This window comes from Lactuca virosa, chromosome 7 (genome assembly GCF_052849685.1).
Source record: "Lactuca virosa cultivar CGN04683 chromosome 7, Lactuca_virosa_CGN04683_v6, whole genome shotgun sequence".
NCBI lineage: Eukaryota > Viridiplantae > Streptophyta > Magnoliopsida > Asterales > Asteraceae > Lactuca > Lactuca virosa.
In genome coordinates, this window is record NC_136432.1 from 198713628 (window position 1) to 198785716 (window position 72089).

A 72089-nucleotide genomic window follows, 5' to 3' on the forward strand; every position below is an offset into this window, starting at 1 on the left:
GCAAAATCGTTCTAAAGAATTCCCACGGTGTGGCCAAGTACATGTCATAGCATGGAAAACAGATAAATCGCGATCAGTCGAATATAAAGACTTGACCACGACGTGGAAGAGCAGTTCTCACGCCGTGGAGACTAAGCAACTTCAAAAATTATAATTAAAGCCTTTACCCAAGCATTTAGAGTACGCCTTCCTAGAAGAGAATGAACAGAGACCGATCATTATTTCAGTTGACTTAGAACCTACAGAAAAGGAAAGTTGGGTGGAGGTTTTGAAGAAACACAAGAATTCAATCGCTTGGAAGATTTCTAAAATTAAGTGAATAAACCCTTCTTATTGTTCACACATGATCAACTTGAAAGAAGATGCAAAACCAGTGGTACAACTGTTGGGTGAAAACAAAACAAGTTAAGCACTTCAAAAAAATATGAAAATAAACTTCGATGAACTCATGGAGATTTCCTTACAGTGAAGGATAGAAAGAAGAGAGGAGACAGATGTTTCATGGTCAAGAGTGCAAGTTTCGAATGTCAGAGTTACTTCACAAATGAAGGAAATGTTTCGGACGCATGTTTTTCTGCAAATACGGTAAAGACAGTGAAGGAGCATATCATAGAATGCAAAAAGGTAATAGATAAGGTACACTTTATTCTTAACTCTTTTCACATACCTACTTCCCGTTATGATTTTGAATTAGCTGATTTATGTGAAACTATTTTTGATCTTAGTGATAGTTTAAAAAGAACTCGCATAAGAAATTCTAATCATGAGGATTATCTTAGAAGGATTACATCTAAGAATGAAGACAGATGACTAAAAATAAAAGCCTTGGAGTTATATTTGGTTAGTTATAATGATGATGTAATAAATCTTAAAAAGGACAATAGAGTTTTACTGAAACAAAGAATTTTTTTTTGTCTCATTGGAAATGTCTTTACAATAACATCACTCAACTGCATCTTTATTGTGAAATAGGAAAACATTTGCATAAAATGATTTTACCTTTCTTAGAATTAAAAGGAGATGAAATTGATGTTGAATGTTATAGGTGCGAATCAATGGTTTCATCAAATGAATCTGTAAGTGATGCTTACAAGGTTGGACTAGAGAATATTGAAGAATACATTAAGTCCAAAGAAAACAAAAAGATGTTAAAAGATGTTTTAACTAAAAAGGACAAACAACAAATCAAACTCAGCTCAATGGAGAAATATAACTTGTTATGCAAGAAATTGAGTTCAAAAGAAACACTCAAATCTGAGAATTTATCTGAATTTGATGAAAGCGAAATGAATGAAATATCTGTTGAATATGAAGTTGATTGTTCATCTTTTGTTAATAATACTGAGGAACCAAAAAAAACTTGATTTTAGAAAATTCAATTGAGTTTGAACAATTTACTCACAATGATGGCATGAAAAATTTAAAAATTCAAGCAACAGTTTTTCAAAGAGTTTAGAAAATCTGAATCAAGTTTGTTGTAAAAAAGGGACTGGATAAGAATCAAACAACATAATTAACATCAATGGTCAACCTTAACAATGCAAAAGGTTATAAAGAGTTCTTTTGGTCCAAAGCAATTGAAATTTTTTTCGAAACGAAAGACTTGTCTGAATTGACCTTCTGGAAAACCAAAGGGAAATATGTTTCAAATCAAGTGAACATTGTGAAATCTTCACAATATGAAGCAGGACCAAGTCGAATAAAAGATGTTTCAGTTGAAATCTAAAAGGAGATTGGTATCAAAAGTAATATAAAAAGTTTGAAATAACAAAAATCTACTGAGGAATTGAAAGCAAAAAGAAAAGCAATGAATGCAAGATATAAAAAGAGTTTGTATAAAAGAAAAAAAAAACGTGAAAGAAAAAGGAATTGAATAATAATGATTTTTCTCCTTAAATAAAAAAATCAAAAGTTTATTTGTACGAAACGTTCTTCTAATCAAAATGTTAATTCATCCAAATTTTCAAAACGTAAATCATCGTCAATAACAAAAACAAAAATTACTCAAAAGAAGTTTTTGAATAAAGATAATTCTAATTTTGAAGCATATATAGCAAAATTGAAAGAAGACGAAGAAATTTTTGAGAAAAAGATGGCAAAACAAAGAAAAGATTTTATCAGTCGAAAAACCTCTTTTGTTGAAATAAATCTTTGTGATGCGAAAACTCAAGTTTTTAAAATCGAAAAGGGAGTGAATAATACTTTGATTAGAAATCATTTTGGATTGATAAAACAAAGATTTTTCCTACTTTCTCTTCTAAATCAAATTTCTCGTCAGGGCCCAAGATGGTGTGGGTTCCTAAATCTATTTAATTTTATAGGTGATTCATGACGAGAAATTCAATTCTGAATGGTATATTCATAGTGGTTGTTCTCGTCATATGACTAAAAAGAAATCACAACTGAGAGAATGTCGTACTTTGGAAGAAGGAGGAAGAGTGAAGTATGGGAATAATGCAACTGGAGAAATCAAAGTATATTAAATGATAACAAATGGCGAATTCACAATTCGTAAGGTAACTTATGTAGAAGGATTACAACACAATTTAATTAGCGTTTCTTAATTTGTTGTAGGGACTAGTCTTAAAGTGTCTTTTGACGAAGAAGGATCGGAAATCATACATAAAGAATCAAAGAAAACAATTTTGAAGTAAAAAAGAAAAGGGAAAATGTTTCCACTCAACATGAATCCCATTCAAGGAAAACCATCTATGTGTCTGATTGTGAAAGCATCATCATATGATAATTGGTTGTGACATAGGATACTTTCTCATCTTAACTTCAAAGACATTAATAAACTTGTTCTTGGAGACTCGGTCAGTGGTTTACCTTTACTCAAATATGATAATGAACATTTGTGTGCGGATTGCGAACTCGGAAAGAAAAGCAGAAAAACTCATTAATCAATCATAAATACCAAGATAATTGAGCCACTAGAATTGATTCATACGATCTTTGTGGGCCATCTTCGATTGAAAGTATTCGTGGTAACAAATACATTTTAGTCTTTGTTGATGATTTTTCTTGTTTCACTTGGATATTCTTTCTTAAACAGAAATCTAAAACCACGAAGAAGATGATTGAATTTCTAAAGCAAGTTGAGCATTAACTGCGAAAGCCTCTTCAGAAGATACGAAGTGAAAATGGAACAAAATTCAAGAATCGTATTTTTGATGAATTCTTAACCAATAAAAGAATCATTTAAAACATTTCATCTCCACATACTCCACAACAGAATGATGTAGTTGAATGACGAAATCATTCCTTCTGTGAAGTTGCGAGAAGCATGTTATCTTTTGCAAAATTGCCATTATATTATTGGGTTGATGCAATCGCAACTGCTTGCTTTACTCAAAACCGTTCTTACATCAATAAACACTTTTTAATAACTCCCTATGAAATCTTGAATAACAAAAAACCTAACGTGAAATTATTTCATATTTTTTGTTGCGGGTGTCTTATCTCAAAAGAACATCGCAACAAATTTGATAGGAAAATAGACGAAGCAATATTTTGGGATATTCAATTACTTCCAAAGCGTATTGTGTTTTGAATAAGAAGGCAAAGAAAATAGAAGAAACATATTATGTTACTTTTGATGATAAATATGTGAAATCCGTTCCTAAAGAAGTTGTTAAAATAGGAGAAATTTTTCCTTAATCATGAAAACAAAAAATTTCTCTTTCTAATCTTTATGAGGAATTTCTGATTTTGTTTGATGAACCCAAAAAAAAGATTTCTTCTGAAAATAAAGAATCTGACAATCATGATGATTAATTGCTAAAGCTAATTGATGACACCTTTCAAAATGCTCAATCTTCAAAAGAGAATATTGATTTTACCTCTAGTCATGTTGAGGGGGAGAGTAGAGAACATTTAATTCTGCAATACTTGAAAATATTGTACACTCGAATGAAAGAAATATTAATGAATTAGTTCAGCAAAGAGTTCACATCCAAATTTATAGGGGGGGAGTTCAAATCCAAATGTCCAGGGGGAGAGTTCAATTCAAAATTTTAAAGAAGAAGTAATTTCAGAAATCGAATCCGATGCACAATCAGAAGTTAAAGAAATCAATGCATAAATAAATCCTGAATATGATATCAACATTCTGCCTTTGAAAAAATGGACTCGAGATCATCCATGAACTCAAGTAATTGGTGATACGTTTTCAAGAGGTTTGACTTGTTCGCAACAGAAAGCGAGACAAGCATCTTTAAATACCAATCATGAATTTTGCATGTTTAATTATTTTGTCTCTAAAATTGAACCTAAAACTTTTAAAATGGCCTTTGATCATGTAGATTGGGTAAAGGCTATGCAAAATGAAATAAATGAATTTGAGATCAACAAACTTTGGAGATTAATTCCAACTCCCGAAAATCGATCAGTTGTTGGTTGAAAGTAGGTATCTCGTAACTAAATGGACAAAAAAGGTAATGTGATTCGGAATAAAGCACGTCTTGTAGTAAAAGGATATTGTCAAGAAGAAAGAATTGATTATGAAGAAACATTTTCTCCTGTAGCAAGACTGGAGTCCGTTCACATATTTTTGGCTTATGTTGCTCACAAAATTTTTGAAGTATTTCCGATGGATGTGAAATGTGCATTTCTCAGCAGAGTACTGGAAGAAACAGTTTATGTTGAACAACCTCCAGGTTTCATAAATGATAAATGTCCTGATCATTCTTATGTGCTAGATAAAGTAGTATATGTTTTGAAGCAAGCTCCATGTGCTTAGTATGAAACTATGACTAAATTCTTAAAACAATCAAAATTTAATCAAGTATGTGTTCAACCCACCTTCTTTCGTAAGAAATTAGGTAATCATCTAATGATAGTTCAAATTTATGTTGATGATATCATTTTCGGTTCTACTAGTCCTGAAATGACTGGTGAATTTCGTAAATTGATGGAAACAAAATTTGAAATGAGCATTATCAGTGCAATTAACTTTTTCCTTGGTTTAAATACTTGACAGAGTTTTGAGGGCATTTTCATCACTCAAGATGCATTCAGAAAGACTTTACTTGCTAATTTTGGTATTAATGGTGAATCAAAGGTTAAAGTTCTGCTGACTTTTGGCACAAAGCTCACTCCTTCGCTTGATAAACCTGCAACATATATTACTTTATATAAGCAGATGATCGGTTCTTTATTTTATCTAACATCTAGCGATCCTGATATTATGTTTGCAGTCTGCTATTGTGCGAGATTTCAAGCGAATCCACGTGAACCGCACATGATTCCTTTAAAGAATATTTTCAGATATTGTCGTAAGACTACTTCTCTTGGATTATAGTATCCTTCTTACTCCGGATTTTTTGTTCAGACATATTTTGATGCTGATATCGGAGGTTGTGGTCTTGATCGCAAAAGTACATCTGGTGGTTGTCAGTTCTTTGATGGAAAATTGGTCAGTTGACCATCAAGGAAACAAACATGTGTATCTTTATCAACTGCAGAAGCTGAATATATTGCAGCAGCCTCGTGTACTTCACAAATTATCTGGATACAAAGTTAGCTTAGAGACTATGACATGAACATGAAAAAAATTCCTTCATATTGTGACTCTGAAAGTGCCATATGTATTTGTCATAACCCTGTTCAACATTCAAAGACAAAGCACATCGTGTTACAATATCATTTTATAAAAGATCATGTTGAAGATGGAAATGTTGAAATGCATTTCTTACGATCAGAGGATTAGTCGGCATATATTTTCACGAAAGCTTTACCAGAAATAACATTTAAATTAATTTTGCATGGACTTGGGATGATGGATGCAGAATCGGTTCCAAAATCCAATCCCTAAAGTTACAAAAGGTAAATGTTCACTTGCGATGCTTTTCGAATTTCGCAATCCTTCGCACTTTGGGTTTTCACAACATATTTAGATGCGAGAAGATGTGATCTTTCACAGACTGGTGCTCTAGGTATTTTTCTTTAGTTTTTCAAAAACATTAAAAAAATCCAAAAAGATTTTATTTTTATTGTGTTTCAAGAAATATTCAAAAATCCAAAAAGATGTTATTTTTGCCTTTACTTTTTCAAAAATCCAAAAAGATTTTATTTTTGTCTTTAGTTTTTTTTTAAATCAGAAACTCAAAAAGATTTTCCTGTATTTTTTTCTCGTATTTGCTGCATGTCTATTTTCTTGGGGATCAATTATTACTCTTGTTCGCAATAGTTAGATATCCGTAGAAGCATGTTGCAATATGTTGTCTAAAGTCTCAAAGATTCTTTGTTTGCAAAAAAGCCTTAATGAAATTTCTTGTCATATGGATTTCTTCCCAATGGGTCGTATTAACAAAAATCACTGAGCTACCTATCTCTACTCATTTCGGAGTTTCTAGATTTCTACTTGGTCAATATTTCGTAGCATAGGTACTATATTTCTTTTCACTAATATTGGAAACTGATGATGTCTTGGATATATACAATTCCCAACATAGGGTTCCTATCTAAACCTTAATCAATTGACGGATATTCCAACAATTATTTTTTATTAACCCTTGATCTTTCGAGTAAATACCAACTCGGAGTTAGGTTTCTCAAAAATGGTTTTTATGATCATTTTCATTGTTAACTTGAGAATGTGTAAGACTCGTTTTTCTTTTCCAATCTTATAGTTCTTACACAATGCACACACTATGACGTATATCCCAAGACATCTCTAGTCTAAAACAACTAGATGTAGGTGTGCAAAAATTTTGCGTTTATGATCTCTTGGTCATTATTACCATGATCTTGGTGAAACCCAAAAAACCTTTTCTAAAATGAATTCATGGTGAACATTTTTGTTCTATACTGAAACAAAGGAATTGACGGTTGAAACTCTTATATATCCCAATGCCATATCTTTTAATGTTCAAAATCTCTTAATTTTTGTTTGTGATATCTTAATGAGATTGATTGATTCCAGATTAATTTCTTCCCAATAAGATCCAATTATTTTTTTCTCAAATTATGATATTTTTGTTTGAATATTTTTCTTATCTCAATGTTAGTTTCCAATCCCTAGATCATTTTTGTTGAACTTGATCTTGGCTACACTGGTCAACCATGTTTTTGCTTTTGTATCCTAGCACTTATGTTAAGTTTCTTCGAATTCATGACTTGGGGGAATCTCTTCTCCTCTAGCTCTCAAATTCAAATTCTTGACTTCGGGGAAATCCCAATCTCGATTTTAGCTTCTTATAAGGATTAGGGTTTGGTTTTCTAATCTCCTGATATTTCCATATTTATACACATTTTAGGCAATATTTTAATACATTTTAACTGATATTTTGGTTAATTGCAAAGATATGTGAACTTATTGAATTAAATTGTATTTTTCAGCCAAATGCAACACTCTTGAAGAATATGGACCAAAAGTGACAAGGATTGGAACTTTGGACGATTGAAGCTTAAAAGAAGAAAATTTCAGCGAAAAACCAAGATCACGACGTGGCAACTCAAGGCCACGACGTGAAGATGGTATTCTAGAATATTACTATGTGGGAAGTCAGAATCCTTATCCGATACGGATAAACACCCAATTCACCACGTGACACCCTATTTCACGTCGTGAACCACGTCTTCTGAAAAACTATAAATAGCCTCTTGCATTATCAATTTGGGGAGCTTTTGAGAGGAGAGATATTCTGAGATATTCGATTTTAGAGGTCAGAAAGTGTGAAAAACATACCTAGGAAGGAGAAATCATTGAGAGAAGGAGAAATTGAAGAACAGTTCATTACATCGGTTTGATTTACATTAGTCATGTCGATTTCATTTGAATTTGTGTTTTTGTTTTCATTCATGAGTAGCTAAACTTGTTTTCTTTTGTTTAGCTATATGAAACCTTGAATCTATGGCTTAGTTTATTAATTTATGGATTTTATAAGTTGGTTTGTGCTTGTGTTTGATTATCAATACCTAGCATGTTAAAGTTTGTGACTTTGTTGCTTAAATTCAAGTTAAGTGTAGCTTAGTGACCATTAAAATACATGAACTTGTTTACCTAGTGATTTAGTGATTATTTAATTGCTAAAGCTGGGAGTGACCACATCTGGATCAAGTGATAAAACTAACAAATTTAGTTGTGTTGGAGAACATAATTGTGACTATAATTGTGTTTGCTTAGATAAATCTTACATAACCCATCCATAATTAATAACTAGTTCGATCTGTGTTTTACTTGTGTATGATCATACATGGTAGTTCATGAATCGGTGAATATAATAGTAAATTTGGACTTGAATTGCTAATCACATAATAATTGGTAACCAACTTTCATAATCCATAATTAGTAACTATCTATAGAGAAGAGGTGGATTCGATCAAAATGAAGATGTTTTTAGTATATTGATTAAAACCGTTTGTTAAGTGTTTAAGTTTGCCTGAACTTGAAAAATCAAATAAAACCCTTTTTAACTTTTGCTTGATTTTAGATTAATCTACTAGTAGTTAGGTTAGTAAATTAAATCCGTTCCCTGAGTTCGATACCTGATTGTTTGTGCTATATTATTTGCCAGAAAGTCCACTGCCTAGTCGTAACAGTTAGTAGATAGTTGGTAAAACTAGTTGGTATAAAATTACGTAAACATCAAGTTTTTGGCATCGTTGCTGGGGAACGACTATTTTAGTTTTTAATTTAATTGTTTTAGGTTAATCGATCCTTTTTATGGGGTAAAACCTACAAAAAAGTTAGTTTTTAGCATTCGTTTTTTTTTTCTGAAATACTGAACTCACGATGTGAGTTCTTAAAGCTCACGACATGAGCTCAAATATCTCACAGTTTACTTCGTTTTTGCTTTCTATTTCGTTTATCTGTTATACCAAGAGGTGGCACTTAGTACCACGTCGTGGTAATCGTTCAATGGTAGTATGTGACTCGCGAATCAAACACACCATTGACACCACCACTTGAAGATCTAGAGTCAGCTTTTCATAAAAAGAAGAAAAATAACATAGGAGAATCAAGCAACATTTTCAAAAAGAGAGCACATTCAAAAGCTTTGAAAGGACACCTAATAAAAAGGAAGCTGGTTACGAGCCTAAAACAGAAATAGACAAAAGTAGTGAACCCAAAAGGGACCCAAAAAGCATCATGAAGGACATTGATGATGTAACATTGGGGGCATACACGAAAAGAATAAGAGAGGACACCGGTCTAAGACTTGTGCAACCCGCAATTCCTGCTACTGCTACCTTCGAGCTTAAGGGACATATCCTTTCCGTGTTAAAGGATATTCCATTTTCTGGAAAAGATCATGAAGATGAATACAAGCACCTTGATGAAGTCAATGACATGGCCGACTACTTTAACAATCCTAATGTACAACGAGAGAATGTATTTTTCAGAATGCTTCCAGTTACTTTTAAAGGAGCAGCAAAAGATTGGTTTAAGGCACTTTCACCACTTTCGATCACCACTTGGGCACAAATGCGTGAAGAATTCCTCCAACAATTTTGCCCACCATCAAAAGTTTCTAAACTCATAAAGGCCATAGCAAATTTTGAGCAACAAGTGGGGGAGTCTTTGTACGAGTCTTGGGAACGATACAAAGGCTTAATAAGATATTGTCCCCAAATGATCTAAACGAGCAACAAGAAGTATCGATCTTCTACACTGGGGTGAACGTCACGACATGGAAACTCTGTGATTCTCAAGGACTCTTAACAAAGAAAACCCCTGCTTAAATTAATGAATTAATCGAAGAGTTTTTAAAGCATTGATGGGAATATCACAACCCTAGTAATGATGAAACTAAGTGTAACACCCTATTCGAGATCATTCTGTGATTCAGGGCCATGACCCGAAGATCAGTTATCATAAGACTTTGGGCCTTTGGAAAAATAGAGATTTGGACCCCTTTGGATGTGAGTAATGTAGATTAGGTGATCCGAGAGTTCAGTTGGTGCTTTGGAGGCCAAGGGTATAACCGTAAAGTGATAGTTCGAGCCTTTTATGTATTTTGGATTTTTTTCGTGAGGTTTTTAGTCCAATATATTTAAATAATATTTTAGAGCTCCTCAATACCTTTCTGTTGATATAAAGAACGTCAAAATCGATGTTAGAATGAAGAAGTTATGCCTGTTTCAAGTTTGGTCGGTTGTAGGTTATGCTGAGTACGCTGGGCGTACAGAGGGGAGTACGCTAGGCGTACTAGGGCACCCTAAGTACGTTGGGCATACACGATCAGTGCCCAAACCCTATTTTCGTGGTTTGAACCCTATTTAAGCTCCTTAACGCCCCCAAGCCGACTCCATTCTCAGCCTCCACCCTTCAAACCCCCCTTACATGAAACCCTAACCCCTAGTGAGCCTTGTGTGCTAAAAGAAGGTGTTTTGAGTGCTTTGGAGTACGCATGGTGCATCTTGGAGAAGAAGGAACTTCTTGGAGAAGTGTTGGTTGCATTGGAGTTTGTAGATCTGGACTTTGTTCACTATCATCTATCTTCTATAGGTATAGAGTTTGAATATTGATGATGCATTTGTTAGATCTAGCTGGTTTTGGATGTTATGAGCTTTTGGTCATTTTAGTGCATAAAGTTCAGATCTTGAAAGTTTGTGACGTTATTATGGATAAAGTTCGAGACTTTATCCATCTAAACATTATTTTGATTCAGATCTGAAGGTTGGAGACTTGTACTTTGTGGATTAAGTTGAAAAAGATGAACTTTTAGGTCCCTTTGAGACTTAAAGACTAGATCTTGTTTGTTGGGACCATTCTAATGGATAAAGTTGGAAAATTTATCCATTATAAAGCTATTATGAACCATAAAAATGTGATCTTGGCCATTCTATCCTTCCATGAACGAGTTGTGATGTCTTATTGGGTTAAGAACTTAGGGTTTTGGACATTAAGCACTTTATAGCAATGCAAAGTCATAAAGTTGGAAACTTTATGACTTAAGACGTCATTTTGGGCTTGGATCTGAGTTTTGGATGTAAGAACTTAATGATATAAGCTCTTAATGGTGCTTTAGGACTAGGCTACATATGCTAGGCGTACCTGGTGGTACGTTACGTATATGCGGTCAACGCTCCGCTTTTGGTCAAAATCAGAGTACGCAGGGCATACTCTCTTGGTACGCAAGACGTAGTCTGCTGGGAAGAAATATTGACTTTTGGACCTTGGTCGTTGACTTTGAATTTGACCAGGGATGACCAAGTTTGACCTAAGGTCATTTTGGGTAATTTGATTTATAGTTCAAGATTTGGGTTCCTGTTAATTATATAGGTAACTAGTAGAGATAGCTTTTAGAGTAGTGATTGGTGCAACTATTCTTTCAGACTGTAAGGTGAGTTTTCTCACTATATTCATGGGTTGAAGGCACCAAGTCGGCCCATTACTTGTTTTGTGCAATACTAGTTGTCTTTGTGATACATGCCTGGAAGACCCCGGGGGTAGCCTGTGGCATTTGCATGAAAGACCATGGGGGTAGCCCATGACATTTGGATGTTAGACCATGGGGGCAACCATGGCATTTCAAGGAAAGACCATGGGGGTAGCCCATGGCACTTGGATGTCAGACCATGGGGGCTGCCCATGGAATTCCAGGGAAAAGACCATGGGGGTAGCCCATGGCAAATGTATGTTTTGGAATGTTGTATTTTGGGGAACTCGCTAGGATTTGTGCTTGCGGTTTCATATTTATGGTTTTAGGTGCTTTCAGTTCGAAAGGAAGGGCCCGTCGTGATTACATAACATCCTCCAAAGTTTTCCGCATTGGAAATTGATGATATTACTCTTATGTTTAAATGATATAGTCACTTTGATCGGTTTTGAAACAACTCTTTTGTATGATTTATTGTTTTAAAAATGAAAAAAAAATTAACTTGGATTTTCGGGATGTTACAAATTGGTATCTGAGCCTTGGTTTGAGGGATTCGGGCACACTCTTGGTTATGTCTGAACTCAAACTGAGGAATTGGTAATCTTTGAAAGAAAATAAGTCTCTAGAAATATTTTTGTAAAGAAAATAAGTTTCTGAAAAGATTTTTATAAAGAAAAAGGGTTGTGATGCGTGAAATCAACCGAGCTTAAGTAATTGATTCCCAGAATACCCATACATGTTGATATGATATATGATAGGAATGTTCACATGCTAGGATAAGGCTAGGGATACTTTCATGAATTACATGATAGATCGGCCTGATAAGTGATGCCTTGTAGCCTAGGAAGCACTCGATGCTATGATTGGGAATATGTATTGGTAACAATAATTGCCAAGTGTATGCTTTAAAAATTGTATACAGTTAGGATCATATAGCCCTAGAATGATTGATTTGGCCTTATTTCATGTTCCTTGTCTGGTTGTGGTCCTAGGGTAGAATCTTTTATTCGATAATCTATTTGATCCTGGATTATGTATAATTTGCATGCATAAGGCAACCGAAAGTGAGAGTAGAAGTTCCTAGCATGGTAGTAGCAAGTGAGTGTGGGATTCCCTTTGTTTGTTTTATGGCTTCGAGTGTTACTACACAAATATTGCTTGCTTTGTGCTTTGTGGAACTCTTAGTGATGTGAGTTAATTATTAAGTGAATATGTTAAGCCACATGTTGCAAAGGTTAAATAATCTTGGAGAGATGGATTTGACTACATTGCGCAACTCTAGTCTAAGTCCAACCGTTGTAGGTTTGAGTCTTTTACTCGAAGGATTATCTAAGCTTTGTTGCATGTGATTGTATTCATGAAGTGGTTAGCTGACATTATTAGGAGTTTTTCAGCAGCTGATGGCAGGGTGAGGTCGGAAACCTAGGAGAGCTGAGGAAGTGCTTTAGTGGATTGGGTGGTGCTGTTTAGCAGGTACCTTGAGTAACGATTTGAGAAGGTGACTTGGTGGATTCTGGATAACTCTTGAGGAAAGTATGGGTAGGTGTGGAAGGTAGTATTAGGCTCGTACTACTGAAAGCACATGATCCATACTCGAATCGAGGGGAGTCACGAAGAATCTAGGAAGCCTGTGTGAAGAGGATTCTTTGAGTATGTTCCGATTATTGTATGGTTGCTTTTTAGTATGGTGATCAGCACTCGTGGAGGAGGTTCAGGATTAGGTGCGGGCATTGAACCGATGGATGAGCAGACACTGGACTTTATCTCGTCGAAGATCATCCACAACATTTGGAGCAGACTCATGTGATCTTTGGTTCAGTCAAGGAAGGGATTATGGAGATTTTGAATGAGTGCCTGTGCATGTTACACACATAGATATTGGATATGGTGGGGGCTCGCACTCTTTCCTTTCATAAGTTTCGTCCATGTGGAGCTCCCGATTTCTTTGGGGAGAAGGACCCCATTGCTAGTAGGAGGTTGTTAGTAGACTTGGTGAATGCTTTTCGGTCGAGCTTTTACTCCGATGGGTCAAACGATAGATTGTTTCTTGTCTTCTAAAAAACAGAGCCTTAGATTTGTGGGAGGGGTGAACTTTGCTTTGGGAGGCGATTCCACTGAGACGATGACCCAAGAGGAGTTTGTGACCGGTTTAGAGCAGAGTTTGCACCAGCTATCAAGGTGCAGCAGTTGGCGAAGGAGTTTCAGGACCTTCACCAGACGATTGAGAATGTGGTAGAGATCACTGTTGATTTTAGGGAGAGGGCTCTTTTAGTTTTACAGTATTCCACAAACGAGGAGATAAAGAAGACAAAGTACCATGATATGTTGCAAGATGGTATAAGGGAGTTTCTAAGCTTTTCAGCTTGTCGGACTTTAGAAGACATGATAGCTAGAGCCCGAAAGCGGGAGATTGATGTGGATCACCTCGGGAAGAGGAAACCAAAGCAGGTGCAGACAGTTGGGGGTCCTGCAAAGAGACCCAAGACTTTTGATCAGCGAGTGAGAGGCCCGTGTGGCCGAGGTCAGTGAAGCACGTGTGAGAAGCAGCACAATGGAGTTTCTCGATGTTGGGGTTCAGGTTGCTATAAGTGTGGCAGACGTTGTCGGATCAGCAGAGATCGTCCCCTAGGGACGAGTCTGTTATGTTTCCACTGTAACCATGTAGGCCATGAGAAGGCCGACTGTCCGATATTGTGGGATGGAGTTGTGTGTGTGCCTACTCCAGTAACTTTGAGGGTCACTGATAATCGCGAGGGCAGAGTGGATTTTCCCCTGGTGAGGAGTCGAGCATTGCAATCACGAGCTGAGGAGATCCGAGTTCCACCAGTTGACGTCACAAATATTTTATTTTGAGAATCTTCATATGCCATTTTTGTAACGCCCGGGTTTCGGGGCTAAGCATTTTAGACAATGTAATAGTCTAGGTCAACTATTGTAACTCTTTTGATGTAATAAAGATGAAATATTTGAGTATTTTGTGAATTATGTGAATTTATATGCTTATTATTTAATTATAAATGTATAATTAATAAAGAATAAAAATAAGAGTCAAAATTAAAGTGTGAGATAAGCCCGATATCTTTACATAAAGTTGTAGTGGTCGAAACAAGGATTCCGAAGATATAAAGAACGCCGAAATCCGAGTTATAACGAAGAAGTTATGACCCGTCGAAGTTTCGCGACGAAGCCGGCACGGCACTGGGAAGCGTAAATAGTGAATTTACGATAGAGCGAGTTTTAGCCTTAGCGATCTAAACGAAAGTCGTAGAATATGTTAAACCGAGAGCGTCCATAAAAAGAACGCCCAAATCTGACTTCGTATGAGGAAGTTATGAGTTTTCGAAGTTTCGGCTTAGCGGTGTACAGCCCGAAGTTCGAATATTAGATCGAGCGGTTTTTAGCCAACACAACCTAAACGAGAATCGAAGATCTCGTTAATAGTAGCATAACGAGAAAAAGACAGACGAAAACGGACGTTGGATGAAGAAGTTATGAATTTTTAACGGACCAATCCTGTCCCGGCCTGTTAAAAATATAACTTTTAAAATAAGGTCAAAATTAGCCAACGGAGTCTAAACGAAAGTTGTAGAGTACGCCCCGCGTAGATCCGAAGTTCGGCCCCTATAAATACCATGCGAGATTGCCCGGATTTTTCACACATTTTCACAACTCTTTCTCTCTCTACTTTCTCTCTCTACTTTCTCTCACTACCCATTTTAACCCCCTAAACCCTAGGAAAAATCCTTAGCACCCAAAGGAAGCCCCGAGGCTCCCGGAGTCCCGAGAAAAAGTGTCTTTCGGTTCGGAAACGCTGCTCCGAGCAAAGCCCGGTTTTCTTTAAAATCTGTTCTAAGTGAGCTACGCCTACGCAATTTTTAATATAACTTTTAAATAATTATAGTAATGTTATTAGGTCCTTAAAATAATTATTTGGGCTATTATTATGAGTTATATTGAGTGTTATTTAACGCTTATATAATAATAATAATAATAGCTAGACTATTAATTACTCACGGTTAACGTTAAAACTAAACTCTAGTGGTATTAATACTAGGTTTTGGTCAAGGAAAAATTGTTTTGAGATAACGAAGTGCTGTTCAAGTACCGAGTCACCACCTAATCAGGTGACTGCATAGTTACTTTCATCTTACACATAGATATGAAGTATTTTATATAAATTACGTGTTATGTGTGCATATTATCTGAATACTTGCTGTCTATGTTGGATGAATGATTTTATACAAGTTTTTCGTTATTTAAACTGTATATGTATTTTATATCTACAAAAATGTTGGGGTAAAACATGGGTAGATGTAATAAGACGATGTGTGATAAAATGATGAGAGGCCTCGATGTTGTTGGTGATCCAGTCATCTAGCGGAGTATAGATGATGACCACGGACTCTTCTAGACAGTCCAGTGGAACGCTAGCAGGCTCGCAACCTGTAGGTGTTTGTGAACGATGTGTTCACCGGTGTACTCCATCCCCCTCATGGTTGCCTTTAGGACCTTTATTGCTGAGGAACCCCCTTAGCAGTAGTGTCCATCCCGATGATGATCCTTAGGCTAGGTCTCTTATGATAGGTGTTTAGGGACGTAAAGTGAGGATAACGGGAACGGGTAATCGAGTTATTGTTGATTGATGAAATTAATAAAATTATTTATTGTGGGTTGAAAACCCTATATGCTCACCACGCTCCCAAGCCTGACCCACTCAGTTTCATTTATTACAGGTAGTGGCGTTCGAGCATAGATGTGATGTTTTCGATGAGGGATTACGGATATAGGCCTGTAGATATGAAATAATGTAGTAAGGCTTATATTGTACTGTTTATGCTTTTGATCTGTATCGAACATGACATCCCGAGTCTTTTAATGAAATACATTTCCTTGGAAATGCTTTTTATAAATCTTTATCATATTTTTTTTGGGACAAATTCCGCAACACCTTTATTTAAAATGTTACCCTGAGTTTCAAACAAGCATAAACAAAATCGGTCTTTTCTGGCCGTGAAAATGGGGATGTCACAGTTGGTATCAGAGCATTAGTTTAAGCGAACTAGGAATTCGTAGGATTTCTAGACTTAAACTTAGAATGCTAAGCGATGATTGTGAGGTGTGAGCACTAGCTTATTTTAGGAATTATGCCTAAAATGCTTTTATGTGCTAAATGCTTTGTGCCTGATATGCTGTTATTTGTTCGGATCTATGGTATGTTGCCGACCGGATCTGGAAACCTTATGTGTTTAGGATTCTAAACGTACGACTACGATATTAGAACTAGCATGTGAACGTTTCGGAGAGATAAGGATGATTTAAACGTCTATCCTGAATAAAGATCTAAATTCACCTTATTCGGTGTATAGATCAAAATGGCAAGAACCTGCAGTGGAGCTGGGAATGCAAATGGGAATACGAATCAACCCCCAGTGATTCAGCAAATACCTGTTGTAGCGGATGTTCCTGAGCCAATCACGATGGCCGGAGTGCAAGCGATGATCCAGATGATGTTGGATCATCAAATGGAGGAAACCAGGAGTTTGCTCCAACAAAATCGCGAGGAAGCTACCATACCAATCGTAGAGCCCGAGCTGAATGATGGGCCGTCTGAAGGAGGAAACTACAGTGGGACTGTTGCTCAAGCCAACCCACCGATAGTTAGGCAAAACCACCAGGATGGAGGAAATGACGGACGTGGATGCAAATTCAAGGATTTCATGGCATCTAAACCACCGTGTCTATCTGGAAGCCCGATGCCGGTGGAAGTCATGAACTGGATCTCTGAGATGGAAACGATATTTGAGAGTTGCGAGTGTAGCAACAGGCAGAAGAACGCTCTCGCAGTTCCTCTGTTGAAATCTGGAGTACTAAGCTGGTGGAAGCTACTAGCTGATTCAATGCCCAAAAGGAGAAGCGAGCAAGATGTCGTGGGAGGATTTTATGGTGCAGGTAAAGATGCAATACTGCTCTGAGCAGGATCTTCTGGAGATCAACAACGAATTCCAGAATCTGAAGAAGGGAAGAATGAGCGTTACTGAATACGCTGCAAGCTTTACAGAGAAAATGAAGCTTGTTCTTCACCTCGTCCCAACTGAACTCTCCAAGGTTAACAAGTTTGCCATCGGATTACCAGCGGACTTGGGTCCAATGGTCAAGCAAACAACCACTCTGAAAGCCGCCATCTGGGCTGCTAAGAATGTGGAGACCCAGATACGAGAGAAGGGTCTGGAGAGAGCGGAGGTGGGAGAGAAAAGGAAATTTGATGGGTCGTCGAAATTCAGCAAGAAAAGCAAATTCTCAAGGTCTGGTACGCAGAAGTCTGGAGGAGGTGAAGCCAAATGGTGCGACAACTGCAAGAAGAAGCACCAGGGGAAATGTGACGGAGGAGTCACTTGTTTCAAATGTGGAAAACCTGGGCACTATGCCAACGAGTGCACGTTCACTAAGAAGGTCTGTTATGAGTGCAACGAGGAAGGGCACATTTCGAGGGACTGTCCGAAGAAGAAGGAAGCAGGAAGACCCAACATTCCACCGAAGCCGAAGGCAAGAACCTTCCAGATGACACTCGAGACTGCAAAGGAGGCAGCAGACGTCGCTTCAGGTACCTTTCTTGTAAATGGATTGCCTGCCAATATACTATTTGATTCGGGAGCAAACTATTCCTTTGTATCGTAGATTTGGAGGAAAATTAGCATTGCCTGTAGAAAAACATGATAATGCCCTAATTGTGGAAGTTGCCAGTGGCAAGTTCGTACCTGTTAGTAATCGTATTAATAACATCGTCATCGATATAAACGAAAACGAATTCCACGAGGAGATGTTACCCATAGAATTGAACGGTTTCGACATCGTTCTGGGAATGGATTGGCTTAGCGCCAACGATGCTGAGATTCAATGCCGAAAGAAGATAGTAAGGGTAAACCCACCCAAAAAAGAGTCATTTATGGTGTACGGGGACAAACGCCGAGTAAATTCTGGAATCATCTCCCTGATGAAAGCCAGAAAATGTTTGTTCAAGGGATGTGCATCATACTTGGCATTCGTAATCGATGCTAAGAAGGAAAAGAAAGAGGTGCAGAATATACCGGTTGTGTGTGATTATCCGGAAGTCTTTCCCGAAGATCTTCCCGGATTACCAGCTCATAGACAAGTGGAGTTTCGTATAGACTTGTTACCAGGAACGACACCGATAGCAAAGGCACCATACCGATTAGCACCGACGGAGATGAAGGAGCTTATGACTCAACATCAGGAGTTGTTGGACAATGGTTTCATTCGACCTAGTTCATCACCCTTGGGAGCTCCGGTGCTATTCGTGAAGAAGAAAGACAGAAGCATGAGAATGTGTATAGACTACCGAGAGCTGAACAAGGCAACAGTGAAGAACAAGTATCCATTGCCAAGGATTGATGACCTATTCGATCAGCTGCAAGGTTTGAGCTATTTCTCAAAGATTGATCTTAGGTCAGGATATCATCAGCTGAAGGTGGGAGATCAGGATATCGAGAAAACTGCGTTCAGAACGAGATATGGACACTACGAGTTCTTGGTTATGTCGTTTGGACTAACCAATGCTCCAGCAGCATTCATGGATTTGTTGAACAGGGTTTGTAAACCATTCCTCGATAAATCCATGATAGTGTTCATAGAGGACATTCTCATCTACTCGAAAAGCCAGGAGGAGCATGGCCAGCATCTACGAGAAGTGTTGGAAGTCTTGAAGAAGGAGAAACTGTATGCAAAGTTCTCCAAGTGTGATTTTTGGATCCGAGAAGTCCAATTCTTGGGTCATGTGGTTAACCAGGAGGGGATAATGGTTGACCCAGCAAAGATCGAAGCTTGATGAAGTGGGAACGACCAAAAAGTCCCACGGAGATTCGAAGCTTTCTAGGATTAGCCGGATACTACCGACGATTTATCCAAGGCTTTTCTTCGATAGCTGCTCCGTTGACAGCTTTGACCCACAAAGGAGCTACTTATGCATGGAGTGAGAAGCACGAAGAAGCATTCGAGAAGCTAAAGAAGAAGTTATGTGAAGCACCGATTCTTTCTCTACCCGATGGAGTTGAAGACTTCGCAGTCTAAAGTGACGCATCTAGAGTCGGGTTGGGTTGCGTTCTGACCCAAAGAGAAAAGGTGATAGCATACGCATCTCGACAATTGAAAGAGCACGAAAAGAACTACCCCACTCACGATTTGGAGTTGGCAGCGGTAGTTTTTGCTCTAAAGATATGGAGGCATTACCTCTATGGCACGAAGTGCAAACTTTTCACTGATCATAAGAGTCTCCAGTATCTCTTTAATCAGAAAGAATTGAACATGAGGCAACGACGCTGGCTAGAATTACTCAAGGACTACGACTGTGAGATACTTTACCACCCCAGTAAAGCAAATGTTGTAGCTGATGCTCTCAGTCAGAAAGTCAATCTTGAGAGGAAAAGGCCAAGAGCATTGAGAATTGAAGTTGTCTCGACAATTGTGGAAAGTATCAAGAAAGCTCACGAAGAAGCCTCAGAAAAGAATGACCGAAAGGAAGAACGTTTGGGAAAGACGTTGGTATTCGGTACAAACCGTCAAGGACTGAAGGTATTCCAAGGTCGGATTTGGGTACCTAATACGGGAGGAATAAGAGATCTTCTGATCGAAGAAGCTCATAAGACCATGTACTCGATTCATCCCAGTAGCAGTAAAATGTATAGGGACCTAAAACCCTAGTACTGGTGGCCGACGATGAAGCTCGATGTTGCGAAGTATGTGGCCGAGTGTGTAACTTGTGCAAGAGTTAAGGCACAACATCAGAAATTATATGGGAGTTTAGAACCCTTACCTGTACCCATGGGTAAATGGGAAGACATCACCATGGATTTTGTGACTAAACTTCCCAGGACAAAGAACGGTCACGACATGATTTGGGTGGTTGTGGATCGTTTCACAAAGAGTGCACACTTCATAGCTACCAACGAAAGGTGGTCTATGGATAAGCTTAAAAATGCTTACGTGAAGGAAATTGTGAGACTTCACGGTGTTCCTCTAACGATTGTATCGGATCGTGATAGTCGTTTCACGTCACGATTTTGGAGAAGTCTACAAGCGGAATTGGGTACGAAGTTGTGTTTGAGTACAACTTACCATCCACAGACTGATGGTCAGAGCGAAAGAGCGATACAAACACTCGAAGATATGCTAAGAGCATGTACCCTAGATTTCCAAGGTAACTGGGATGAGCACTTACCTTCGGTAGAGTTTTCCTACAACAACAGTTTCCACTCGAGCATCAAGATGGCACCCTATCAAGCCTTGTACGGACAGAAGTGTCGTACGCCGTCTTGTTGGCTTGAGGCCGGAGAAAAGCAGTGTATGGGCCCCGAGATACTCCATGAGACTGCTGAGAAGCTGAAAGTGATCAGGGAAAGGATGTTAGCAGCTCAGGATCGTCAGAAAAGCTATGCTGACAAGAAAAGGCGACCGATGACCTTCGAAGTTGGGGATTCGGTTTTGCTTAAGGTCTTACCGTGGAAGGGACTTATAAGATTCGGAAAACGAGGAAAGGTAAGTCCAAGGTTTATTGGACCGTTCAAAGTTCTTTAGAAGATTGGGAACCAAGCTTACAAGCCGGAATTGCCCGAAGAAATCGATGGTATTCATAACACCTTCCACGTGTGTTATCTGAGGAAATTCACGGGAGAAGTTCCCAACATAATTCCGATCTCAGAGCTAAGAATGGATGAAAACAAGAGGCTGATTGAAGAGCCCTAGACAATTGTTGACCGTAATACTAAGAAGTTACGACGCAAGATGGTCGACTTAGTGCTAGTCCAATGGAAACATTCGAATGGGCCAAATCTCACTTGGGAAACTGAGGATGACATGATGAGTCGCTATCCGCATCTGTTTGCTGACGCATGATTCCGGGACGGAATCATCCTAAGGGGGAGGGAATTATAACGCCCGGGTTTTGGGGTTAAGCATTTTATACGATGTAATAGTCTAGGTCAACTATTGTAACTCTTTTGATGTAATAAAGATGAAATATTTGAGTATTTTGTGAATTATGTGAATTTATATGCTTATTATTTAATTATAAATGTATAATTAATAAAGAATAAAAATAAGCGTCAAAACTAAAATGTGAGATAAGCCCGATATCTTTACATAAAGTTGTAGTGGTTGAAACAAGGATTCCGGAGATATAAAGAACGCCGAAATCCGAGTTATAACGAAGAAGTTATGACCTGTCGAAGTTTCGCGACGAAGCCGGCACGGCACCGGGAAGCGTAAATAGTGAATTTACGATAGAGCGAGTTTTAGCCTTAGCGATCTAAACGAAAGTCGTAGAATATGTTAAATCGAGAGCGTCCATAAAAAGAACGCCCAAATCTGACTTCGTATGAGGAAGTTATGAGTTTTCGAAGTTTCGGCTTAGCGGTGTACAGCCCGAAGTTCGAATATTAGATCGAGCGGTTTTTAGCCAACACAACCTAAACGAGAATCGAAGATCTCGTTAATAGTAGCATAACGAGAAAAAGACAGACGAAAACGGACGTCGGATGAAGAAGTTATGAATTTTTAACGGACCAATCCTGTCCCGGCCTGTTAAAAATATAACTTTTAAAATAAGGTCAAAATTAGTCAACGGAGTCTAAACGAAAGTTGTAGAGTACGCCCCGCGTAGATCCGAAGTTCGGCCCCTATAAATACCATGCGAGATTGCCCGGATTTTTCACACATTTTCACAACTCTTTCTCTCTCTACTTTCTCTCTCTACTTTCTCTCACTACCCATTTTAACCCCCTAAACCCTAGGAAAAATCCTTAGCACCCAAAGGAAGCCCCGAGGCTCCCGGAGTCCCGAGAAAAAGGGTCTTTTGGTTCGGAAACGCTGCTCCGAGCAAAGCCCGGTTTTCTTTAAAATCCACTGTAAGTGAGCTACGCCTACGCAATTTTTAATATAACTTTTAAATAATTATAGTAATGTTATTAGGTCCTTAAAATAATTATTTGGGCTATTATTATGAGTTATATTGAGTGTTATTTAACGCTTATATAATAATAATAATAGCTAGACTATTAATTAGTCACGGTTAACGTTAAAACTAAACTCTAGTGGTATTAATACTAGGTTTTGGTCAAGGAAAAATTGTTTTGAGATAAAGAAAGTGTTGTTCAAGTACCGAGTCACCACCTAATTAGGTGAGTGCATAGTTACTTTCATCTTACACATAGATATGAAGTATTTTATATAAATTACGTGTTATGTGTGCATATTATCTAAATACTTGTTGTCTATGTTGGATGAATGATTTTATACAAGTTTTTCATTATTTAAACTGTATATGTATTTTATATCTACAAAAATGTTGGGGTAAAACATGGGTAGATGTAATAAGACGATGTGTGATAAAATGATTAGAGGCCTCGATGTTGTTGGTGATCCAGTCATCTAGCGGAGTGTAGATGACGACCACAGACTCTTCTAGAGAGTCCAGTGGAACGCTAGCAGGTTCGCAACCTGTAGGTGTTTGTGAACGATATGTTCACCGGTGTACTCCATCCCCCTCATGGTTGCCTTTAGGACATTTATTGCTGAGGAACCCCCTTAGCAGTAGTGTCCATCCCGATGATGATCCTTAGGCTAGGTCCCTTATGATAGGTGTTTAGGGACGTAAAGTGAGGATAACGGGAACGGGTAATCGAGTTATTGTTGATTGATGAAATTAATAAACTTATTTATTGTGGGTTGAAAACCCTATGTGCTCACCAGGCTCCCAAGCCTGACCCACTCAGTTTCATGTATTACAGGTAGTGGCGTTCGAGCATAGATGTGATGTTTTGGATGAGGGATTACGGATAGAGGCTTGTAGATATGAAATAATGTAGTAAGGCTTATATTGTACTGTTTATGCTTTTGATCTGTATCGAACATGACATCCTGAGTCTTTTAATGAAATACATTTCCTTGGAAATGCTTTTGATAAATCTTTATCATATTTTGTTTTGGGACAAATTCTGCAACACCTTTATTTAAAATGTTACTCTGATTTTCAAACAAGCATAAACAAAATCGGTCTTTTCTGGCCGTGAAAACGGGGATGTCACAATTTTCCTTACCGAGAGCCATTCTTAGAAGATATTCGGGTGGTCCGGTTTTGGATGTCGATGTGGGATCCGTTGACCACCGTCATAGCAAGCTTAAGTGAGAGAAGACCAACAGGCGGTTCAATATTTGGTGGTATCAGCAAGGAAATCAAGTAATCCGTAAGGTGGGCATGTTGGGTTTGAATGCATGAATTGTAGGGGTCATTCGGGAATACGAGACAATGAGGAATTGGTTTGATCATGGTCGTAAGATCAGTAATCGTCAAGTTCAGACCTTCGAAGTGTGCTCAGTTGCAGGTTAACTTGGAAATTACTCTAGTGCAAGTTGGTCGTTGAATTGGTTCGGTACCCATTACGATAGTTGAGATTTTGTTCTTCATCATCTGATAAAGTCGTCGAGGACTTATAGTGAATTTAGTGGAAAGTGCTCAGGAATATTGAACTTGTTAAGATTTTGGGGAGTATTCATTCAATTTTAACAGGTGTGCGTTCGATAGCATTGGCTAGTAATGGAATGCTAGTACTTGTGGGCATAGGTTGTCGGTAGTTTCGAGTAGTTAGTTTACGAGATACATTATAATCTATCAATTTTATGGTTGGAAGAGTGCAGTTGAATCCAAGTAGGGGAGAACTGCTTCGACTATGGGATTGCACAAGAAATGAGATTTGAAGTTACCTTGCATATTAGTGGTGGCGCATGGAGGGTATGTAATTAGTTTTAGGTGGAGGGATTGTGTTAGAGCCTTTTTTCCTGTTCTTGTCTGATGAAGGCTTTAGGGTTCGAAGTATAACCCAAACACCTAATTTTGGGTATATCCGGATGAGGCTTCGACTCATGATGATTATGGTTGGGATGGTAGATGCCCGGTAAGACCATGGGTTAGGTCCATGCCAGTGTGGCAGTGTTGTAAGACTACAGGGTGGCCACAGCGTTCACTAGGTTAGCATGTAGTGATATAAGTGTTGTAATAATGCGGGGTGGCCATAGAATTCACTAGGTTGGCAGGTAGCATTAAAGATTTTGTGAGACTGTGGGAGGGCCACATCATTCATGGGATCAAGGAAGGATATGGGTCGTATGGGGTCGGTCATGTTGTAAGACGGTAGCTGGATGTGTAGCATTCATTTAGAGTAAAGTAAGTAACATTGCATCTGTGTGATGGTTGGTTATGATATCCCCGGTTAGAATAGGAGGGCTGTTGAAGCCTTATATACAAGTAGGTTAGGGTAGCTTGGCGAGACAAACTCTTGGATAGATTCTTGTGGTACAGTCGTTGAAAGGATGTCAATTTCAGCGACATGTGGGGAATCCGACGCTTCAGATAATTGGTAGATCAGCCTGGAGCTCAAACGATATTTACGATTGATGATATTTAGGATCTCCCACCCTAATTTCGGGACCATTCTATAATTGATGAGACCATATCTTCTCCCTCGGATCCCACTACGGTCTCTCATGACAAACACTCACTTATACTAATTCGGCGACTACTTGTTCTAGAGAATGGTATAATCAAACCCACTAAATATCCTAATATGGACATCTCCTCCATATTGCCTCATACCAGATCATACTTAGAGGCTATTGAGGATCCTCATCGGCGTCAGGCTGTGCATGATGATTGTAGTTCTCTAATTTCAAATTAAACTTGATCCTTAGTACCCCTGACCTCCTAGGATCAATATTGTGTAGTTTATATGGATTTTTCATCAGGAATTTCATACATATTCCTCCCCCCTCTCTCTATCTCTCTCTTCCTCTCTCTCTCTCTCTCTTTCCCTCTCTTGCTATATGGCATGCCTCATAGCTAATGGTCGCAATCAACAACATAGTATATATAGTGATGAGACTTTCAGTACAATTGTCAAACTGGCCACTATACATACATTTCATAGTATTGTTGTATCTCAAGACTGGCATATTAACTAGTTAGATGTGAAGAATGCATTTCTTCACGGTAACCTTCTGGAAAATGTTTACATGGATCAACATCTAGGGTTCCATAATCCATGATTTTCGGAATATGTGTGCGTAACGCCCTGTTCCTGGCACTCATTTAATCTATTAAAATATTCATTTTGTAAGAGCTACTCGACGAGTTGGTAGCCCTAAATCGTCGAGTAGATGCCAGTTTGGATGTGGGGTTTAAGTGTTCTACTCGACGAGTCGAAGCCTGGACTCGACGAGTAGGTCCATCAGGAGGAAACCCTAATCTTCAGGGTTTGCACCCTATTTAAACATCATATCTGGCCTCCACCCCAACCTCTATCACCTCCAAACCCTAATCTCGAAACCCTAATCCACTTTGAGTGATTTTGAGCTAGTTCATGCCATTTTGAGTGTTATTGTGCCTTTTGAAGCTTGTGGAAGAAGAAGACGATAAAAGGCTCAAAGGGGAAGAAGTAGATCCAAGAGCTACACTTCATTTACTGCATTTTCTGGTAATCAAGTCCCTAACTTGATCCTTCTTCTCTTAGATCTATTTGTTTGCATTTTACGAAGGAATTGGTTTAAGAACCTTAGCCCTTGGGATTAGGACGTCCCAAGTGATGTATATCTCAGATCTGGGGTCTAGGAAGGGTTCGAAGGCATAAAGGTGCAAACTTTATGACCATGGAGACCCCATGCAAGTTTATATGCAAGAACATGTCCTTTTTAGCCCTAAAAGACCATGCATGTGAAAAAAAGCTTGGGACTTTACGCGTCCTACAGATGATAAAAGCCTAGATCTAGTTTATTGTGCTTTGGTTTATGGTACTATGGCTTGTGGACCAAGTTTTATGTCTTAAAGAAGTTAGGGTTTGGGTTAAACCCATTAGGAAGGACTAAGGATGGGTAAAGTTGGAAACTTTACCCTTAAGAGTGCATTTCCAGTATGTAGATGAAGTTTGGAACATAGATCTGAATGGTAGGAGCTTAATCCATTTAGATGGCTCAATCAAACAGGGGAACTCGCCGAGTCCACGGTAGGACTCGACGAGTTGAAGCGGGTTGTCCCGATTATTATGACAACAAGAACTCGATGACTCTGTTAAGGGACTCGACGAGTTGACTTAGTTGACCACGAGTTTAAGCATTCAGGGACTCGCCGAGTTGGGAGATAACTCGACGAGTTGGGTTGACTGGGAGTTGACTTTCACTTTGACTTTGACCATGGGTAAAAGGGTTATTATGGAATTGATAGTCGGAGAGTCGCCGGAGCAGCAAACACGGATTCCTCATTTGAGTTTTCAGCAGTCAGTCTTGCGAGGTGAGTTTCTTTCAGTAGGAACGGGTCTACGGCACCAAGGTCGGACCGTATATGTGATGTGTTAGTATCTGAGTGTAGTCAGGGCCCGAATCTCATAGTATCTTAGAGTGGGTGGGGCCCGATGCTTATAGTATTATTTGAGTGTAGATATGTGATTGTTTGGTAGATATACTTGTTGTCTGTGTGATAATTGTATGCATGTTAGTAGCGGAGTGTGGGCGGGCCCCGAATCTCTTAGACAACGGAGTGTGGGCAGGGCCCAAATCTCCTAGACAGCGGAGTGTGGGTGGGGCATGAATCTCCTAGACATCAGAGTGTGGGCGGGGCCTGAATCTCCATGAGAGTGGGTGGGGCCCGTTTCTCCTAGTTGCATGATATTTGTATGGTATGTGGTAGTTTGGGGAAGTCACTAGCTTCGTTCCTACAGTTTTCAGTTTTGGTTTCAGGTACTTCCACTAGCAAGGGGAAGGCTCGGGATGATCGCATGGCACACACCACAGCTTCAGCCTGGGATGTTTAGACTCTGATATTTTCATATGATTTTGATACAGTATTTTGACACGATGTTTTGAGATACACGATTCATGGTTATCTATATGATGATGGATGACCTATGGTTTTGATATAAATGATTTTAAAAAGAAATTTTCGGTCTGTATTTTTAGTATGTTTCAGTTGGTATCAGAGCCGTGGTTTGAGGGATTCAAGCACGCTCTCGGGTGTGTCTGAACTCAAACTAAGGATTTGGTATGAAAATTTTCAAAAGAAAATTATTTTTATAAAAATAACTTTTAGAAAAAGAAAAGAATTTTGAAAAGAGAAAAAAACTTTGAAAAAGATAAAAGGGTGTGGTGCATGCAATCAGCCGAGCTCAAGTAAGTACTCCCAAAATACCCATACAAGTTTATGTTATGTTATGATTATCAGCTTTATGAGAACACAATGCTAGATTAGGACTATGGATCTAGGAAGGATGACTTATGTGCCTATTATATGTGTATCAACTTTGTGAGAATTGCATGCTAGTTTAGGACTAAGGATCTAGGAAGGATGCCTTATGTGCCTGTTATATGTATCTCAGCTTTATGAATTGCATGCTAGTACAGATTAGTTAGGGATAGCCTGAGAGAGATATGCTTGATTATGTTTACTCGATGCTCGAATGCTGCTTGCTTTGTGCTTTTAGGAGTTCTAGTTATCTATTACTAACTAGTAAACAAATATGTTAAGTTACATATTGCGAGGACTAAATAATTTCAGAAGGTTAGGTTTAGCCTTATTTCGCAGCTCTCGTTTGAGTCTAACCGTAGGGTAGAACCTCTCATTCGAAGAATTATCTAGTTTTAGTGATATGTAATAGTATTTCCAAGCTAGTTAGGGGAGATAGTAGGGACTTCTTATGCAGCTGATGGTGGAGAGTTGGTTGGTGATTACCCTAGGGAAAGCCTAGGAAAAGTTTAGTATGAGATCAGCAGTAGTAGTAGAAGGGACTTGGTGGAGTCAAGGCAGTTCTTGAGGAAAGTACAGATAGATGTGGAAGGTAGTATGGGCCCGTACTACTTAAAGCAGAGGATCCGTACTCGAATCAAGGAAGGATAAGATGAATTCAGGAAACTTGTAGTATGTTATATCCCTTGAGATTTGATGAGTATACTGATGTTTGTTATGGTGTATTTTCAGTATGGTGGTTCTACGCCCGAGGCCGACTAGCACTTCAGGTGAGGGATCAGGCTCGGGCTCTGGATCCGAGCAGATGGATGAGCAGACGAGGGAGTTCATTTCGTCTGAGGTTACACATAGCATTCTAGAATAGACTCCTGTGATCTTTGGATCGGTCAAGAGGGGTATTTTAGAGCTTCTGGATGAGAAGAAGAGCGCTTTTCGCACTGAGATAGCGGCCATGATGGGTCGCGCAGACTTACCTTCCGGGAGTTCATAGTATGTGGAGCTCCCGACTATCGTGGGGATCGGGACCCCATTGCTAGCAGCAGGTGGTTGGCTGATGTCGCCAACGCGTTCCGCACCAGCAGATGTCCCAAGGGGGACAAGGTTAGGATTGCCTCCTATCTCTTGAAGGACAGGGCACGCGACTGGTGGGAGGAGGTTAGGAGAGCTATTGGTGATGATACAGTGTTGGATGCAATGACCTGGGGTGAATTCATGACCAGTTTCAGGGCCGAGTCCGCACCCGTTATTGAGGTACAACAACTTGCTAGGGAGTTCCAGGATCTCCGACAGACGACTGAGTTAGTGGCGGAGATTACTGCCAAGTTCAGGGAGAGGGCCCTTCTCATTCTGCAGTACATGGCAGACGAGGAGATGAAAAAAGCCCGATACCATGAGATGCTGATGAGTGATATCAGACAGTTTGTGAGCCGATCTAGCTGCAAGACGCTGGAGGATATGATAGCGAGGGCTCGTGAGAGGGAAATTGATTTTGAGATAGAGAGGAAGAGGAAGCCAGAGGCAGTGTCTGGCACAGAGGGCTCGGGAAAAAGCCCAAATTAGATCCCGAGGGAAGGGCCAGCAGGGCCGAGGCCGCTGTGGCAAGTGCGGCAGGGTTCATCAGGGGCCGTGTAGGGCGGGTAGTTCGGGCTGCTTCAAGTGCGACCGAACTGGACATGTCAGCATGGATTGTACTGCTACTACCACCACCATAGCATCTGATCTAATTTGCTTTCATTACAATCAGAGGGGACACAAGAAGTCCCAGTGTCTGAGTGTAGCATTAGTAGGACAGGTGGTGGCACCTTCTCCTACCACTATGAGGGTTACAGACGGCTATCAAGGCTGGGCAGAGGCGCCAGCGGCGAAGAGTAGAGCCTTCCAGTTGATAGCAGAGGAGGTATGTGCATCCCTTGATATGGTTATGGGTATATATCTTCTCCATTATCTCTTTATTATTTCTGATTATTACTCATGTTTGTGTGTTTGTCTATAGGATCGTTCTTAGTGAACGACATGTCAGCTATGGTACTGTTTGATTCGGGGGCTACCCAATCTTTTTTGTCGCTCGCACTTAGCAAGTGATTTAGTAGAGCTCCGGGGGAGCTGGATTGTCCACTTGATGTAGAGATAGCCGATGATAGGACCGTCAGAGTTGCGAGGGTTCATAGAGGTTGTACGCTACAGTTATTCGATCAGCAGTTTTCAGTGGATCTGGTTCCTATTCCCCTGCGTGGGAATAAAGTTATAGTGGGTATGGATTGGTTGAGCTGCAATGGCAGTGATTGACTGTGAGCTGCAGCTAGTGAGGGTTCGTACTCCTAGTGGGGGAGAGCTAGTGATTCAGGGCGAGAAGCCACAACGCGGACCGATTTTATGTTCAGCGGCGAGGGCAAGGGCCCACCTTCAGTAGGGATGCACAGAATACGTCGCCTATGTCATGGATACCCGGGATACGAGGATGGCGACCGTTGATGATGTACCGGTGGTGCGAGAGTATCCGGATGTATTCCCGGAGGATTTACATGGGGTACCTCCGGAGAGACAGGTTGACTTTAGGATTGACCTAGTCTCTGGTGCGGCTCCAATAGCCAAGGCACCATATCGGTTGGCTCCTCCCGAGATGCAGGAGTTGTCTACGCAACTGCAAGAGCTGCTAGACAGGGGTTTCATCAGGTCGAGCAGTTCACCATGGGGAGCCTCGATCCTGTTTGTGAAGAAGACGGACGGGTCACATCGAATGTGCATAGACTACCGGGAGTTGAACAAGATAACGGTGAAGAACCGTTACCCACTTCCGAGGATTGATGATTTGTTTGACAAGCTTCAGTGAGCATCTTGGTTCTCCAAGATTGATCTACGGTCAGGATATCACCAGATGCGAATCAGGGATGATGATGTGTAGAAGACAACTTTTAGGACTCGCTATGGTCATTATGAATTTATGGTGATGCCGTTTGGGCTCACCAGTGCTCCAGCCGCGTTCATGGACCTCATGAACCGCGTGTGCAAACCGATGTTGGATCGGTCTGTAATAGTCTTCATTGATGACATCTTGGTTTACTCCAAGACTTAGGAGCAGAATGAGGAGCACCTGAGTGAGGTGCTGGAGACACTGAGGAGGGAGAGAAATTTTGCGAAGTTCTCCAAGTGTAAGTTCTGGTTGCGCGAGGTGCAGTTCCTTGGGCATCTTGTCAACCAGAAGGGTATTTTGGTCGATCCGGCCAAGATAGCGGTCGTGAAGCAGTGGAAGATTCTGAGCTCTTCAACCGAGATTCAGAGTTTCTTGGGTCTGGCAGGGTATTACAGGAGATTTATTCAGGAATTCTCCAAGATTGGAGTTCCGTTGACCCGACTGACCAAGAAGTCGGGAGTTTTTTGTTGGGGACCTGTGCAGCAGACATCCTTTGAGATGCTCAGGAAACGATTGTGCGAGGCTCCGATTCTCACTCTGCCAAAGGGTGTAGTTGACTTCATAGTTTACTGTGATGCTTCGATCACAGGCATGGGAGCAGTATTGATGCAGCGGGGTCATGTGATAGCTTATGCCTCGAGACAGTTGAAGCCTCACGAGGGTAACTATCTAACGCACGATTTAGAGTTGGGGGTTGTGGTCTTCGCCCTCAAGATTTGGAGGCATTACCTCTATAGGGTCCGTTGTACCGTTTACACAGATCACAAGAGTTTGAGATACCTCATGGATCAGCCGAATCTGAACATGAGGCAGTGTCGGTGGTTAGATGTGGTTAAGGATTACGATTGTTAGATCCTTTACCACCCGGGCATGGCCAACGTAGTGGCCGACGCCGTAAGCCACTAGGCGGATGACAGTGATTACTCCACCATTGGAGCAGATTAAAGAGGCGTAGGTTGAGGGCCTGAAGGAGGAGACATCTATCTGAGGATGACAGTGATTACTCCACCATTGGAGCAGATTAAAGAGGCGTAGGTTGAGGGCCTGAAGGAGGAGCGTCAGAAATGCGAGAGGGTTGTGGGCCAGGTGGCCTTGTTTGATTATGACAGCCGACGGTTGTTGACCTTGCATTGGAGGGTCTGGTTTCCGTACTGGGGTGGAGTACGGCAGATTCTGATGGATGAGGCCCATAAGTCGAGGTTCTCCATCTATCCCGGGGCGACGAAGATGTACAGAGATCTTCGTCCCGATTACTAGTGGCCCTGCATGAAGCGGGATGTAGCTTGGTACGTAGAGAGATGCCTGACCTGCAGGAAGGTGAAGGCATAAAACCAGAGGCCTCACGGAAAGATGTAGCCGTTAGACATCCATGTGTAGAAGTGGGAGGACATTACTATTGATTTCATCACTAAGCTTCCCAGGACCGCACGTGGGGTTGATGCGATTTGGGTCATCGTGGATCGGTTGACCAAGAGTGCCCACTTCATACCGATCCAGGAGAGCATCTAGGCCGAGACGTTAGACGAGATTTATGTTTGAGAGGTAGTGGCACGCCATGGAGTGCCTGTCTCGATGGTGTCAGACCGAGATGTCTGTTTTACTTCCAGATTTTCGAAGCGGTTTGATGACGAGATGGGTACTCGTCTCCACTTCAGCACCGCTTTCCACCCCCAGACGGACGGACAGAGCGAGAGAATGATTCAGACTCTCGAGGACATGCTTCGTGCATGTGTTTTGGATTTCAGTGGCAGTTAGGATACGTATCTTCCTTTAGCGGAATTTTCGTATAACAACAGTTACCACGCCAGTATAGACCGGCCTCCCTTCAAGATGCACTACGGGAGGAAGTGTAGGACCCCAATCTATTGGGGTGAGGTCGATCAGAGGGTCATGGGGAGTACGGAGGTAGTACTCAAGACCACTGAGCGGATCCAGCAGGCTCCAGACCACTCAGAGTCGGCAGAAGAGTTACGCCAAAAAGCGGCGTTCAGACTTGGAGTTTCGGGAGGGCGACATGGTTCTCCTGAAGGTGTCGCCCTTGAAGGGTATCATACGATTCCGGAAGCAGGGCAAGCTAGGCCCCAGGTATATCGGCCCCTTCCGAGTCATAGTCCAGGTGGGCAAGGTAGCATACAGACTTGATCTTACTTCCGAGCTCAGTCAGATCCACAACACTTTCCATGTTTCCCAGTTACAGAAGTGCTTGGTGGATGATTCAACAGTGGTACCCCTTGGGGATATTCAGGTTGATGACAACCTGAACTAAATTGAGAGACCAGTGGCGATTCTAGATCTCAAGACGAAGGAGCTAAGGAACAAGCGGGTTGAGTTAGTGAAGGTGCAGTGGCAGCACCGTAAGGGTTCAAAGTGGACATGGGAGCCCGAGGAGGAGATGAGGGAGCACTACCCAGAGTTGTTTTCAGATGCAGCAGACTTCGAGGACGAAGTTTAAAACAAATGAGGGAGAATTGTAACACCCCGTTCCTGGCACACATTTAATCTATTAAAATATTCATTTTGTAAGAGCTACTCGACGAGTTGGTAGCCCTAACTCGCCGAGTAGATGCCAGACGCGGGGTTTAAGTGGTCTACTCGACGAGTCGAAGTCTGGACTCGACTAGTAGGTCCATCAGGAGGAAACCCTAATCTTCAGGGTTTGCACCCTATTTAAACGTCATATCTGGCCTCCACCCCAGCCTCTATCACCTCCAAACCCTAATCTCGAAACCCTAATCCACCTTGAGTGATTTTGAGCTAGTTCTTGCTATTTTGAGTGTTATTGTGCCTTTTGAAGCTTGTGGAAGAAGAAGAAGATAGAAGGCTCAAAGGGGAAGAAGTAGATCCAAGAGCTACACTTCATTTACTGTATTTTTTGGTAATCAAGTCCCTAACTTGATCCTTCTTCTCTTAGATCTATTTGTTCTCATTTTATAAAGGAATTGGTTTAAGAACCTTATCCCTTGGGATTGGGACGTCCCAAGTGATGTATATCTCAGATATGGGGTCTAGGAAGGGTTCCATGGCATAAAGGTGCAAACTTTATGACCATGGAGACCCCATGCAAGTTTATATGCAAGAACATGGCCTTTTTAGCCCTAAAAGACCATGCATGGGAGGAAATCTCGGGCCTTTACGTGTCCTATAGATGATAAGAGCCTAGATCTATTATATTGTGCTTTGGTTTATGGTATTATGGCTTGTGGACCAAGTTTTATGTCTTAAAGAAGTTAGGGTTTGGGTTAAACCCTTAAGAGTTGCATTTCCAGTATGTAGATGAAGTTTGGAACATAGATCTGAATGGTAGGAGCTTAATCCATTGAGATGGCTCAATTAGACAGGGGAACTCGCCGAGTTCAGGGAAGGACTCGACAAGTTGAATCGGGTTGTCCCGATTATTATGACAGCAAGAACTCGACGAGTCTGTTAAGGGACTCGATGAGTTGACTCAGTTGACCACGAGGTTAAGCATTCTGGGACTACCGAGTTGGGAGATAACTCGACGATTTGGGTTGACTGGGAGTTAACTTTGACTTTGATTTTGACCAGGGGTAAAATGGTCATTTTACCCTAAGAGAGGATTAGCACATTCTGATTAAGTGTTATTATGAAATTGAGAGCCGGAGAGTCGCCGGAGCAGCAAACAGGGATTCCTCACTCGAGTTTTCAGCAGTCAGTCTTGTGAGGTGAGTTTCTTTCACTAGGAACGGGTCTACGGCACCAAGGCCGGCCCGTATATATGATATGTTAGTAGCTGAGTGTGGTCCGTGCCCGAATCTCATAGTAGCTTAGAGTGGGCGGGGCCCGATGCTTATAGTATTATTTGATTGTTGATATGTGATTGTTTGATAGATATACTTGTTGTCTGTTTGATACTTGTATGCATGTTAGTAGCGGAGTGTGGGCGGGGCCCGAATCTCCATGAGAGTGAGCGGGGCCCGTATCTCCTAGTTGCATGATATCTGTATGGTATGTGGTAGTTTGGGGAACTCACTAAGCTTCATACTTACAGTTTTCAGCTTTCGTTTCAGGTACTTCCACTAGCAAGGGGAAGGGCTCGGGATGATCGCATGGCACACACTACAGCTTCAACCTGGGATGTTTAGACTCTGATATTTTCATATGATTTTGATACAGTATTTTGACACGATGTTTTGAGATACACGATTCGGTCTGTATTTTTGGGATGTTTTAGTGTGCTATCTTTTGAGATGCTCAAAGAGGCACCACTGGCTTTGTTCCACAAATTCGCCTAATATGCTATCACTATTGGTTTTTAACATAGTCGTGCCAACCGTTCACTTTTTATTCTTCAGAATCCTTGTACCACAACTTATCTATTACTTTATGTTAACTACATTATCCTCACGACCTCTTCCCCCGACATGCTTCAACAGATCAGATTAGCCGTGAGGTTGGCATGACATATCCTGGAGCTCTCAATTACTTTTTTAGGTATCGTCGTAGTTCGCACCTCTTCTTATATATATCTCTCCCAACATATCCCAACAAAAATATAAAGTTGACATACTTGAGTGCACTCACATGACACACTATAACCCGTGTCGCGCCCAAACGAACTAGTTCAAAAAATGGATTCTTCGGGTCCTCCGGTTGTCGATCTGACTCTAATTCATAGTCTCAGAAAGTCCTCTTTTTAGCATGTGACCTTCACCAACCTTTACTAACCTTCACTAACCTTCACCAGAGATTATGTATATATATATATATATATATATATATATATATATATATATATATATATATATTGTATTTGTATGTCTCTTTGAAAGGTATTGAGATTATTTTCCATTACATAATAGAATGAGCAGATAAGCATGTCGTATCGTACTACAGGACCAAGGTGGTTGGACTAAGTTGATACTGCCCGAGTTGGCTGAATCGCGACCAAAGTGTTGAGAAGAAGCACAAGAATGGTGGTACATCAACAAAACATATTTTACCAATCTTGTTTTACTAGAAAGAAATATAACTGGAAGTTAACTAATTATAAACCAAGTGATGTTCAATTACACTTAAATAAGACCCTTTTATCATGAATGGGTCTCATCGATTTTAAAGTATTGCAGACAATCGAAGAATAAATTGTAAAAAATACATTCTTCATCAACAATCTATTATGACGAAATGATATCTCATATCACGTAGTAGAAGCAACCATGGAATCGGGAAATTTGAAGTTTGAAAGGGGAACTCTATAACTCATATTGATGCGCTGATGACGATGGCTGTCACATCTTCTTCAACTTATTCCACCCTCGTAATTTGCTATATGCAATTGAACAATATCTTTGTCAGGCTTACATGTCGCAAACAATGTTCATTATCGACACATCTAAAAATGTGGGCCAAATGTTAATTTGTCGTATCAATAGTTTTAAAACTATGAAAAGTCGATCAAATATGGCATGATAGACATTTCAAATGTAAGCTTATACGTTGTGAAGAAACAGAAACATATATTATAGAACAACAGACTGTTTTTAAAAAAATATAACATAATTTAAGCATGTGAATTTTGTACTATTGCCACCATGATTAAGAATAAAGGTGGTCTCTAATGTAATATTACAATAATTTCAGATTTGACCCTCTTCTAGTGCGAAAAGACCTGTGTCTTCCACAAGGGAGTATAAACATAAATTAATCCATGGAATCTTTTGTTTCTACTTTCCATTATAATTATTTATTTACACAAGATCAATAAAAAGAATAACCTTTTCAAAAATCATTGTCTTTTATACCCTTCTTCCTTGAGCTCCATCGAATCTCACAGGTAACCAGTGTTTAAGTTTTATGTCTTCAAACACCAAAGAAATTAAATTATTTAATTATATTCCATAAACGAAAATCATTCTCGATTAGTAACCAATCAAAGAAGTTTTCAAGTTATCTATTTCGGGGAACTACCCAATTATCCGTAAATAAACAAACGACAAACGTTTTGATAATCTTATACATCATTTTAATAAGATATATTTTAGAAATCACAAGTTTCTTTATTATAAAAATACAAAAAAATAATAATAAAAGTACAGAAGGAAGAATTTGATACCCGAGAGAAGCAGGAGAGAAAAAGCGACAGATCGTTGAAAACATAATATTACTTCCATATTTGAAAATTGCAAGAGAGAGCATATTGGCACTAAATATATAGGAGGATTAAAGGGCTAAAAGGTTCATTGAACCTAGTCACTAACAACACCACTAAGGACTAGAGGTCAAAGATCATGACCTAAACTTTTGTGTGGTGCCTTTGCCAAGGGTGGTTGCCGCTCTAAATTAATATATTCCCTTCTTTTATGTTTCCACCAACTAAATGGGCCTTTTTCTATAATGTTAAATTACATATATTAATTATAATTAATTATTATTTCAAAATTTAATAACTTAAAATAACGCTTAAGGAATTGTTCCAAATAAGATACATTGTTATTATTGTTGGGACTACATGTCAGATTTGAATTTTGATCATTGTTACCGGGTATTTTAAGGATCATGTAAAATCTATTTTCCATAGTTGACACAAAATCCAATATTGGGAAGTGCTGTAAGTTGAACGAATATGAACAATGTGGTTAAACTATACTTTATATATATGTCAAGCTATTAAAAAAGTTGTGTTTGGACATATCATAATATTTAGAATGAAAATGATAGAAAGAAACAAATGTTTATTTGAGAAATGGGAGAAAGTGCAAATTAGGATGCTGTTTTTTGAAAAGTACATTGAAACATATGAGAATATGATGATGTGATACCTCAATTTTGTAGACTATGAAGCGAATTGCAAGGGAACAATTCCTTTAAAGGGTATGTATTTGTAACATCTATAAAATTTCAAATTTACTATATTAGTAACTGAAAAAAAATGGTAAAAAAATAGGTTATGAATGTGTCTTAGAAAATAAATGTTCAAGTCCTTGTAAGATGATGAATTAGTAAGAATTTGGTAAAAATGGCAAAATTTGCTTGAAACATTAATTGAAGGTGAGAACTATATTTGAACAAGTTATCTTATACCTTAGGATGAAAACCCTAAGAAAGCGTAAGAATTTATGCATGAATTGGTAAAAAGAACACAACGCGGGACAAAAAAAGAAGCTGAATTCAAGAATTTCGTAATGTAAATGCCAAAGACCATGTCCCATATGTGGTATGTCTATTTACTATGTAAGTTGTATTTACACATAATAGATGATGGATTAGAATGAAAATAATTTAAAGAAACAAGAATACGAATGAAAATCGTGAAAAATGCAAGTATATTGCAGCTATTCAATGAGGTAGGACAAAAAACAGAATCAAAATTATACATTATATGTTGTACATGATGAAAATTATATTTATACATGGCATAATATATATATATATATATATATATATATATATATATATATATATATATATATATATATATATATATATATATATATATATATATATATATATATATATATGGCAAATTGTGGGGCAAAATTAAAAATGGAAAAATGTGTATGTTACTGTAGTATTGGTTTTAAATATCATGTAAAGGTTTTGTTAAGTAGACAAAGACTCAGAATACCCAAAGATATGAATCGAGATTAGTATGTGTATGAAACTGTGAAATCAAGAACAGATATGAAGTAATTTTCCAGTATTTTTTATTGATCGTATAGTACATGTATATATACAATATAGGAGCTAACAAATTACATATAATACATGATACAACCATTAATCTATGATTCTATGACAAGATAAAATTTACATAACATATCTAATCTACTAAGCTCTTGCCGACACTCCCCCTCAAGGTGGTGAATGGATATCTACCATTCCCAGCTTGTCAAGAGAGCTTACAAATATTCTCGAATATTCTTCCACGCACAGCCTTAGTTAGCATATCGGCTAACTGCTCTTTCGATGCAACATGTGGTAACTCCACAGTTCTTTTCTCGAGATGATCCTTAATGAAGTGCCAGTCAATCTCCACATGCTTTGTTCGATCTTGTGGTACAGGATTGTTAGCAATTTTCACATTGGACTCATTATCACAATATAGGAGCATGGGTGTAGTCAATACTATTCCCAAATCCAGTAGAATTCTTCTTATCCATAGTAGTTCCCATATTCCATGTACCATTCCAAGAAACTCGACATCTGAACTTGATCGAGATACTACTTTCTGCTTTTTATTCCTCCATGTCACTAAGTTTCCTCCCACAAATGTGAAGTATCCAGAGGTGGACTTGCCATCCATTTGATCACCACCCCAATCAACATCCGTGTAACCCCTTACTTCCTGTTCATTCTCATGATCTATGTTCCTTCCAAAAAATAATCCTTTTCCAGGAGATGACTTAAGGTACCTTAGTATGCGATTAACATCATTCATGTGTTCTTCTCCTGGAGCATGCATAAAAACTAACCACACTCACAGCATAAGCAATGTATGGTCATGTATAAGCTAAGTATATAAGTTTTCCCACCGGTTTTTGATACCTTTCCTTGTTTGATGGAACTTGGTTCTCACTGATTGACAAGGAGTAGTTAGTTTTGATATATTATTAATCGGTTTGCAATCTAGCATTCCAGTTTCAGCTAGTAGATCCAATACATATTTTCGCTGAAAAAGGTTGATTCCTGCTCTTGACCTAGATACTTCAATGCCCAAGAAATACTTGAGGTGACCTATATCCTTTAGCTCGAACTTTGTAGCAAGAACCTTTTGTAGCTTGGTTATTTCCTCATGATCGTTTCCAGTTACCGCCATGTCATCTACATAAACTATGAGAGCTGTATTTTTATCTTTTTCTCCTTTTACAAAGAGTGTATGGTCAACATCACTCTTCTTGTATCCAATTTTCTTCATAAAGGTGGAAAACCTCCCAAACCACGCTCGAGGAGATTTCTTTAACCCATATAACACCCTTTTTAACTTGCAAACTCTTCCATTGCTATTCGTTCCTAGTGGTGGATCCATATACACCTCCTCCTCTAAGTATCCATTCAAGAAAGCATTTTTTACATCAAATTGTTTCAAGGGCCAGTCTCTATTCACTGCAATGGATATCCAAATTATGATCGTATTCATCTTTTCTACTAGAGTAAACGTGTCTGTATAGTCTATGCCATATTTTTGTGTATATCCCTTTGCCACGAGTCTAGCTTTGTACTCGTCTATGTCTCCGCTTTCATCGAGTTGATGTTATAAATCCACCTTCATCCCACTATCTTCTTGCCTTTGGGAAGATTCACAAGTTCCTATGTTTCATTCTTTTGTAATGCCTCCATTTCTTCATTCATTGCATTTTTCCACTTTCCATGTTTTAGAGCTTCTTGTACACCTCTTGGAATAGTGACAGTTGACATTTTTCTACCCTTAGAGCGTGGGTGTCTAACAGCCGGTGATGTGATAAAAATTTCCCGATGGGATGCTTTGCTTTCTCTTTTAAGTCGGATACATATTGTTTCTTCGGTTGGCCTCGATTGATTCTCACTGGCTAACGCCTTTCGCTTCCTTTTTCATTCATATCCTTCAAAATAACATCATAATAACCAGAATCAAAATCGACATCTGGGATATTAGAATAGCCAAAATCAAAATCGACATCAGGGATATTAGTAACATCTAGAATGTTAGTGGTATTAGTTTGTTCCGACTCCAGCTCATGGTCTTCGTTTGTAGTAGGCTCCGGCTCGATATTGGTAGTAGGCGTATCGGTATCAGTTTGACTTTCAAATTCGTAATTCCCACCTTCTTCTACATCAAACATCATGGATAGTTCATGAAAGTCGTGTGTTTTCACTTTTTCGTTTTTCTCCCCTAAAGGGAACACTTATGACCAAAATATGGAATTATTTCATGAAATGCAACATCACACATGGCATGAACCTTATTTTCGATGGGATCAAAGCATCTATATCATTTCTTTGCATCTATATACCCAAGAAACATGCATCAAACTGACCTTCACTCCAACATTGCCATATTTTGGAGAACATATGTGGTACAACCAAATATGTGTGGTTCAAGACCATCACTCATTTGTATTCCAGTAAGCTCACGAAGCTTTTGTAATGTAGTTTTAAAATCTAGTACCTTTGATGGTGTTCGGTATAAGAGATACGCAGCTGATCGTAATGCTTCACCCCAAAAATTTTGAGGTACTTCCATGTCAAAGAGAGAGGCTCGAACTATTTCAAGGAGTTGTCTGTTTCTTCTCTCAGCTAGTCTGTTTTACTGGGGTGACCTAGCACATGAATTTTGGTGATGAATCAAATTATCCTTATAGAAATTCTTCATTTGGTGGTTTATATACTCCCCTCCATTATCAGATTGGAGTACATGGACTTCCCTCATATACACAGTTTTTATAGTATTGTATAGTTCTTCAAAAGCATTGAATACCTACCCTTTGTGTTTAAGGAGCAATACCCATACCATACAAGTACTTTCATTAATAAAGGTTACAAAGTACTTTGCACCATCAGGAGTAGGTATAAGGGTAGGGCCCCATACATCGGAGTGAATTTTCATCAATGGAACAAAAGTTTTATTATCACTACAACCATATGAAATTTTCGTGTTTTTTGCCAACTCATAAATACCACACTTGAAATCACTATCCGTTACATTTGAAAATAAATTAGGTTTAAGCTTTCTAATATAACCAAAAGATAAATGTCCTAGCTTACGATGCCATAACATTGCCACAGGCTTATTTACTTGCACTACTCCTGCATGATACACTTGACTTTGATGATTTTCTTCAAGATAATACAACCTGCCTCGCCTAGTACCATAGCCAAGAGTCTGATGAGTTACCATATGCTGAAAGACACAATCATGTTTCCAAAAAATCACATAATAGTTTAGTTCTTCTGTAATTTGGTTGACAGATAGTAAATTCGAAGATAGTGAAGGAACTACAAGAACACAATCAAGATCCATAGAATTTGTTACTTTTACAGTTCCTTCACTAACTACAGGTGCCATTTCCCCATTCACAGTTTTAACTTTCGTTTGTTTTGGAGTATGATACGTAATTAATTTTACTGGATCATTCATCATATGATCTGTTGCTCCTGTATCAATTATGTACCTGTTATTTTGATTGTTTTGTTTATTGATGGACATACCCGTGTTTGTAGAAGTGTGAGCTGCTATAGGAGTAGTCGTTTCCTCAGTTTGTGGAGACTTGACAGTCGTAGCTTGGCCAATCCTCTTCCTAGGTTTCTTTGTGAAACCCCACCACTCCGGGTAGCCAATGAGTTCATACCATTTGGTTTTTGAGTGTCCATCTTCGCCACAGTGTGTACACGTAAGCGTGTTTCCTTTGTTATTTCTGAAGGGTTTTGAGCATCCTAACAACCTTAAGGTGCACAAACAAACCTAAATACTTTGGATCTATGTTTTCTCTAATTATACATGCAAAATGATTTTCCAAGTCATTATCCAAACTAGCATACAAACATGAGTTCTTGTATAATAAAAACTAGTTGGATGACATACATTTTCTTGTAGCTTGATTCCTTGGACCTTTAAGAGCCCAACATCCCAAATGTGATACCTCAAATGCTCACACAACACCACCAACAATGGAGGACTTTGAGAGAGAATACTTGCACTCAAAAATCGGCTATAGCTCTTCCAAAGGCTACTAGTGGCCGATTTCACTAACTAAGGGGTTTCTTATATAGTGTGGCAAAACTAGGGTTACACCATGTAAACCCTAATGTGCATGACCTTCCATATTCCTTATGCTCCATGGGTTTAAACCTCCATGGACCATCCATGGGTTGTGACATTGGTTTAGCCCAACTTAAAGAATTATGGATCATTGGCCCACATTATAAGAATCAATGATTTATACAATCAATCCCCATATATTTAATTAGTCTCTTTTGATCTCAAAATTAATTCCAAATTAATTCTTGATCAATACTAATTAAATAATATGATTTCATATTAATATATTAGAACTTATTATATACAAATAAATCATAAATAACCTCTTCTCAATTGTCCATCCTTCAGATTGTTCTGGTGCCATGCAACCCAAATGGACTATGCTACTCTCGGGTCAAGTACATACCCATTATAGTTATGGACTTAGACACCTTATCCAATAGTCTCCCACTTGCATAAGTCTAATAACTATAGCTGCAAGTATGACTTCAGGATCCGACTAGCAATCGTAGCTCTTAAAAGCCTCTGCCGAACTGTGACATGCCTTTTAAGATAAGTGCTCATATAATCCTCTGTTCTCAAGATATCAGTCGGACAAATACATGGAACAACGTCATACTTATTGTCAGACTGTTTGTTTCCCAATTTCCGATTTGTTTGACATAGAACTTAATCGAACACATCAATTTAGTTCTGACCGGGCCCGACACATAAGTCAAAATAAAATCATTGAGGGGCCCAAGATATCGCTTTTAATCCTCCAAAGACTAAAAGGAACATATAAACTTCGACTCATATGCTTGTACTAACTACTCATCAAATTATACACAACAACACGTTTTATAGCATCAAGTTACTGAAGCGGTTTCATACTATCAATGCACAACCAACTTATAGTCACCAACTCATATCTCTTGGTTTGAAGACTTATATGATATTATCGTCTCACGATCACTCGAGATAAATTCCATGAAGTGATACAAGTGAGCATGGGTTTAATCCAATACTCAGACCTTATGAGCACTCATGAATGTTGTAGCAAACTTTGCTATGTCTAATACAATTCAGACAATCTACAAGCCAAATTCTTGACAGTCTTGCCTCAATACCTACTTCCAACGTATGATTGACTGTGGATAGTTTGAATAATATAATTATTCTGGATGTCAAAACATGAAAACTGAAACAATAGTAAATGATTGACACAAGATAGTAACATTACTTATAAATAAAAAACATCTTTTATTTAAATCATCAAATGTCAATTACATTTCAACTATTACAAGTTTCAAAAGCTATATAGTCATTAAAACTAATATCGTCCCTCAGCCCGATGCGCCTTGCATGTTGTAAGTACTTAACCCTACTCGGTCCCTTCGTAAGGGGATCTGTTGGGTTCTCCTCTGACGATACCCTCTTTGCTATGAGGATTCCTTCTTCTATTCGATGTCTTATGAAGTGATATTTTCTGTCGATGTGCCTGGATCTGCCATGATCCCTTGGTTCCTTGGCTAAGGAAATTGCACTCTCGCTGTCACAGAAAATCTCCATTGGCTCCTTTATAGTTGGTACAACTCCAAGGTCTCCGATGAAGTTCTTTAGCCATATTGCCTCCTTCGCCGCCTCGCTTGCTGCTATGTACACTGATTCACACGTTGAATCAGCTACTGTCTCCTGCTTGGTACTTTTCCAAGTTATTGCTCCTCCATTCCAGGTAAAGACCCAGCCCGACTGAGAGTGGAAATTATCTCTATCGGTCTAAAAGCTGGCGTCACTATACCCCACCACTCTCAAGTCATCACTGAAGGGTTTTGAGCATTCTAACACTCTATGGTGTACATGCAACCCTAGATGCTTTAGATCTATGTTTTCTTTAATATACATCCAAACTTTCATTTCCAAAGCATCATCCTAACTAGCATACAATGGAGTATCTATACTACAAAATTCTAGTTAGATGACATACCTTTTATTGTAGTTGAAAGCCTTGAACCTTTAAGAGCTTAGCACCAATAGTATGAATTCCTCAAATGGAATCACAACACACCTAGGACAAAGGATAAATTTTGAGACAGTATGGTGCATACAAGTAATCGGCTCTATAGCTCTCCAAGAACCTCTAGTGCAATTTCACCAACCAAGAGGCTTCTTATATAGTGTGGTACAACTACGGTTGCACCATGCAAACCCTAATGTGCATGACTTTCCACATTCCTTAGGCTCCATGGGTTTTAACCTCCATGGAGTAACCATCGGTCACCACATGGGTTTGGCCCAACATAAAGAACTATGGATCATAAGCCCACTTTATAAGAATGGATGATTTACCAAATCAATCCCCATTTATTTAATTAGTCTCTTTTGATCACAAAATTCATTCCAAACTAATTCTTGATCAATACTAATTAAATAATATGATTTCATATTAATATATTAGAACTTATAATATATTAACAAATCATAAATAATCTCTTCTCAAAAGTCTATCCTATCAAATTGTCCTGGTGATATGCAACCCAAATGGATCATGCTACGCTCGCGTCAAGTACATACCAATAATAGTTATGGACTTAGATACTAATCCAACAGTCTCCCACTTGGATAAGTCTAAAAATTATTACAAGTACGACTCCATAACCCGACTAGAAATCGTAGCTCTTAAAAGTTGTTGTCGAACTCTAACCTAGTCAATGACGCGTCCATTAGATAAGGGATCATATATTCCTCCATTCTAGATATCATATGGACATGAGGCATGGATTATAATCATTTTCTCTGTCCATCTGTTGTTTCCTGATCTCAGATTTTTGACGACCGACTAATTGAACAAATCAAATCAGTCCAGGCTTGGCCAAACACTTAGGGGTTTCAAATCATCGAGGGGCCCACAGATATCACTTTTATCCCTCTAAGGGTAAAAGGAATGGATAAACTTTGACTCATATGCTTGCTCTATCTACTCATCAAATCACACACAATTATATGTTTTATAACACCGAGTTACCAGTGCGTTTACATATCATTAATGTGCAACCGACTTGTAGACTGCAACTCATACCTCTCCGTTTGAAGAATATAAGATATTATCGTCTCATGATCACTCGTGATAAAATCCATGAAGTGATTCAAATGAGCGTGGGTTGAATCCAATACTCGAATTTTATTCCAGGAGCAGTCATGAACACTGCAGCTATGTCTAAAACACCTAGACAAACGACAGACCTATTCATGACAATCTTACCTCAATACCTACTTCCAAAGTATGATCGACCGTGGATGGTTTGAATAACCCAGTTATTCAGGAAATGAAAACATGCAAAGTGAAACACAAGAATAATACTAATTCTATATGGCCCCAAAACTTTTGAGCCATATTGATTACTCATTATTCATTGTATAATTTTTCGAATAATCAACTTAATACTTGAATTAAAAAAAATAGTCATGCCATGATCCAAGTATGCACACTATGTTTATCTAAACAATAGCTATGCCATGCTCCAATCATGCACACTATGTTTGTATATGGTGCTTACTTTGTGAAATAGATCAATTGACAATATTTCAATGATGCTCATTTCACAATCCCAAATCCTTACTGTAAATGTAAGAATATCAAATTCTTGACATTTAGTGTAATGACTATGCACAAAAGTCACAGAGACTTGGCAACAAACATTACAAAGTATTCCAATGGAGATTGTCAACAAAACAATTCCAAGGAAGCAAAGTCTAAAATTCCAAAGTACATACCTTTGAACATCCTTCTTGCATTAAGTTTTCTAATCTTACACATATTTAAGAAATAACTTCCTCCTATGGAAACATATCAATATTCCCATTTTGACTATCACTTCTGAACAAGAGTTGCCTCTTTTCAGAATATGTCAATATGGTCCATCCATTTTTATACTTCCAACTACAAGCGACCAATCCTTGGCGAACCTTAGATTGTCCTTAACAGTTGTATAACCACTTTAGTCATATCTGCTTCTATTCATTTTTCCCTCTTAATGCCCTAGGCATTTGGAAATTTTTAGAATGTATAAATATTATAGCACATGCAATCGATCCTATACCCGAAGCATATTGGACACGATTCATAAAGACGTGATACCTAACCAGTTTTTTCATACAATATTTCTATTTGCCATGTTCTCATAATTCGAATTATGAAAAGGGATGTCGTAATCATAATCGAATTTCAGAACGCAATTAACACAATCATGACTAAATTTGATTAAAATCTCACAATCTAATCTTTTAGATTTGAAATGAATTATAATTTCCTCTCCCTTAATTATAGCAAAACAACTTTTCAAACTCGTAAAGTTGCAAATTGAAACTTTTGTTTTCTATAATTAACATTGCTAACTTGCAACATTCATCATAATTGATTATACTCCCACTAGCATAATAATCATTACTTTACTAGCATAGCACTTATGCTCCCACTAGCTTTGACATGTATTCAGAAATTAGCTGGACTTCTAGAAATCAATATTTCATTGACTTTCTTACCAAAGTTCAAATTTCTGACATGAGATGCTTCGATAAAACTTTATCTAGGCTTCTAGAAATCATACACATTTCCTCAGACAGCTTACATGTGTGTCTAAACAATTTTAGAACTTATAACAATAAGTCTCAAATGTTTAGACCTTTTCCATTTCTCACAATTCGAATTATGAAAAGGGATTACGTAATCATAATCGACTTTGAGAATGCAAATTTCACAACTGCTATCTACTTAAAATCTACTTAGTGAGAGCGTTTCCTCACCATCATTTTCATGAATCGAAGAGAAACCTTATGACACTTAGATTTTATGGTGTATGTGTTCCTATCCATGTGAATTTGTCATAACCATAATCATAAGACAAGGTTAGTGACAAATCCAAGCTTATATGGACTGAACTTGTTCAATCTTAATTTCTTGCCACTTGGCAGCTCAAGGGCCTACCGTTGCTTCCAAGTAGTTATGCAAACAACTGAGAACTCATAGAACTCACATGTATAGACAACTTTAACTAGAATGGGCATAGAAATAAGTACATGTCAACACGATAGGTTATAAACGACAAGTCGTGTGCTAGTGTTTAACAATAGGTTTACTCTTGATTAGTTCTTGAAACTTTCAAGATCTTTAAGACTCCCACTGACCTCTTGACATATAAGATTCACTTTGTCAAAGAACATTACTTGACAAACAAATATCCAAGAGTTAGTGCAGATCCTAATCAAGACTAACACTTCACACAATTGGCCTTAGTTGGTCTTTGGTTTATCCAAAACATTACAACTTACCAATTTCAAATGTACAATAATAGAAAACATTTTACTCTAAATTTGATAAGTGTTATAAACATTTATTAATATTGTGTCACTCAAGGTTACAATCTTGGAGTATGACTCTAAGACTTGTTTTGGGAACGAAGTATGACTCATCTTCTTGATTTAAACTATTTCAACAATTCACGATTCCTCTTCTTAGCCATACAAATGCACTAAGATGTCTTTAGAGGATCAATTGTGATATGGTTTTTCCATAAACATTAAGATGATCATAAAGCACGATACTAAAGTACTTTCCCATCTTTTCAGATTGGAGAAACTTTTATCTTTCTGCCTAATTTGATTCTACTCATTCGTTCTCCAATACATTATACCTTTTCTAATGATTCAGAATTATACTTAAACTTGTAAGCATAACCATATTTACTAAACATTAGTAAATCATGATGAATAGTCTTATCGATCTTCGTGGTGGACCTGACCAGTGCACAACCAAGTGTACCCAATCTCCTAGTCCTTCATTTGTCGCACACATTCATGTGAACAAGGAATTAGTCATAATTTCCAAAAGAAAAAGGTTCTCATTTATCACGCAATCTGAGTTGCATGATTCCAAGTTTCTATCCAACTGAAACTTCGGTGATGAGAATCTTTCCTTATTTGGCAAATTCTCGACACTACCACAAACGAAAGAATCAAATTCACATTGCTAACATGGAAACATACAAACATCAATTTTTCAAAAATACCTTTGTAAGGAGATATAAAAAATAAAAACAAAAATTACTTATTTATAAAATGCGGAAACAACTTTTCCTTACAATGCAATTACAAATGAAAACTATGTTATTACATAATTTCCTAGCAATCTATCATAACTCCTAAACAGCAACTCAAAAATCCGATCTTCGAACCATGCGATTGAAATCCATCTTCGCGATCAGATTCAGCATACTCTTCCTTTAAGCTTCCTTCCCTTTGCATTATCCTACAAAACATAAAGATGCAACCTTATCACATCATGTATTAAGAATCAACAATTAGGAACTTAATAGAGTTAGACAGTAGACTTACCTGAAGCAGAGTCAAACTTTTCGATTCTATCTTTTCTCAAATCTTTCAGGTAGTCAGGGCAGCTTTGCAACCAATGCCCCTTCTCTTGGCAATAGAAACATATAGAATCTTTGGGAATGGTACACGGGACAATCTCAGACTTAGCCTTTCTCTTTCCCTTGGAAAGAGAAATCTTTTCTGGACTTCCAATGTTTCCATTGTCAATGTCCATGGAAGTTTGGGGAGTAGATCCTCCCATCAAATTTTCTTTTCAGGTGCGCCACATCATTGCTGATTCAGCACCAATAAGCAAATAGGTAAGATCAATAAGGGTCATGTCGTGGTCTGTCACATAGTATTCCTTAATGAACTCACTATATGACTCAGGAAGTGATTGTAGAACCCAGTCAACATCCAACTTCCTCGAGACAACGACACCCAATACTCTCAGCCTGTCAATATGTGACTTCATCTCCAACACATAAGTACACATGCTTTCCATCTTCATGTTTCATTGCAAGTAGGGATTGAGTAACCTTGAATTTTTCAAGTCTTTGAACTTTTGGGTTAGGGAGAATTATTGGAGGAGGTGGAGGAAGTGAAGTATGACTTCCACAATCCAACCTCCGGACATCATCTTCAAGTGGAAAGCTTGTTCTAAAGGATTTGGGAAGACCATAGTTGTCTGAACTAGACATCTACAATGGGATAAATTTAAGTTAGTTGATTTAAGTCCTTAATATAACACCCAAATGGAATATTAAGGCTAGGACCCAACACAATATTTTACAATTCGGAAGAGGGATGTCGTAATCCAAATTGCAAAATATTTGAAGTTAGGTAAATGACAATTTACCAATTTCCACCATGAAAAACGAAATTGATTATTAAGTTTTTAAATGGATTGAAATTCCTAGATCCTTTGAGATTCATTGAACAATTCAATGGCATGTATAAATCTCAATTGTACCCTTAAAGTTTGTGACTGGGATGCCGAGGATCACAAACAAGGTGTGAATAACCATACAAATTAGCTTGGTACACCCAATGTTACAACCATTTAATCAATGTGCCGGTTAAGCACACACGCTCCATTGATATATGATTAACATCAAGCTACCCTTTGCCACGCACTGTCAGTCCCATATTAGTGTGCCGGTTAATCACACGCGCTCCACTAACGACTTAACAAGGTGCAAAGTATAATTTCATGGGTTAGCACCATATTCACATTTTCCTAAGTAACTAAGATTTGGGAATTTATAAGTGTTTAGTTACTTTATATTTATCATTATACTTTTAATGAAGGGAGAATTAGAGTCCTATCCTACCCGTTCGGCTAACGACCCTCCACCAGTCAAGGAAACGGTGGGTGAGAGTGGACACCCAATAAACTGCCATTTTATAGGTAGTACCCTTATACCCCCTTATAGACCGGCTTCGTGAATGAGGCATACTAACGGTAAGACTGACTTTGTTCTTATACATATATATATATATATATATATATATATATATATATATATATATATATATATATATATATATATATATATATATATATATATATATTAAACCTATAATATTATAATAGTGTAAGGGTAGAATTTTAAACTTTAAAATTCTAGGGTTTGGAATTAAATGTTTCAAAAGTTAGAATTTTACATTTACAAATTCCAAAACTTGAGGGAAAGTTTTGAACTATTCAAAAACTTTTGGAATCCATAACTTATGAGTTTAATATAGGTTTTAATGAAAAGACTATTGAAAATCCATAACTTGAGGACAAGTTATGTAGTTCATAAAAACATTTATGGAAAAAGACTCTTCAAGTTTATAACCTATAAGTTTAATGATCTCTTTAAAAGAAAACTGTAACATCCGGAATTTCGGGTATGATAGTTCGTGTTTCAATTTTGAAGATTTAGGAGGCGCTCGACGAGTCGAAGGTCTGACTCGTCGAGTCACGTCGAGTGATCACGTGGATTTAATGAGCGGACTCGACGAGTCCAAGGATGGACTCGCCGAGTAGGTACTGGGCAGAGAAAACCCTAAGTTCCGGGGTTGGAGCCTATTTAAAGGAACTTATGGCCTTGGATGCGCCTCATATCTCCTGTGAGAAACCCTAAATCGCCATTGGAGCCATGGGCGAGTTCTTGTGATGAAATCAAGTAATTTGGTGGGTTTTATGGAAGGAAAAGAGCATGATTCAAGCAAGGAACGAGATGGGGGCTGTGGATCTAGCATTTCTTCACATGGGACTGCTGTAGGAGGTATAATCTTGTATCCTTTCTTCTATTTTGGTTAGACCTCATGATCTTGGGAGTTTTTAGGGTTTAACTCCCCTTCTTTTGTGCTTATGAGCTAAGTGAGACATGATCTGAGGTGGGAAAACTCATATCTGAACCTTGTAAGGTCCTTGGAGACTAGGTGCCTCAGCTTTAGTGGTCCAAATGAGGGTTGATGAGCAAAAACATTCATGAAGAGCATGTATTGGCGTTTTGAAGCAATAACATCATGTATGAACGTAAAGATCGAAGCTACACGTAATTATTGAGCCTTGGGATGATAGATCTATAGTTTAGAGTGATAGATCTGGTTGAAATCGTCTGAATGAGAAATCAGATCGAAGGGACTCGCCGAGTCCATGAATTGACTCGACGAGTCGGCAAGGGTTTGTCCAGATGGATTGATTGTGCGATAACTCGGCGAGTTGGGGGTCAACTCGACGAGTTGAGCTGGACTTTTGAGACTTCTGAGGATACTAGGGGACTCGACGAGTCGCAGGACTGCACTCGACGAGTCGGGTCAAACTTGGACTGTTGACTCGAGTTTGACTTCTGTTGACTTTGGTGGTTTTGGTCAACATATGTGATAGAGACCTTGGAGGGGTAAAATGGTCTTTTACCCACTTTAAAGAGTTAGAAAGAGAAAGAACCGCCTTCGATTATCTGAGTCGTGAAAAGAGTATTAATAAGAGATATTCATCCTTTGTGTTAGGAGGAGGCTAGTTCGAGATCCGAACGCGAGGTTATTTGCTCACCTGCTAGCTGAGGTGAGTCTTCTCACTATACATTACCTAGAGTGGTAACTATGTGCAGACCGGAGGGTCTTATGTGTTATGTGTATGTTTGAGTTTATGTGCATTGCGATATATGTATGCTATGTGTTATATAGACCGGACCGGAGGGTCCAACGACTTACGAGGCCAGAGGGTCCTAGAGTAGACCGGAGCGGAGGGTCCAACGATTTAGACCGGACCGGAGGGTCCAACGAGCTAGACTAGACTGGAGGGTCCAACGAGCTACGGGACTGGAGGGTCCCGCTGAGACACATTGACCGGAGGGTCATACCGAGTTATAGCCTCGAGGGGCTATGTGTTGTATGTGGTATTTTGGGGAACTCACTAAGCTTTGTGCTTACCGTGTTATGTGCTATGTGTTCAGGTTCTCAGGATCACGGGACGACACCGGCTTGATTGTACACATCAGAGAAAGAGTTATGTTTGGGGATCCTGGATTATTAATGGTGTTGTGTTTTGTAATTTGAATAAACGAGGTTTTTATACAAAATGTTATGAAAAATATGCGTTTTTAAAATGAAAAATTCGTTTGAAAATTTACGGTGTTACAAGTTGGTATCAGAGCCTTGGTTTGAGAGATTCGGATGCACGTTTGGGTAAATTTGGACTCAAACAGAGGATTTGAGAAAAATATTCAAAGAAATGATTTTTCTAAAAACAAGCAAGAGTTTCTGAGAGAAAACGAGAAGGAGCAGTGTGTACAATCAGCCAGAGCCTGAACGGTGATTTCCCAAAATACCCTTACGTTTGTATTATGAGATAATTATGAGATATGCTATGAGATATTATGCATGCTAGAGATAGGCTAGGTATTTCATATGTTAGGACTAGAGTGGCCTGATTTGTGATGCCTTAGCCTATGAGTTGTTGTTATATGTGATGAGTTTTCGAGTATGTGCTGAGTAAGAGTATCCAACATGAATCCTTTTTAGAGAGGGATTTGAGTAGAGGAGTAATCTAGGAGAGATACCTAGATGAGAATTTGTGGAGTCTACTGAGAGGTTAGTCAGATGCCCTTTGGGGGTGAAGTCTCTTGAGTTCAGTGGTATCCTACGAGTATGAGGAGAGCGAGTAGGATAATAGCCTAGAGGGGTTTTACGTGCTAGTGGAGATTATTCGATTCCTGAATGTTGCTTGCTTCGTGCTTTGTGGAACTCTCGATGATGGGAGTCAGCTACTAAGTGAATATGACGATATTCAGGAGGTAGATGGCTGGCATCATTAGGAGTTCTTCAGCAGCTGATGACAGAGAAGTGTGAACACCTAGGAAGAGCCTAGGGGGTGACCGTGGTCAGCTGAGTGCGCTGACAGGGTAGAGTAGTTCGCTGGGAAACAAACACGAGTAACGGGATGGATGCGCGAGAAGGTTGAGCAGCTACTTAGGAAATATGGGATGGTCTGTGTGGAAGGTATGGGTAGATGTGGCAAGTAGTATGGGCCCGTACTACCGAAAGCAGATGACCCATACTTGATGCAGGGAATATTCTGGAGAATCTAAGTAGCAGATCGAGAGGTGATGTCATGGTTCGAGTACCATGATTTGTAGCAGATCGAGAGGTGATCTCATGGTTCGAGTACCATGATTAGTAGCAGATCGAGAGGTGATGTCATGGTTAGAGTACCATGATTTGTAGCAGATCGAGAGGTGATGTCATGGTTCGAGTACCATGATTTGAGGCGGATTGAGAAGAGAGAACATGGTTCGAGTACCATGATTCGTAGCAGATTAAGAGGAGGTAACATGGTTCGGGTACCATGATTCATAGCAAATCGAGAGGTGGTCACACAATTTGAGTACCAAGACACGTGGCGGTTAATGCTTCTGGTTTTACCGGTTATTCTGTGGTGATTGTCTAGACTAAGATCAGATGTGAAAGAATATGGGGCCAAAGGGCCATGAGGAACGAGTTTTAGTGGAGCATCCCTTAAAAGGGAAATCGGGTTAGCTCCGAGGGATTGTTGGTGAGATGCCAGTTGGAGTCGCAAGACTCAGGGATGAGTAGGGATGGTGCGTTATGGGAGAATACGGTCTGGGCTAAGCGACCGGCCGATGGTGGAGATGTCATTTTCTATGACCTGAGCAGTGCTATTTCTGTTCCTGTGGGAAACAGGAGAGGTATTGAGATTTTCGGTTTCCAAGGTTGGGGGTGAGCCCTGTGGGGTAGCGGTGGTTACGATCTTTCATCAAAGTATTTGGGCAATATGTTTGCCGAGACGTAATGTTACAGCATGAGCAGGTTGTCAGCGGGGACTGAGATGGTTAAGGACAATGATACTACCTATTTGAGCATAGTAGGGCATGTATTAGCTGCAGCGACAGACGATCAAGAAGAGGATATTGGGGCGGTGGCTCTTATTGTCTATGATGAGTATCGAGTGTGGTAATGAGGACTCCACTCTTATTACAACCCACGTGATGGAACGTTGGTTGAAGAGTCGAGGATGAGGAATATGTTAGTTCATTATTTTCAGACTGAGAGTCAGGGTTACGACTGGACAGTTGAGATGTCCGGTAGTGGGATGGTACGAGATTCTGAATTACTAGAGGTAGTCATAATGAGAAGTTTCTGAGGATTTCATCGGCGATTCAGGGTATTTGGAATTGCTTGACCTCCATCGGGGAGATCATCGAGCATTGCGTATCACCTTCCAAGAGTAGGTGCGATGTTATTGGTAAAAACAGTTTGTGGGTTAGATTGTTGGCGAACCAATTGGTGATGGTTCGAACCCTGAGTGGGGGAGAACCGGGTACTTCTTGAGGAGATCAGAGATTTGTTCAAGAGCGGTTAGAGAACTGGATAGAGAGGCCTGCGGTGCGGATTCCTGGGACCAGGGTTATTAGCGGTCAAGGAGAGGTGCAGAGCGAGATAGTGCATGTGGTACGTGTTTGAGAAAGGATGAGTGTCTCCATGGCAAGTGGCCGTTGGTCGGAGACCTTGTGGTGGTTAGGAATCCTTCAAGGTTAAAATGGTGAATTCGAGGTGGTTGGCTGGTGAGGTTAGTTCGGCGGTTGAGAATTTCTAGTTCAGAGTATGGGCTATTATATGCAGTATGGGAAAGGAAGAAGTTGATTGGGCAACCAACTTTAGGGTCGTTATGAGTATTCTTGCATGAGTTTTGAGCAATAGAGGAGGAACTTTCGGATTGTCATCTTCGTGTTCTGAGTCGTTGGCAATTTCTTTGTGTTTTAATTTGGGAGATGGAGTATTCCGGGGTTACAAGTGGCACGAGAGAAAGATCGGTTGCGAGATTCCGAGGAAGCAATGCGGTATCACGGTATGATGCCATGAGTATGAGATCAGTGGTAGAGTAAAGACATTGCGAGGCGTTGTGATGGTATTTCGGGGTATCCGAGTTTAATGTGCTAAATCTTGGATTATTTTGAGTTTTGAGTTTGAGATGACGAGTGGAGTTGCAAGTGTCTATGGTTCCGGTGGGGGCCCTTCAGCTAATTGACATCAAATGGATTTATTTGAGAATGTGAATTACACTAAGAAAAAGAGGTTTTGTCACGACGGTGGTCGTCCGAAGTAGTGATGCTTAGCCTGGATGGGTTTGTGTGTACCTATTTATGTTGGGCCGCAGAGCATGAGTTAATGATCGCAGTGTGGTGTCAACCTGAGGATGAGATTGTGAAGTGGTAAGAGTAAGTGCGGTAAGACTGTGGGGAGCTGTAGTTTCAATGAGTCAGTGCAGAGAGGTTGTGGTGATGCTACGGGGAGCCGTAGTACTCACTATTCAGTGAGTGGTGTGATGATGCTACGGGGAGCCGTAGTACTCACTATTCAGTGAGAGGTTGTGGTGATGCTACGGGGAGCCGTAGTACTCACTATTAAGTGAGGGGTGTGGTCATGTTACGGGGAGCCGTAGTACTCACTATTCAGTGAGAGGTTGTGGTGATGCTATAGGGAGCCGTAGTACTCACTATTCAGTGAGGGGTGTGGTGATGCTACGGGGAGCCGTAGTACTCACTATTCAGTGAAAGGTTGTGGTGATGCTACGGGGAGTCGTAGTACTCACTATTCAGTGAAGGGTGTGGTGATGCTACGGGGAGTCGTAGTACTCACTATTCAGTGAGAGGTCGTTGTGATACTGCGGGGAGCCGTAGTACCCACTAGTCCGCGAGAGAATGTTGTGATGAAGTGCTCTCTGATCAGAGCTTGACGCAGAAGAGTTTTAGGCTTGGGTAGCCCTAATATTTGAGTTTGTGGAAGCTTGGGGTCGTTCCAGGGGCGAGACTGGGGTCTCCATGTTTGTCGAAAGTCGTTATATTCTGAATTGAGTAGTGGTTTTCGTGGCCAAAGGGAAGTGGATCAGTGAGGTACGCATGGGTCGCGGATCATGAGTCATGAGTTGAGTGGTTCATTGGGGCAAGTGGTTCCAGCTCTGGGTCAGATCAAACTCTCGAGTTTGAGTTTGGCTCTGGTAGTGCGTTGAGTAGGCAGAATGAGATTCCGGATTCAGAGCTGAATTTCATTTAGAAGGGGGTATTGCTTCCATCTGGTGCCTTAGACCTGAGTGGGTCAATTCGTTGGTGTGAGAAAACCGCGAAACGTATGGAACTAATGAGTAGTAGACGACAGAGGTCGAGGGTGAAACGAATTCCGTATTCGCTTGAGGAAAAGCGAACTTCGTGACTTGTGTGTCACACTGGGCCGAGATAGCTAGTGTGGGAAGGAAGTCAATGAGACATGTTGAGGTATGCGATGGGTAACCCTTGGAGGTTCAACTGCTAGGTCGGGAGATGACCTGGTGCTCAGTGTTGAAAGGGATTTGGAGAAGGGAGCTGGGGTTTGATTGCAGTTCAGTGGATGGGTCCCTGGTGTGATGTGACCCTTTCATTCTTTGGAGTATGATCTGAATTGTTTAACATGTCTGGATTGAGTGATCGGTAGTCGATTTTTGGGCATTGATTTTTTTATCAGTCGCAACGAGAGAATCAGAGGGACAGTAAGTTTTTGGGCTTGCTATTCAAGGAGCGAATAACATGGTAGAACCTTGTAGGGGGCACTAGAGTTTCCGAATTATAGGGAGCCAGTAGTGGTATCGCAATGGTAATTAGGGTTGTCCGTTTCTGCGTTTGGGAGTTTGGGATCAGGTATCACTGGAAGATAATGTGTGAAATCCTCTGGGTGGTGCTTCGCGGGCTTTTGGGTGTGGATCTGTGTAATGCTAAAGAGCGATTTCGAGGGCGAAATCAAATTAAGTGGGGGAGATTTGTAACATCCGGAATTTCGGGTATGATAGTTCGTGTTTCAATTTTGAAGATTTAGGAGGGGATCTACGAGTCGAAGGTCTGACTCGCCGAGTCACGTCGAGTGATCACGTGGATTTAATGAGCGGACTCGACGAGTCCAAGGATGGACTCGCCGAGTAGGTATTGGGTAGAGAAAACCCTAAGTTCCGGGGTTGGAGCCTATTTAAAGGAACTTATGGCCTTGGATGCGCCTCATATCTCCTGTGAGAAACCCTAAATCGCCATTGGAGCCATGGGCGAGTTCTTGTGATGAAATCAAGTAATTTGGTGGGTTTTATGGAAGGAAAAGAGCATGATTCAAGCAAGGAACGAGATGGGGGCTGTGAATCTAGCATTTCTTCACATGGGACTGCTGTAGGAGGTATAATCTTGCATCATTTCTTCTATTTTGGTTAGACCTCATGATCTTGGAAGTTTTTAGGGTTTAACTCCCCTTCTTTTGTGCTCATGAGCTAAGTAAGACATGATCTGAGGTGGGAAAACTCAGATCTGAACCTTGTGAGGTCCTTGGAGACTAGGTGCCTCAGCTTTAGTGGTCCAAATGAGGGTTGATGAGCAAAAACCTTCATGAAGAGCATGTATTGGCGTTTTGAAGCAATAGCATCATGTATGAACGTAAAGATCAAAGCTTTACGTAATTATTGAGCCTTGGGATGATAGATCTATAGTTTAGAGTGATAGATATGGTTGAAATCGTCTGAATGAGAAATCAGATCAAAGGGACTCGCCGAGTCCATGAACTGACTCGACGAGTCGGCGAGGGTTTGTCCCGATGGATTGATTGTGCGATAACTCGGCGATTTGGGGGTCAACTCGACGAGTTGAGCTGGACTTTTGAGACTTATGAGGATACTAGGGGACTCGACAAGTCGCAGGAGTGCACTCGACGAGTCGGGTCAAACTTGGACTGTTGACTCGAGTTTGACTTTTGTTGACTTTGGGGGTTTTGGTCAACATATATGATAGAGACCTTGGAGGGGTAAAATGGTCTTTTACCCACTTTAAATAGTTAGAAAGAGAAAGAACCGCCTTCGATTATCTGAGTCGTGAAAAGAGTATTAATAAGAGATATTCATCCTTTGTGTTAGGAGGAGGCTAGCCGAGGTGAGTCTTCTCACTATACATTGCCTAGAGTGGTAACTATGTACAGACCGAAGGGTCTTATGTGTTATGTGTATGTTTGAGTTTATGTGCATTGTGATATATGTATGCTATGTGTTATATAGACCGGAACGGAGGGTCCAACGACTTACGAGGCCAGAGGGTCCTCGAGTAGACCGGACCGGAGGGTCCAACGATTTAGACCGGACCGGAGGGTCCAACGAGCTAGACCGGACTGGAGGGTCCAACGAGCTACGGGACTGGAGAGTCCCGCTGAGACACATTGACCGGAGGGTCATACCGAGTTATAGCTTCGAGTGGCTATGTGTTCTATGTGGTATTTTGGGGAACTCACTAAGCTTTGTGCTTACCTTGTTATATGCTATGTGTTTCAGGTTCTCAGGATCGCGGGACGGCACCGGCTTGATTGTACACATCAGAGAAAGAGTTATGTTTGAGGATCCTAGATTATTAATGGAGTTGTGTTTTGTAATTTGAATAAACGAGGTTTTTATACAAACTGTTATGAAAAGTATGCGTTTTTAAAATGAAAAATTCGTTTGAAAATTTACGGTGTTACAAAAACTTTTCATTTTCCATAACTTGAGGACAAGTTATGGAATTCATCAAAACATTTAGATCGACTATTGTAACTTACAAAAATCAAACAATTTTGTCTATGATCTAAATTAAACTCATAAGAACAAGACAAATTCATATCAAACAAATTTCATGTAATTAGCCTAAACATATAAAGTATTACAAAACATGAAACTTTGACAATTATCTTTTAAATTGGATAAGCATGATCATTAACACATCAAAAACAGGTTTTAATTTCAAAAATAGTTTAGGGTAATGATCCTAGTCCAATTCCAGCCATAGAACTCGAAAATCTGCATTCTGGAGCACCAACTTGGCGAGTTGGTCAGGTTTATGAGGTGACTCGGCGAGTCCCCCAGTGCACTCGGCAAGCCCACTTTCCACAAAGCAGAAAAACTGATTTTTTTAAGCATTTGAAAGCAAGTAGCAACAAGTATATTGGAAAACAACCCTAGGCTCTGATACCACTGAAGGGTTTTAAGCATTCTAACACTCCTATGGTGTACATGAAACCCTAGATGATTTGGATCTATGTTTTCTCTAATATACATGCAAACTTTCATTTTCCAAAGCATCATCCTAACTAGCATACAATGGAGTATCTATACTACAAAATTCTAGTTAGATAACATACCTTTGTTGTACTTGAAAGCCTTGAACCTTTAAGAGCTTAGCACCAATAGTATGAATGCCTCAAATGGAATCACAACACACCTAGGACAAAGGGTAAATTTTAAGAGAGTATGGTGCACACAAGAAATCGGCTCTATAGCTCTCCAAGAACCTCTAGTGCAATTTCACCAACCACGAGGCTTCTTATATAGTGTGGTATGACTAGGGTTGCACCATGCAAACCCTAATGTGCATGACTTTCCACATTCCTTAGGCTCCATGGGTTTTAACCTCCATGGAGTATCCATAGGTCACCACATGGGTCTAGCCCAACATAAAGAACTATGGATCATAAGCCCACTTTATAAGAATGAATGATTTACCAAATCAATCCCCATTTATTTAATTAGTCTCTTTTGATCACAAAATTAAATCCAAACTAATTCTTGATCAATTCTAATTAAATAATATGATTTCATATTAATATATTAGAGCTTATAATATATTAACAAATCATAAATAACCTCTTCTTAAAAGTCCATCCTATCAAATTGTCCTGGTGATATGCAACCCAAATAGACCATGCTACTCTCGGGTCAAGTACATACCAATTATAGTTATGGATTTAGACACTAATCCAACAATCACTCCCACCGAGGGTAAGGACCCAGTCCTTAGTCCTCTGCATGTACTTGAGAATGTTATTTACCGCAGTCTAGTGAGCCTTGCCAGGATTCCCTTGATATCTGTTGACTATGCTCAAAGCAAAGGCCACATCAGGGTGAGTACAAGTCATAACATACATGATTGAGCCAACAACGGAAGCATATGGTATTCTTCTCATCTCAGCTATCTCAGCCTCTGTACTCAAACACTGAGTTTTACTCAGTTTGGCATTGCTCTGGATCGGCAAGTCACCTTTCTTGGAATCCTGCATGCTTAATCTTTTCAACACCTTATCCAAGTAAGTACTTTGACTAAGTCCAATTAGTCTCTTACTCCTGTCTCTCAATATCCTTATCCCAAGAATATGATGGGGTTTGAGCATTCTAACACTCCTATGGTGTACATGCAACCCTAGAAACCTTGGATCTATGTTTTCTCTATTATACATGCAAATATGATTTTTCCAAGGTTCTCATCCTAACTAACATACCATGGGGAACTTGTAATATAAAACTTAGTGGGATGACATACCTTTTTCCTTGTGGTTGATTCCTTGGAGCTTCAAGAGCCTAGCACCAATAATGTGGATGCCTCAAGTGGAATCACAAATCACCAAAACACCTTGGAAAACTTGAGAGAATAGTAATCACACTAGAAATCGACCCACTCTTGTTTACTCACCCACTAGTGCCATTTCATGTGCCAAAGACCTCTTTATATAGTATGGAGGATTAGGGTTACATCCATGTAAACGCTAATACCCATGACCTTTCATTTCCATAGGATCCATGGATTAAAACTCCATGGACTATCCATCCAAGTTTAGCCCAACCTAAATGAACTATATATATATATATATATATATATATATATATATATATATATATATATATATATATATATATATATATATATATATATATATATATATATATAAGAATCCATATTTAATTAGTATCCTTTTGATCATAGAATTAATTTCAAATTAATTCTTGACCAATACTAATTAAATAATATGACTTCATATTAATATATTATAACTTATAATATATTAATAAACCATAGACATACTATTCTTAAAAGACTATCCATACAAATTGTTCCGGTGAAGAGCAACCCAAATGGACCAAGCTACTCTCGGGTCGAGTACATATAAATAATAGTTATGGGATTAGACATCTAATCCAACAGTCTCCCAGTTGGATAAATCTAAAACTATTATTTAAGAATGACTCCAAGATCCCGACTAGTATACGTAGCTCTTAAAGCCGCTGCCGAACTCTGACCTAGTCAAATGACGTGTCCATTAGATAAGGGATGATATATTCCTCCATTCTAGATATTATATGGACTGAGACATGGATTATAATCATTCTCTCTGTCCATTTGTTGTTTCCCGATTTCTGATTTATGACGACCGACTAATTGAACAAATCAAATCAGTCCAGGCTTGGCCAAGCACTTAGGGGTGTCATCACTAAATCATCAAGGGGCCCACATATATCGCTTTTATCCCTCCAAGGGTAAAAGGAATGGATAAACTTCGACCCAAATGTTCGCTTGTAATTACTCATCAAATTACACACAACGATATGTTTTATAATAACCAAGTTACTGGTTGCGTTTACATATGTCAATGTGCAACTGACGCGCAACTACAACTCACACGTCTCCGTTTGAAGAATATAAGATATTATCGTCTCATGATCACTCGTGATAAAATCCATGAAGTGATTCAAATGAGCGTGGGTTTAATCCAATGCCCGAATCGCATTCCAGGAGCACTCATGAACGTTGTAGCAACTCTTTCTATGTCTAAACACTTTATACATCTACAAGCCCACTACATGACAGTCTTCATTCATAACTACTTCCAAAATATGATTGAATGTGGAAAGTTTTAATAACCTAGTTATTCGGGAAGTCAAAACATGCAAAGTGAACCACAAGAATAATCGAATCCAATATGGTCTCAGAACTTATGAATATAAATAAAACACCTTTTATTTATCACCATATTGATTACACATTATTCATTGTATAATGTTTCACATAATCAACTTAATACTTGAATTAAAACAATAATTGTCCCATGCTCCAAGCATGTACACTATGTTTCCTAAACAATAGTTATGCCATACTCCAAGTATGCACACTATGTTTGTCTATGATCTTTACTTTGTGAAATAGACCAATTGAACATGATTCCAATGATGCTCATTTCACAATCCCAAATCCTTACCGCAAATGTAAGAATACAAGATTCTTTTCCATTTACCGAAATCTGTTAGATTCTAAACTTATATGCATTGATCCTCTTGTAATGACTATGCACAAAAGTCACAAAGACTTGGCAACAAGCATTACAAAGTACTCCAATGGAGATCAATTCCATGGAAACGAAGTCTTATATTCAAAGTACATTCCTTTGAACATCCTTCTTGCATTAAGTTTTCTAATCTTACACAGATTGAATAACTTCCACCTATCGAGACATTTCCATATTCCCATTTTGACTATCACTTCTGAACAAGAGTTGCCTCTTTTCAGAATATGTCAATATGGTGCTTTCCAAAAATTTACACCATACTTCCAACTGTCCATGAGCAACCAATCTTTGTTAAACCTCAGATTGTCCTCGACAATTGCTTAATCATTTTAGTCATATCCAATTCTATACCTTTTCCCCTCTTATTGCCTTAGGCATTCGGAAAATTTAGAAAGGATAAATATGATAGCACATGTAATCGATCCTATATCCGAAGCATATGGGACACGATTCATGATGTCTCACATGAAGACATGATCCTAGACCAGTCTTTTGCTACAATATTTTTTATTTTCCATGTTTTCATAATTTGACTATGAAGAGGGATGCCGTAATTATAATCGAATTTGAGAACGCAATATATATAGATTTTCCTTATGTTGAACCATTCCAACATAAAATTCATATATATATCCTTGACTAAAGAATGATTTAAAATCTCAATCTAAGCTTTTTGAATTGAAATGAAGTATAATTTCCTCTCCCTTAATTATAGTAAAACTACTTTTCAAACCCTGCAGAGTCACGAATTGAGACTTTTGTTTTCTATAATTAACACTCAACATAATAATCATGCTCCCACTAACATGATAATTATTTGCATAACACTTATGCTCCCACTAGCTTTGACATGTATCCAGAAATCAGCTGGACTTCTAGAATTCAATACTTTATTTACTTTCTTACCAAAGTTCAGATTTCTGATACGAGATGCTTTGATAAGACTTTATAAAAATCATACACCTTTTCTTAGATAGCTCACATGTGTGTCTAAACAATTTTTAGAACTATGAAAAGGGATGTCGTAATCATAGTCTCAATTGTTTAGACCTTTTCCATTTCTCACAAGTCCATGTTAGTGTGCCGGTTAATGACACACGCTCTACTAACGACTTTGAGAATGCAAATATCACAATTCCTATCTACTTAGTGAAAGAGTTTCCTCACCATCATTTTCATGAATCGGAGAGAAACCTTATGACACTTAGATTTTATGGTGTATGTGTTCCTATCCATGTGAATTTGTCAAAACCATAATCACAAGACAAGATTAGTGACAAATCCAAACTCATATGGACTGAACTTGTGCAATCTTAACTTCTTGCCACTTGGCAGCACAAGGCCTACCATTGCTTCCAGGTTGTTATCCAAACAATTTAGAACTTGTAGAACTCAGATGCATAGTCAATTTTAACTTAAATGGGCACATAAATAAGAGTATGTCAACACGATAGGTTACAAACATCAAGTCATGCGCTAGTGATAAACTACAGGTTTTATTCTTGATTAGTTCTTGAAACTCTTTCAGGATCTTTTAGACTCCCACTGTCCTCTTGACATATAAGACTCTCTTGCCAAGGACCATTCCTTGACAAACAAATATTCAAGAGATAGTGCGGATTATTATCAACACAAACACTTCACACAATTGGCCTTAGTTGGTCTTTGTTTTATCCAAAACATCACAACTTACCAATTTCAAATGTACAATAGTAGAAAACATTTTACTCTACATCTGACAAGTGTTATAAACCTTCTTTAAGATATGTCACTCAAGTTACAATCTTGGAGTATGACTCTGAGAATTGTTTTGGAACGAAGTATGACTCATCTTCTTGATTTAACCACTTCAACAATTCGTGACTCCTCTTCTTAGCCATAAGAATGCACTAAGATGTCCTTAGAGGATTAATTGTGATATGGTTTTATAATCATTAAGATGATCATAAAACATAATACTAAAGTTCTCTCCCATCTTTTCAGATTTGAGAAACTTTTATCTTTCTGCCTAATTTGATTCTTCTCATTTGTTCCGCCATACACTGAAACTTTTCCAATGTTTCAGAATTACACTTAAACTTGTATGTGTAACCATATTTACTAACTTTTAGTGAATCGTGACGAACAGCCTTATCGACTTTTGTGGTGGACCTGACCAACGCACAACCAAGTGTACCCGATCCTTTTTTCCTTCACTTGACTCACATATACATGTGAACAAGGAATTAGTCTTAATTTTCCAAAGATGAAAATTCTCATTCGTCATACAATACAACTTGCATGATTCCAAGTTTCTGTCCATTTGAAACTTGGGTGATGAGAATATTTCCTTATTTGGTAAATTTAGATACTACCACAAATGAAAGAATCAAATTCATATTTCCAATATTGCTAGAAACATGCAAACATCAACTTTTCATAAATGCCATTGCAAGGAGATATAATAAAATAAAATAAATTTTATTTATTTATAAAATGCGGAAAAAACCTTTCCTTACAATGCAAATTTAAATGAAAACTATGTTATTACATATTTCCTAGCAATCTATCATAACCCCTAAGTAGTAGCTCAAAAATCCGATCTTCGAACCATGCGATTGAAATCCATCTTCGTGATCAGATTCAGCGTACTCTTCTTTTAATCTTCCTTCCCTTTGCATGATCCTACCAAACATCAAAATGCAACCTAGTCACATCATGTATTAAGAATCAACAATTAGGAACTTAACAGAGTCAGATAGTGGACTTACCCGAAGCAGAGTCAATCTTTTTGATTCTTCCTTCTCTCAGATCTTTCAGGCAGTTAGGGCAGATTCGCAACCAATGCCCCTTATCTTGACAATAAAAACATATAGACTCTTTGGGAATGGTACACGAGACTATCACAGACTTAGCCTTTACCTTTACCTTTTGGTCAACAGAGTTGACCAAGGCCAATACCTTTCCATTGGGAAGAGAAATCTTTTTTGGACTTCCAATGTTACCATTGTCAATGTCCATGGAAGTTTGAGAAATGGACCTTCCACCCAATTTTACTTTTCCAGTGCGCAAAAACATTTCTGATTCAGCAGCAACAAGCAAATAAGAAAGATCAATAAGGGTCATGTCGTGATCTGTCACATAGTAGTCCTTAATGAACTCACTATACGACTCTAGAAGTGACTGAAGAACCCAGTCAATAGCCAACTTCCTTGAGACATCGACACCCAACACTCTCAACCTGTCGATATGTGACTTCATCTCCAAGACGTGAGTACACACAGGCCTTCCATCTTCATGTTTCATTGCAAGTAGGGCTTGACTGACCTTTAATTTTTCAAGTCTTCGAGCTTGTGGGTCAGGGAGAATAATTGGAGGAGGTGGAGGAAGAGAAGTATGATTTCCATGATCCAATCGCGGGACATCATCTTCATTAGGAAATCTTCTTCCAAGAGATTTGGGAAGATCATAGTTTTCTGAACCAGACATCTACAATGGGAGAAATTCAAGTTAGTTGATTTAAGTCCTTAATATAACACCCAATCTGAAATATTAAGGCTAGGACCCAACACAATATTTTATAACTTGGAAGAGGGATACCGTAATCCAAGCTATAAAATATTTGAAGGTAGGCAAATGACGATTCACCAATTTCCACCATGAAAAACGAAATAGGTATTAGGTTTAATTGGATTGAAACTCCTAGATCTTTTGAGATTCATTGAACTTTTCAATGGCATGTTTAAATCTCGATTGTGCCTTCTCAAGTTTGTGACTAGGATGCCGAGGATCACAAACAAGGTGTGAATAACCATGCAAACTAACTTGGTACCCTTAATTTTATCAACTAATCGATGTGCCTGTTACCCACATGCGCTCCACCGATCTATGATAAACATTAAGTCACCGTTTTCCACTCTTACTAGTCCATGTTAGTGTGTCGGTTACCCACACATGCTCCACCAACGAATTCGTAAGGTACAAAGTGTAATTTCATGGGTTAGCACCAATTTCACATTTTCCTAAATAACTAAGATTGGGAATTTATAAGTGTTTAGTTACATAGTATTTATCATTATACTTTTAATGAAAATTATAGTCCTTGTCCTACCCATTCGGCTAACGACCCTCCACCAGTCAAGGGAGCGGTGGGTGAGAGTGGACACCCATTAAACTGCCATTTTATAGGCGGTAACCTCATACCCCCTTATAAACCGGCTTCGTGAATGAGGCCTACTAACGGTAAGACTGACATGATCTTATACATATATATATATATATATATATATATATATATATATATATATATATATATATATATATATATATATATATATATATATATATATATATTATTAACTTATAATACTATAAAGTATAAGGGTTGAATTTTAACTTTTAAAACTCTAGGGTTTGGAATTAAAGTGTGTGTGTGACTTTACAAATTTCAAAACTTGAGGGCAAGTTTTGAACAATTCAAAAAACTTTTGGATTTTCATAACTTATGAGTTTAATTAAGGTTTTAAAACTTTAATGAAGAGACTCTTGAACATCCATAACTTGAGGACAAGTTATGGAGTCCATAAAACTATTTATGAGAAAGACTCTTCAATTATGTAACCTATGACTCTTTAATGGATCTTTAAAATAAATGACTTTTGGTAATCCATAACTTGAGGACAAATTATGGAATCCATTAAAAACATTTAGATCAAGAATTACATCATCAAACAATTTGCAAATAATTCGTATGATCTACTAAAACTCATAACTATGAACTTTCATATCAACAATTTCTAGAATCATATAAACATATATAAAACTTTGAAATTTTGATAATAACCATTGAAAATGGATTAGCATAATCATTACCACATCAAAAACAGGTTTTATAAGTCCAAAAAAACTTAGGATAATGATTCTAGTCCATTTCCAGCAGCAAAACTCCAAAAATCTGCACACAGGGCCTCCTACTCGACGAGTGCAAGAGCCTACTCGACGAGTAGGATGAGTTTATGCTAGGACTCGTCGAGTACCCCCATGGACTCGGCGAGTTCACTGTACAGTTAGCAGAATTTCGACTTTTTCAAGCACTTCACATCAAGTATAATGAAAACAAGCCTAGGCTCTGATACCACTGATGGGTTTTGAGCATTCTAACACTCCTATGGTGTACATGCAACCCTAGAAACCTTGGATCTATGTTTTCTCTATTATACATGCAAATATGATTTTTCCAAGGTTCTCATCCTAACTAACATACCATGGGGAACTTATAATATAAAACTTAGTGGGATGTCATACCTTTTTCCTTGTGGTTGATTCCTTGGAGCTTCAAGAGCCTAGCACCAATAATGTGGATGCCTCAAGTGGAATCACAAATCACCAAAACACCTTGGAAAACTTGAGAGAATAGTAATCACACTAGAAATCGGCCCACTATTGTTTACTCACCCACTAGTGCCATTTCATGTGCCAAAGACCTCTTTATATAGTATGGAGGATTAGGGTTAAATCCATTTAACCCTAATACCCATGACCTTTCATTTCCATAGGATCCATGGATTAAAACTCCATGGGCTATCCATGCAAGTTTAGCCTAACCTAAATGAAATTGGCCCATCCATATATATATATATATATATATATATATATATATATATATATATATATATATATATATATATATATATATATATATATATAAGAGTCCATATTTAATTAGTCTCCTTTTGATCACAAAATTAATTCTTAACCAATACTAATTAAATAATATGATTTCATATTAATATATTATAACTTATAATATATTAATAAACAATAGACATATTATTCTCAAAAGACTATCCATACAAATTGTTCCGGTGAAGTGCAACCCAAATGGACCAAGCTACTCTCGGGTCGAGTATATACCAATAATAGTTATGGGCTTAGACATCTAATCTAATAGAATATAGGCAGCTTCTCCGAGGTCCTTCATAGCGAAACACTTCCCAAGCCAAGACTTAAACTCCTGCAAGGTTGGGATGTCATTTCCTATGAGTAGTATGTCGTCCACATACAACACCAGAAAGCTAACTATGCTCCCACTAGCCTTGACATATACACATGACTCATCCTCGCTTCTCGAAAAGCCAAACTCATTGACTTTCTCATCGAAACAAAGATTCCATCTACGAGATGCTTGTTTTAATCCATAAATGGATTTCTCAAGCTTACACACTCTATTAGGGTACTTTGCATCGACAAAACCCTCTGGCTAACTCATGTAAATATCCTCAGCCAACTTTCCATTAAGGAAAGCGGTTTTGACATCCATTTGCCATATTTCATAATCATGAAATGCAGCTATGGCTAGCATAACTCTAATAGACTTAATCTTCGCTACTGGTGAGAAGGATTCATCATAGTAAACTCCTGGAGTTTGAGTAAAGCCCTTCTCAACCAGTCGCGCTTTATAAGTGTGTACAATTCCATCCATGTCGGTATTCTTCTTGAAGATCCGTTTGCATCCGACTGTCTTATGAGCCGGTACATTGTCAACCAAGTTCCAAACTTGATTGTCATACATGGACTGAATCTCGCTGTCCATCGCCTCTTTCCATTTAGCAGACTCGGGGCCTGCCATGGCTTCCTTGCAGTTGTTAGGTTCATCTAAATTTACCAGTGTGTTATCACTGATAAATGTATCACCTTCTGTAGTAATATGAAAGCCATAAAACTCAGGTGGAACTCTAACTTTATTGGAACGCCTCAGAGCTACGGACTCGTCAATTGGCTCAACAGGAGTTTCCTCCTCGGGTTGATCGCTAGTGTTTGAGGTTCCTTCACCGCTTGAATCTTGAAGTTCTTCAAGGTCAATTTGCCTCCCATTGTCTCCTTGGCTTATGAGTTATCTCTCTCTCTCTCTCTCTCTCACGAAAGACTCCTCTCCTCGCAATGAAGACAACATTCTCACTCGGTATGTAGAAGAGATAACCAAAGGATTTTTGTGGGTAGCCGATGAAAATACACTACTCACTTTGAGGTTCGAGCTTGTCATGAGTCTTACGTCTCAAGAAGGCCTCATAACCCCAAACCTTGATGTGTGATAACGAGGGAACCTTCCCTATCCACATCTCCTAAGGTGTTTTGGCAACCTTCTTCGTTGGGACTAGATTAAGGATATGGGCGACAGTCTCGTAGGCATACCCCCAGAATGAAATAGATAAGGAAGCTCGACTCATCATGGAACCAACCATGTCCAACAAGGTTCGATTGCGCCTCTTAGCCACACAATTAAGTTGTGGTGTCCTGGGTGGAGTCAATTGTGAAACAATTCCACATTCCTTAAGATAGTCAAGGAACTCGATACTAAGATACTCACCACCCCGATCGAATCGGAGCATCTTTATCTTCCTGCCCAGCTGATTCTCCACTTCTTGTTTAAATTCTTTGAATTTCTCAAATGTTTCTGCATTATGCTTGATTAAGTAGACATAGCCATATCTACTGTAATCATCGGTAAAGTCACATAGAAGCGATTAGCATCCCTTGTGGCGGTTCTGAAGGGCCCACACACATCGGTGTGTATGAGATCCAACAAACCTTCACCCCTTTCACAAGTACCAGTGAAGGGTGACTTGTTCATCTTTCCAACTAAGCAAGATTCGAAAGTGTCATCCGACCTTAAATCGAATGATTCCACAACTCCAGCCTTTTGGAGTTGGCCTATGTGCTTCTTGATTACATGTCCAAGACGACAATGCCACAAGCACGCCTTATCCAATTCATTGGAAGAATCAATGTGCAACACATTATTTCCTAAGTTGTCTACAACCATCACAGTTTCATATACACCATTACAAGGTAATGCTTTAAAATAAAAAACACCATTATAAGAAGCATTAATAGCACCAATTTCATTATCAAATGAAAAACTAAAACATTGTTTGTACAAACCATGAAAGGAAATAATATTTCTCGACATTTCAGACGAGTAGCAACAATTATTCAAATCTATTTCTAACCCACTACTAAGCAATAAAGAGTAAACTCCAATCTTGGTGACAGGTGAAACCTTCCTATTCCCCATGATCAAGTTTATCTTCCCGTGCTCCACATCCTTACTTCCTTTTAGGCCCTGCACATCAAAACAAATGTGAAATCCACAACCAGTATCAAGGACCCAAGAGTTTGAATGTGATGAGTTTTTAGATAGAATAGTATAAATACATGCATGGGTGGGTTTAACCTTCCCATCCTTGACATCCTGCAAGTATTTGGGGCAGCTTTGACCTCTCTTGACGAGCACTCTGATGGTATCTTTCCATCAGGTCCTAGTATATCTTAAAAGGGTAGAAGTCCTCATAGGACTTTTGGAGTTCAGCTATCATGGTGGCCAACATGATACAATACACCTTGGTGGCATCCTTCTCATGAGTCCTAAACTCAACGATCTCCTCAAGAGTAGCAGAAGACTCATCGATTTCCTTAAGCTCCTTGTCTAGGATATATTCCTTGTCCTCATAGCGAGTGACCATCCTGATGTTCCTAATCCAGTCACTGAAGTTGGAACCATCAAAGATGACTCTCCCACACAAGTTCTTGAGAGAGAAGGAGCCTGTAGGGTTTGAGCCAGAAGCAGTGTTGGAAGACATCTAAAAAGAAAGAAAGACAAAGTTTAGATTAGATAAAGAGTCCTTAATATAACACCCAAAATGAAATATTAAGGCTAGGACCCAACACAATATTTTACAACTTGGAAGAGGGATGCCGTAATCCAACTTGCAAAATATTTGAAGGTAGGTAAATGACGATTTACCAATTTCCACCATGAAAAACGAAATTGTTATTAAGTTTTAATTGGATTGAAACTCCTAGATCCTTTGAGATTCACTAAACAATTCAATGACATGTTTAAATCTCGATTATGCCCTTCAGATTTGTGACTGGGATATCGAGGATCACAAATAAGGTGTGAAAAACCATGCAAATTATCTTGGTACACTCAATGTCATTTATCACCTAATCGATGTGTCGGTTAACCACACACGCTCCACCGATCTATGATAAACATCAAGCTACCCTTTGCCACGCTTACTAGTCCAGGTTAATGTGCCGGTTAACCACACACGCACCATTAACGAATTGGCAAGGTGCAAAGTGAAATTTCATGGATTAGCATCAATTTCACATTTTCCTAGAGTAACTAAGATTGGGAATTTAATAAAACATCTAGTTACTTTATTATTATCATTATACTTTTAATAAGAATTATATTCTTATCCTACCCGTTCGGCTAACGACCCTCCACCAGTCAAGGAAACGGTGGGTGAGAGTGGACACCCATTAAACCACCATTTTATAGGCAGTAACCTTATACCTATAGCAACCCGTTATTTCGACTCTATGTAATAGTATAGATCAATAATAATGAGAAATTTTTGTATACTATGTACATTTACATAATCGACCCTCAAAAATGAAATGTTAAATAAACTTGTTTGGGATGAATATAATGATAGAGATCATGTCAAGGATTCCAAAAATATAAAGAATGCCCAAATCCGAGTTATAACGAAGAAGTTATGATCTATCGAAAATCCACGACAAAACCGGCAAAACACTATTTAACGTAAAAAGTGAATGTTCAATAAAATGCTTTTTAACCTTAACTATATAAATTAAAGTTATTGTATACGTTAAACCGAGAGTGTCCATAAAAAGAACGACTAAATCTGACTTCGTATGAAGAAGTTATGATTTTTCTAAGTTTCGACACGACAGTACACAACCCGAAACTCGAAAGTTAGATCGAGCAACTTTTGGCCAAAACAACTTAAACGAGAATCGGAGATCTTATAGAAAGAAATCCAGTGGTAAAAAGACAGACGAAAACAAACG

The 72089-nt window shown here is 38.9% G+C and overlaps 1 long non-coding RNA gene and 1 other non-coding gene across 2 annotated transcripts; both read right to left on the reverse strand.

The window, feature by feature from the left end:
- Window positions 1–9478: 9478 nt before the first annotated feature.
- Window positions 9479–9584, reverse strand: LOC145128111 (small nucleolar RNA R71). Its single transcript, XR_013716712.1, has one exon. It is a non-coding gene; the product is annotated as a small nucleolar RNA R71 (small nucleolar RNA).
- A 25935-nt stretch (window positions 9585–35519) lies between these two features.
- Window positions 35520–36744, reverse strand: LOC145125600 (uncharacterized). Its single transcript, XR_013716073.1, has 2 exons — window positions 36606–36744; window positions 35520–35818 (listed from the first exon to the last, which is right to left on the reverse strand). It is a non-coding gene; the product is annotated as an uncharacterized LOC145125600 (long non-coding RNA).
- Window positions 36745–72089: the final 35345 nt, after the last annotated feature.